The sequence below is a fragment of the Sciurus vulgaris genome, assembly GCF_902686455.1.
Source record: "Sciurus vulgaris genome assembly, chromosome: 14".
Taxonomy (NCBI): domain Eukaryota; kingdom Metazoa; phylum Chordata; class Mammalia; order Rodentia; family Sciuridae; genus Sciurus; species Sciurus vulgaris.
The window spans coordinates 8,370,327-8,441,245 of NC_136475.1; the positions used below are offsets into that span (position 1 = coordinate 8,370,327).

The 70,919-nt window shown below is 48.9% G+C and overlaps 2 protein-coding genes across 2 annotated transcripts; one reads left to right on the forward strand and one right to left on the reverse strand.

Moving 5' to 3' along the window:
- Positions 1-9,200: 9,200 nt before the first annotated feature.
- On the reverse strand, positions 9,201-32,635 carry MRPS5 (mitochondrial ribosomal protein S5). Its single transcript, XM_079111376.1, has 12 exons — positions 32,406-32,635; positions 30,071-30,151; positions 25,666-25,803; positions 23,201-23,326; positions 21,238-21,471; positions 20,136-20,170; positions 18,487-18,577; positions 16,303-16,349; positions 15,963-16,020; positions 15,630-15,692; positions 14,037-14,173; positions 9,201-10,454 (listed from the first exon to the last, which is right to left on the reverse strand). The coding sequence occupies exons 1-12, from the start codon at positions 32,461-32,463 to the stop codon at positions 10,230-10,232; spliced, it is 1,293 nt and encodes a 430-aa protein (XP_078967502.1). The 5' UTR covers positions 32,464-32,635; the 3' UTR covers positions 9,201-10,229.
- A 22,770-nt stretch (positions 32,636-55,405) lies between these two features.
- Positions 55,406-69,536, forward strand: ZNF2 (zinc finger protein 2). The gene is made up of 5 exons (XM_079110260.1): positions 55,406-55,499; positions 62,704-62,773; positions 63,574-63,700; positions 65,631-65,744; positions 66,265-69,536. Exons 2-5 carry the CDS (start codon positions 62,741-62,743, stop codon positions 67,269-67,271), a joined length of 1,281 nt encoding a protein of 426 aa, XP_078966386.1. The 5' UTR covers positions 55,406-55,499; positions 62,704-62,740; the 3' UTR covers positions 67,272-69,536.
- Positions 69,537-70,919: the final 1,383 nt, after the last annotated feature.

Here is a 70,919-nt window from a genome sequence, read left to right on the forward strand (position 1 = left end):
TCCCGTAGACTGAAACCTATGAAACCATGAGTCAAAAGAAATCGTTTTGCTTTTTAAGTTGTTTCTCTCAGGTGCTTTGTCAAGCAACAGAAAGCTGACTAGCACACTTGGTCTGTGCCTTTGTTTTATGGATGGGGATGCTAAGGACTCAGAGGAAGCTGAGCCAGGTCACATGGCCCTTTTAAAAAACTATTATTCATTCATTCATTGCATACATGGCAGGAGCTGGACTCCATATCATATCCTTTGAAAAAATTGTGTTTTCTTTCTGCCCCTTGGTGTCTCACTCTCTCTTTGTGTTATGTATCCAAGAAAGGACCTTCAGAAGCTTTCAATGCCACCCACTCATCGTAGCCCACTTTGTACTTGAATGTGAAGCTTACGGGGTTTTTCTGCTTCAGATTGTGTTTGGACACTGCAGTCACCAGAGAGCTCTTGTGCCTTCACCTTCAGAGTGCCATTCCTCCTTATCCTGCTGCAGATGCTCTTCCCACCAGGTCACGTGCTGGGTGGAGGGCGATACCCAGTGCCCTGGATCTCTCCTTAAAGTCCCATGACCAACCCACTGCAAGCCAGGAGGTTCATCCGGAGAGCAAACATTGCGAGGGTCTGGTGCACCCACTCACCCTTCAGAAAGCACTACTGTTCAGGTGCTGGTGTTTAGATGCACACAGAACATTCCCCAAACCCACAGCAGCTTGGACTATGTCTATATGCGGCCACAGGCCGAGCACGGTGGCACACACCTGTAATCCCAGTGACACAGGAGGCTGAGGCAGGAGAATTGTGGGTTTGAGGCCAGCCTCAGCAACTTGGCAAGACACGTCTCAAAATAAAGAATTAAAAGGGTTGAAGATGTAGCTTAGTGGTAGAGCCCCTGGTCCAATCCCCAGTACCAAGAGCAGTGATACCAGAGATGGGAACTTTTGAGTTTGTGTCAAAAGGAAACCCCAAGTCCAGTGAGACTGAATACACCGGCAAAGCTTTAATCAGGAAAAGAAACAGGGATGGAGAGCTTCACCTTAAGATAAAAGACTAGGACTCGAACCCAGGGTTCATCACCACTGAGCTACACCCCAACTCTTTTTATTTTTTTAAATTTTGAGATAGGGTCTTGCTAAGTTGTTGAGGGCCTCACTAAATCACCGAGGTCAACTCAAATGTGATCCTCCTGCCTCAGCCTCCCCCAGTCTCTGGGATTACAGGTGTGTGCCACCGTCCCTGGCACAAAAACAACTTTAATCAGTGTAGCCACACCAGGAAGACATGGGGATCCAATCCTTAGCCTGCCTTCAGGGACTTGACGACGACTTTGATCTTGACCAGGTGAGGTCTGCTCATCATCTCAGGATTACTCAGGTGGGGACTTAGCAGGAAGCTGCTGTCCCCTGCTTTGACCATCCTAAGAGGTTTATCAGATCAAACCTGGTTCCTGGAACCAGAAACATACTGCCTGGGGGTGGGGGTGGGGTCCTGGATTAAGTGCAACTTCTTTCTGCTGAAAAGGGAGATTCCCCAACCACCTCCCACCTCAGGAGCCAGGAAAGCTGGAAATGCACGGCCCCTTCTTCAGGCCTGAGGAGCACGTGGACTGCCTAAGAATTTTCTGTTTTGTCCTGATTTGCTGCTGCTTCAGGTCAAGGAAATCTCCATATGTAGAACACTGGCTTTTGTTTCTGTGAGTTGTAATCCTTTCTGTGGGGCAGGAGCTTCTCCAAGTCATCTAGCTGCTCTCCCTGGTTTAGCCAAACTGGATAAAGTTCATTTTTCTTTTTCCCGGTTTGTTGTTTGCTTGCTTTTGCCTATTTATCATGCTGGTGGGCAGCCGATTCAGCCAGCCGGGTCCAGGCGGGGTCCCTGGGCTCCCAGTAACAAACCAAGGTGATTGGGGCAAAGGGGAAGGATGGCCAATAGGCAGAGATGCTAAGCCTTCCAGTCTGCGTCTAGCCCCCGTTGACGTTTGCAGGCAAAAGCCAGGGTTTAAGTCCTGCGGACAAAGCCATCAAGGCTCGAGCCGGCAAACACTCAAAACCGTGTCGCCCTCGGGGCCGGCGCCCGGACTGTTCCCGTCCGCCTCGCAAGGCGGGCACGGGAGAAGTCGCTTGGGCCGGACGCCAGGAGGATCGTCGAGGGACGGGGACAGCGGGACTGCGGGGGGACAGCGGGACTGCGGGCAAACAGCTGCAGCCTGCGCCCGAGGACCCGGGCGCGCACCAGCCCCGCCGCCTCTCGGGATAAAAAGGTTCCCGCGCATCCTCGCTGGGCGTCCCCGCCGCAGGGCCCCACGACTGCCCCGGAGCGGGTCTGGCCGGCCACGCTGGCCGCTTTCCCCGACGCACGCTGCAGCCCCAGCACCCCCTTCCTGGGTTCCGCAGACCCCGCGGCCGCTGCCCGGATGGTGGAGGCCTGCAGCCCGGCGTCTGAACCAGCCACGAGGGCCACCGGGGTGCGCAGCCGCGGCCGGCGTGGCGCGCTTCTCCCCGCGCCTCCTGCTCGCCCCTTGGCACGCCCCACTTGCGCCCGGCACGCCCCCTTTGCGCCTGACTCCCAGACCTTCTTCTCCCGCGTCTCTGGGCGGGGCTTCTCCCCTCGGTCCCCCGAGGGCCGCTGGCGGAGGGGGGGCGCAGACCCCGCCTTCCGGGGCCGCGCGGCTGGGGCGCCAGGCGCTGGGCCACCGCAGGGGGCTCGCCACTCCTCGCCGTCGCCTTGAGCAAGCTCGGTTGTTCAGCGCGGCGGTCTCAGCCCCGGGGCGGTCAGCCGACGCGTGTAAGCGGACTACCGCACGCAGCGCCGGCCGAGTGTCCACAGCGATCCGCCCTTCCCGTGCTCCTTGCAGAAAAGAAAGCTGCAGGGCACACGTGGACTCCGCCAAAACTCTTGCGACGAGTCGGGGTCTCACGAACCCAGAATCACTGGTTTAGCGCTAAGGAGAAGGCAGGGGCGTCCCCGCCCTCGGGGCTGCAGAGCCGCGGTGCGCGGGGACCCCGCCGGCCGCCCAGGTGGCCCCCGAGCCAGGCGCCTTCTGCGCAGAGCGGGCGCTGGCTTCTCAACCCCCCGGGAAGTCCCGCTTAGAACACAGCGGCGCTGCGCTGGTGGGGACGCGGGCCTCCTTCAAGCCCCGCTGGGCCCGCAGCCCGGGCAGGCTCCGCTCCGCGGCGGTCATGCGTCCCGGAGCCCAGGAGCCACCGCTCTCTCTACGCCAGATGCTTCTCAGCCTGTGCGGCAAGGGCAGCAGCCTGGATTTTGGTGTGACAGCTTTGTGTGTGACAGCGAGCTGATTCCTCGACTGTAGAAAGCTAGAACAGAGACTGGGGTAGGGAGTAGTTAGGCAGCTTGACTGGTGGCACACCCCAGATGGCCGGTGTTCCTGCAGCTTCCCCGGTGTCAACCCCGGGTTTGCGCTGTGATGAACCCGTCTGAACCTGTGGTCGCAGCTCAAAGATGTCGGACCCCTCCCCCTCCAAGGAAGAGGAGGGCATGTGATTCTTCCAAGATGACTTGTACACAAAGCGACATCGCGTTGGAATCTTGTTGCCCACACGGTACTTACAGCCCCAGAAGATCCCACACCCCGCATTTGAGGCAGGATCGATTTAGCCATGCAACAGGTAAGCGTTGCTAAGCGCAAAACGTTTCATTGACAGGAAGGAGAGATTTCTTCGAGAACCAGTTTCTACATCATAGTATTCAACAAAGGAAGACTTCTTGGGAGCTCTCTCTGCCCCCTGGTGGTTGTAGCTAACTTCAAAAAACAGTTTCACCGAAGTGCAAGGAACTGTATATTTCAAGTATTCTCTGTTAAAAGTTTCAACATTATGTATCGGCTGTGAAACTATCACAATCAATATAACAAATGTATTTCTCACCCCAAAACTTGCTTCCCGCTTCTCTGCAACCCCTTTCCTCTTCCAACATCCCCTCACGTCTCCAGGCAACCACTGATCTGCTTTTTGTTATTATGATTTGTACTTTGGAGAATTTTCAATAAATGGAGATACAGCATGTGCTATTATATTTTTTGGGTCTGGCTTCTTCCAACATAATTATTTTGAGCATCATCAATGTTAAGTGCCAATAGCTCACCCCTTCCTACTGCTGGTGATCAGCTGTATGGACAGACCACCATTCTGCCCCCTCAGGTGGGCCTGGGGAATCTGTGTTTACTCACCTGCAGATATGCATCTGCACTGTTTCCAGTTCTTGTCTATAAATAAAGTTGCTATGAAAATATATTTACTAGTCTTGGCAAAGGCAGGTGGTAACTGATGGATTTCTGGAAGCTCAGTAGACAAGTTGAATATCTGAAAACTCCCAGTGGGGAGAGCTTGCCTGGCAGAGTGAGGTCCTGCGTTTAATCCCCAGCACCACAAAAAAAAAAAAAAAAGAAAAAAAAGAAAGAAAGAAAGAAAGAAAAGAAGAAAAAGAAAACTCAGGAGGACTGAACTACAGCAGCCCTACACCTTTATAAGCTTTACCTGCAGGAGTTCATGGTTTCCACTGAGACCCTCTACCAGGTTCTTCTGCAGGAGGAGTAACCAACCCGTTCTGACATACGCCAGGGCACTCTGTTCCCAACGGGGCCAGCCCTCTAGAGAAACTGCTTCATCAGAGTCTGAACAACTGGGATCATCAGAGCCTATGTGACCTGGGGGAAGGGAGGCACCCAGCTCAGCAAGGGTACCCTCAGTCAGCTGTTCTACCTAGGAAGGGGGACAGCGAGAAGCACTGGTGAAGTTCCCAGCCCAGGGATGCAGGCTCACGAGATGGGGACCTACTCACGGGGCCACAGGAAGCTTGCCTCCCACTCTTGTACGCCCACCATCAAGGCCTATTTCCAGCACTCCCTTACCCAGTGCTCAAGTTACAAGGCATACTAAGGCAAATGGCCTGAGGAGGGAGGCAGAGCAAGCAGGGACGCCAGACTCCGACAAGGAGGGAGGCTGGGATCATCAGACCAGGAATCACAAAAACAACCAAGATCAACACGCCAAGGACTCTAATGGAAAGCGCAGACGGGATGCATCAGCAAGAGATGGAATGCCGGAGACAGAAAATGCTGGCACACAAATGAAGGATGCCTTTGATGAGCTCATTAACATACCGAACTCAAGTGGGAAAGAATGTCTGCGCTTGCCGCTATGTCAACAGAAACTTCCAAAACGGAAAGGCAAAGCGGGACCGGGAGAGGGAGAAGAGGGACAGCAAGAACCAAATACCTAAGAACCGGGGGACAAGAAATGGTGTAACGTAGACCTGATGGGAATCCAAGGAGAAGAATGAGAATTTCCCAAACTAGTGTCCAGTAGCAAATTGAAGGTCCAGGAAGCTCAGAGAATGCCAAGCAGAAGAAACAACAAAAGAACCACACCTGGACACACGGAATTCAAGGGGCAGAGCCCAAAACAAACCGACCGTGGTCAGGTGGGGTGGGGGCTTGCCTCTGTGGGAACAGAGACAATCATATTCAGCTTCTCAGGAACGATTCACAAGCAAAATACTTGAAAGTGTTGAGCTGAAAGCTGCACCAAGCTAGAATCTATGTCCTGTAAACCCACCCTGAGAGAGAAGGAGAAACAGAGACGTGCTCAGACAAACAATAGAGCAGAGCTGCCTTGCAGGAGACCTTAAAAGACGGTCTTTAAAGACAAGGGTAATGATCCGGGTCAGAAAGAGATTTACATAAAAAAGAAAAAAATTAATTTTTAAAAACTGGTCTCTCGATTTTTCTTGGATAAGTTTGTTCAAAACAAAACTGATGAATGTGCCCGATGAGAACTGCTTGTACGTCCATGAGAGACAGCATGAGGCAGGCTGGCAGGAGGACCCGGCAGAGCTCGGTGCTGTCGGCCGGCGCTGGCCTTGACCTCGCAGCGTCATCTGCAGGCTGTCTATATCACAACCAAAAATGCATTTTTTAAAGAAGTATAATTGTTATGCTGAGAAAGGGGAGCGAATGGAATCAAAAGGCAGGAAAGAAGAGACAGACAAAAGCAGGAGCAGAGAACGAGGGTGGTAAACAGAAAAGCAACCGGTACGGTAGGTATTGATTCGACTAGGTCAGTAATCACTTTGTATGTCGAGGATCTAAAAATGCCAATTAACCAAGATTATCAGAGGGGTTCAAAAAACAAGATCCAACCCTATGTTGTCTACAGGTCCACTTGACATATATGGCACTTACCCCCAACCCAGGGGTACCTTCTGAGACGCCAGCGGATACCTAGAACTGCAGATGGAACGGAACCCTATATACATTGGGTTTTTTCCCTATACCTACATACTTATGATTAAGTTTAATTTATAAATTAGGCACAGGAAGAGACTGATAATGGTAACTAATAGTAAAATATAATAAATATGCCTCCATGAACTTGTCACACCACTCCTCTATGCTTTGGGACTATCTATGAATGTAAGCACTGAGATACTGCAACAGTCCCATCCGATACCCAAGACGGCTGCCAGGAGTGAATAAGGGGCGGGCAGTGTATACAGTGTTGATACACTGGACAAAGGGAGAGGTCACACTTCAGGGCAGCGGACAAGTCAAGACTTCATAGCATTACACAGAATGACACGATCTAAAACTTAGGAAATTTTTTATTTCTGGAATTTTCCACTTAATATTTTTCGACTGCAGTTGACCACAAGTAACTGAAGCCGTGGAAAGTGAAACCATGGATAAGAGGGGACTTCGGTAGAGAGTAAAGTGTCGAGGGACACACCACGCTCACTAACGAAAAGAAAGCCGCCGTAGCTGTTGACCTCAGACCGTATTAACAAGTGCAAGGAAAACCATCAGTTGCAAAGAGGGGCATTAGCTAAATGATGGAGGGGACAGTCCTCCAAGATGTCACAGTCCTTACTATGCTCGTGCTCCATCACTGAACATTCCAGTACTGGAGCTCAAGGACAGGTGGGTGAGGCCGTGAGCAGAGCTCAGGCCTCGCCAGCCTGCTGCTGGAGCGGACAGGCCCGCCAGGGGAACATTAGGAAGGAAGGTCAAAAATATCCAGGACGAGCTGACAGGGCGTGGCAGAGGCGCTCAGACCTCACGCTCGGCGTGGGCAGGGGGATGGCTGGATGCCGTCCTGGTTTCTTGGGGCCAGCTGCTCCTCCTTCCCCTTCTCCTCTTTCCAGCCTTCTCTTGGACTGAGGGGTTTTTGGTTTGTTTCGTGGTGCTGGGGATGGAACCCAGGCCTTCCACATCTATGCTAGCAATCCACCACTGAGCTGCACCCCAGCTACACCCCCTTTTTAAGGAGATCATTTCATATTTGTTTACAAAAGCTTTAAAAACAAATAATGCTGTTTTGCAAATACTGTTTTGCTTAAAAAGGACCACGGAGTTCCAGCGCAGCAGCATGGATACAGAGTGTACAGGGAAACTAACTGCTAATGTTTGGGGATTTGCTAATATTGCTGATTGAAGTGTAGGTAACATATTTTATAACCTGTGGTCCATCATCACACAGAGTTAATGGTTACCCGAACTTCCTGCGCAGGCTGTGGTCTGAGCACATGTTCCGCATGGCTAAATATTTTAGTCTCTTCCATATAAAGAAAGGTACACGCACACACACACACACACACACAAGTATGTCATATCATAGATACGTATAAAATAGGTTGCAAGGACACAAATAAACAAGCATGACGCTCCTCTGATAATTTTATTAGGTACACATACACTTTTTTTGTATTTTGCTTTTTTGGCCCAAATTTCTACATTATGTAGCAACTTATGAAAGCACAATTTCTGTCTTTTCATTTGATACAAAATGTCTCTAAAGACTTGTTGTGTTTGGACTTTATTCAAAGCGATATGTACAATCAACAAATCAAGAGCATTGTATTTGCCCAGCCCTTTTCTGAGACAGGGTCTTGCTAAGTGGCTGAGGCTGGCCTTGAACTTGAGGCTGGCCTTGAATTCGGGTTCCTCCTGTGCAGCCTCCTGAGCAGCTAGGATTACAGACGTGTGCCATGCACCCAGCGCACTGAGTTATTTTTAAGATGGCATCTTATTTCTTTGTTGGCTTCTAGCTACAGCCCTGTGTCACTTTGGTGACTCCTTTACAATAGGGTTTTAGCACATCTTTACCTTAATCAGTCTTTTAGATGATCCTGCTACTCCAGGTGTGCAAGGGCCCCGTGGCAGCGTATGCCCGCATCTCCCTGCCTGGTCTCTGTTATCATACATTGTACATCTACTTGTGTTTAAAAAAACAGGTTGGCGTTATTTTTGCTTTAACCACTCGATTATGTCTTAGAGATAGTAAAATTCAGGCGGGGGGAGGATATGTGCCATCCTCTGTGTGCAGGGGCACCTGCCTAGTTACCACCTCATGTTCTTCCTTCCTTAAGATTAAGGCAGATTAAGGTTTCTACCTGTGAGCATCTTTCTTCTGCTTGAAGAATTTCCCTGATTCTTGTGGTACAGGTCTACTGATTCTTTTGGATTTTATGATGTCTGGAAAATCCTTCATTTTACCTTTGTTTTTGAATATTGTCATTAGGCAAAGAATTGTAGGGCTGCTGGCATGGTGGTACATGCCTGTAATCCCAGCAGCTCAGGAGGCTGAGACAGGAGGATCCCAAGTTCGAGGTCAGCCTCAGCAGTTTAGCAAGGCCCTAGGCAACTTAGTGAGACCCTGTCTCAGAATAAAAAGTAAAAAAGGCTGGGGGTGTGGCTCAGTAGTTAAGCACCCCTGGGTTCAATCCCTGATACCTGCCCCCATCAAAGTTGAAGGTGGTGATAGTTTTCTTTCAGTTCCTAAACCCGCTGGCCCACTGCCCTCTAGTCTGTACTTCTTGACAGGAAATCTGCTGTGGTCTGTGTTCCTGCTTCTTTGTACTGCTGGCTCTTGAGACTTCCTCTTTACTGCGGGTTGAAGACACCCGATCGACTCGTTTCCTTGACAGCCCTCTCACCAACGCGAGACCTGGACTTGGGAGGGTCCGGTCCTGAGGGGGGCCCCCTGCAGCCCCACTTTCTCCAGGCAGCACCCAGGATGGCTTTGTTCCCCATTTCTTAAGGATCACTGCCCTTTGCTGCCTGGAGGTCAGACTCTGAAGGAGGGAGGGACCCAACACGACAGCTCTCCAACAATGACCTCCTCAAGTGTCTGGGATGTGAACGCAGCCTCGCCCTCGCCCAGCCACAGGCTGGCTTGGCGGCCCTCCCTCTCCTGGTAGCCCACGCTCTCCTGCGGGTACGGCTGAGGGCGGGGAAGCCACAGCAGGACCTGCGCTTCCTCGCCACTTGGCAGCCATGGTCACGCTCACCAGGTGTAGCCACTCCACCACCGGTGTGGCCGAGGAGGCACGGGACAGCCGCACCATCCTGGGGTTTCAGAACAGCCACCGGAACGTGTGGGGTACAATTGCTCATTGCACCAGAACCCAGGCGATGCCAACCGACTGAGGGGACAGTGGGAGCCAACACAGGCGACCCCGATGTGGGACAAGGATTCAGAGTAGCCGCGTGGAAACGCTTGGGCAGGAATTACAAACAACCCTGAAGCAGCAAAAACGGGGAAGTCTCAGCAAAGAAACCGAAGACTAGGGAAGGACCGAAGGGAAATTCAGAGGGGAAATACACGAGGGCCAAATAAAAACTGGGTGGACGGTCCAGGAGCAGCAGCGGCAAGAGGAAGCCATCCTGGGCAGTGACAGAACCAGCCACGCTGAGCAGAGGCAGTGCTGGGGGCTGGGGCAGGGCTGCGGGGGTCAGCAGTGACCCGAGGGGCGGGGAAGCCAGGAGACACCGACCGGCCCGAAGAGCAACTCCGCGAGCCGCGCATCCTCCAGGGCCCGTCCTGCTCCTAGAACACGCTCAGTGCAGCGGATGGCTCCCTCCACCAGGGCAGCCCGGCCGCGTGGGCGGGGACAAGGCGCGAGGCCACCTCACTAATTCTGGACCAGCGTGGTGGTGGCGGCCAGCGACCATGTGCTTCCAGTCTGTGCAGCGGCTGCTGCAGGGCTCTTCACTCTGCCCACTGCATTTTCTTTTGCTGGCCTCGGTGAGTGTCTAGAGTCGCCTGGAACTGAGGTCTGTGGTAGACGTCCCGGTCACACTGCCTGGCGTCGCTCATGTGCTCCACAAATCAAAACTAGAATTCTTTATTTGTAAATAAAGAAGTAAAGGTTGGACTTTCCTTGAAAAACAAAACCAGGTGACGTGGCAAGGTGTAAGCGGGGTCCCCGGCACGGCTGCAGCGGGTGGGAGGTCAGGTGGCGGCCCTCTTGAGACCTGCCCACACCGAGCGCTTCGTCCCCTGGGCGGCCTTCACCTCGTCCCAGTCCAGCTTGACGTCCGGGACCTCTTCTTCGGGCTCCGGCTCCTTCCTCAAGGCTCCCCGGGGTGAGGCGACCACGATGGGCAGAGGGCCACGTTCCTCCCGGAATTCCACCACATGGAGACCCTTCCTGTCGGCCAGCTGTTGGTGGGTTTCCTGGGAGGGACCACAGTGGGGACAGCAGTTAGGTCTAGGAGGGACACAGCAACTACGGGCGCAGAGGCGCCACCAGCCAGAGCTCCGGGGAGAGAGCAGCACCAGCTGACCTGGGTCAGCGCTCTGGTTGAGCCGCAGTGGCCCGTCACGGGGGGATGGCCTCCACCCCACCTTCCCACCCCAAACTGGGATGCAGGACGGGCCTCGCCTCCCAAACAACCCAGGCACGCGCCCTGCTAGGCCAAGCGCTGAGCAGAGCCCCGTGGAGCCCTGAGAGCCACCTGCCAACTCACAGGAGGTCCAGGGGGGCAAAGAGACAGAGGACCCCACAGGTCCTCCGGAACTCCTGGGAGCACTACAGGACAAGCCACCCTCCCTCTCCAACACAACAGCAGCGAGGAAGAGGCGGCGGCACGGGCCGAAGGACACGGCAGAAAACTTCGGATGTGCTGCTGTCTTCTGGAACCCAATTCGAACAAATTGTGTGAAAATTGTTTTTAAATCGGATAAATGGACACATTTGTGTGAACAGATTGGATATTTGATAATACTGAGTCACTATGAATTTTTAGGAATGATAACAGTATCATGATTCTTTTTTCTCCAAGTGCTGGGGATTGAACCTGGGCCTTAAGTGTCCCAGGCAAGCGCTCTACCACTGAGCCACATCCCGTCTGGGAAGCAATTTCTGATTCTGATCTTTGAGAGGCACATTGCAATATCTATGAATGAAATAAAATGGTGTCTGAGATCTGGTTCAGCTAACTGGGTGAGGTGAGGTCAAGAAACAAGACTGGTTCTGGATGGGCGGGCAGGCTCTGGGGGTCACTGGGCAGGTGCCACAGAAGCTGGAAATGGGCCAATACATTTAGCAGTTTACTCATAGAACCTGAAAATGCCCAATGCGTTTAACCCCGTGTTTCCACACCATGGCTGCTGTGTACTGTTCTAATTCTCTAAGTGTTTATAACTGGAAAAAAGATAAGCTGTTTTGCTGGGCATGATGGTGCACACCTGTCACCCCAGTGGCTCGGGAGGCTGAGGCAGGAGGTTCACAAGTTCGAGACCAGCCTCAGCAACTTAGCAAAGCCCTCAACAACTTAGTGACACCCTGTCTCAAAATAAAACATAAAAAGGGCGGGGGGTGTAGCTCAGTGGTTAAGCACCTCTAGGTTCAATTCCTGGTACCGAAAAAAAAAGATAAGCTGTTTCATGAACAAAATGAAGTAATTCAAATTGGCCTTACAATCAAAGGCTTCTCACCTAAACTGGTGGCATTTTTGTCTTTTTGAGTGGCACATTAAAACACTCAACTTTCTTCCCAACTGATGGCACTTCAGAAGAGGTGATAAACTGATCACGGCAGCGATTTCAAAACGCCAGGAGAAAACAGCATGTGGACAAAACCTCAACGTGGACACCAGTAAGGAGGACCACCAGCTTCGTCACACAAGCCAGCGACCTCGACCAGCCTGAGTCCAGGCCTGAGGAGGACCACCAGCTCCGTCACACAAGCCAGCGACCTCGACCAGCCTGAGTCCAGGCCTGAGGAGGACCACCAGCTCCGTCACACAAGCCAGCGACCTCGACCAGCCTGAGTCCAGGCCTGAGGAGGACCACCAGCTCCGTCACACAAGCCAGCGACCTCGACCAGCCTGAGTCCAGGCCTGAGGAGGACCACCAGCTCTGTCACACAAGCCAGCGACCTCGACCAGCCTGAGTCCAGGCCTGAGGAGGACCACCAGCTTCGTCACACAAGCCAGCGACCTCGACCAGCCTGAGTCCAGGCCTGAGGAGGACCACCAGCTTCGTCACACAAGCCAGCGACCTCGACCAGCCTGAGTCCAGGCCTGAGGAGGACCACCAGCTCCGTCACACAAGCCAGCGACCTCGACCAGCCTGAGTCCAGGCCTGAGGAGGACCACCAGCTTCGTCACACAAGCCAGCGACCTCGACCAGCCTGAGTCCAGGCCTGAGGAGGACCACCAGCTTCGTCACACAAGCCAGCGACCTCGACCAGCCTGAGTCCAGGCCTGAGGAGGACCACCAGCTCTGTCACACAAGCCAGCGACCTCGACCAGCCTGAGTCCAGGCCTGAGGAGGACCACCAGCTTCGTCACACAAGCCAGCGACCTCGACCAGCCTGAGTCCAGGCCTGAGGAGGACCACCAGCTTCGTCACACAAGCCAGTGACCTCGACCAGCCTGAGTCCAGGCCTGAGGAGGACCACCAGCTTCGTCACACAAGCCAGCGACCTCGACCAGCCTGAGTCCAGGCCTGAGGAGGACCACCAGCTTCGTCACACAAGCCAGCGACCTCGACCAGCCTGAGTCCAGGCCTGAGGAGGACCACCAGCTTCGTCACACAAGCCAGCGACCTCGACCAGCCTGAGTCCAGGCCTGAGGAGGACCACCAGCTTCGTCACACAAGCCAGCGACCTCGACCAGCCTGAGTCCAGGCCTGAGGAGGACCACCAGCTTCGTCACACAAGCCAGTGACCTCGACCAGCCTGAGTCCAGGCCTGAGGAGGACCACCAGCTTCGTCACACAAGCCAGTGACCTCGACCAGCCTGAGTCCAGGCCTGAGGAGGACCACCAGCTTCGTCACACAAGCCAGCGACCTCGACCAGCCTGAGTCCAGGCCTGAGGAGGACCACCAGCTCTGTCACACAAGCCAGCGACCTCAACCAGCCTGAGTCCAGGAGCGCTGTGAAGGCTGTGCCAGAGAGAACCACAGCACGAGGCTACAACACACAGACCTTCCATCCAAGGCCTTTAAAATGCACATACACACATACGTGAGCCACGATGACATGTGTGTGTGAAGATCACGGACATGAATACAGATTACTGCATACATGTGCAAAGATCACAGACATGCACACAGATTACTGCATACATGTGTGAAGATCACAGACACATGCACACAGATTATTGCACACGTGTGAAGATCACGGGCACATGCACACGGATTACTGCGTACGTGTGTGAAGATCACAGACACATGCACGCGGATTATTGCACACGTGTGTGAAGACCACGGACACATGCACACAGATTACTGCACATGTGTGTGAAGATCACGGGCACATGCACATGATTACTGCGTACGTGTGTGTGAAGATCATGGACATGCACACAGATTACATACACAGAAGACACATCTTATGTGTGAATTAATACTTTGTGTACATATGCTGCAAGGATGACATTAGGAAAGTCTCTTTTATCACTTCTGCACCGTTGGAGCTTTAGAACAAGCACATATTCTTTTCATAATGAAACAGATTATAATTACTGGCTTTTAAAAATACTGAATTTTGAAACTTCAAAAACTCTATCTAATTATCATGAACTCTTTTTAAAATTACTTTCTTCTTTCTATTTTCTTACTGGTGCATCATCACTGCTGCTGCAGACCCACACGTGCTCACGATCACTGAGGCCTTTCGAGGGGGCTTGACTAAGGGGGTGCAGCCACACATGGCACGGGATGCCCGTGTCCTAAGGTGGCCACGGGACACTCGGCACCCTGGTCTGAGGTGCAGCCAGACCTTCTGCTCAGACCCCGGGGAAGGTTACCTGGCGGGAGAGCGCGTGGAAGAAGCCCCGAGTGAGGTTGAGCATGTTGACGGAGCCGGAGACCTTGGCATACATGTCCTTGATGCCAATGAGCCGGCAGATGGTGATGATGGCCCGGTGGCAGCGCAGGCCATATCCTAGGAGAGAGGAAGTGGGCTGCAGCACCTGCGGCTGGCTCCGCGTGGCTCGGGTTTAGGGAGTGGCCTTCTGGCGTCAGCGCCCCCCCACGGCTGACTTCCAGGAGGACACTTACTTCAGACTTCAGCAGATTCAGCAGAGCATCTGCCTTGAACTCAGTGGGGACCAGGCTATTACTTAGACTGAGGCTAAGGTGCCTGGGCACGATGGGCCCCCTGACCACACAGGTACCCAGGCCCACGCCTGGTCGTCCCCAAGGGACACCTTCGACCTCACCCTCCTCGAGTGCTCAGCTGCCCTGGCAGCAACAGCAGTTCGCTCTCCTGGAAACCCTTCTGGCCTTGATCACAGCCTCTCCTGGATTTGTGACTCCTGCCATGGCCTTCTTACCTCCCTGCTGGCCTCTAGCCCTGGGGTGGCCTCCCCTCCAGCTACGCACTGCTCTTGGCCGCCAGCAACCCCTCAAGAAGAGCTTCGGAAACAAGCCAAAGCAAGGCTCCCGCAAAGCCTCGCCAGCCACTGCTCTCTGCATAAAGCATGAACGAGCTCTGCACCAGCCCCCGCGCCTGACCCACCCGTCTCCTGTCCTCACATGGCCTGTGCCCCGAGGGGACACTGTACATGGGGCACCGCCAGCCTGGAACATTCGACCAGGCCTGCCGCCTCTGACCCTGGTGCTGAAGGTCAGCCCTCCTCCGTCAGTGACGAGGAAGGCGCACAGGCACTCGGCTAGGCTGCGCAGGGCCGCGTTGCTGAGGCTGGCCTGGAATTCAGTCTTCCTGCCTCAACCTCCCAATGTCACTGGGATCACAGGTGTGCGCCCCTGTGCCCAGCTCCCGACCCAAACTTCCTGGATTTACAGAACTACAGGCATATGAAACAGTTTCTAACTGTAGAACTACTAGCAAAATGCAAATCGGAATGTTTAAGAACCCTACACTGCGAGTCCCTGGGCGTGACTGTCCTCAGGACCAACGCTGCCTGTGGCTCGTCCACAAGACAGGGAAGGCCACGGCTGCTTGCCCAGGGCCTCAGTGAACAGAGATCACGGAAGATGTCCACCAACCCTGAATGACCAGGGGCTGGGTGGAGCTTGGCGACACGCAGGCTTCGCATGCGTGGGGCTCTGGGTTTAATCCCCAGCATCAAAAAACAAGCCCAACGCCAAGAGACCTGCAGCACGTGAGCGGCAGGAAGAAACCTCTACCAGCTGGGTGAAGTCTCGAGCAGGAGCCACCATGCCACTCACCCAACCTGACCCCCGCCACCTGCTCTGCCCGCCCCGGCCACTCCCGGAACATGCCTGGGCCTGCGCAGCCCAAGCCTCTGCTTTCCCAGCCTAACACAGGCCTCCCACTTGGCACTCTCAAGATGAGTCCAAGGAAAGGTGAACGGTGAGGTGCGGAGGGGACCCTTGATCTCTGCTTTATCTTCAACCAAGCACTTTCCAGTTACCTCTGGGTTGTTTCTTCATCTTGATGTGGGTCCTCTTAAATCTCAACGAGATATCATGGAATACTGGAGGGCAAAGCAGACACAGGAAGGTCAGGAGTGTGACTTTAATGGCTGTAAAAGCCACAGAGCACAGAGCAAAGCCCTGAGCGGCCAGCCTGCAGGACACAGACACTGACCCCGCTCATTCTGCCCTCCCGGGGGACCAAGCTGTCTCTTCGTCTTGCACATTTGCAAGGACGCAGTAACAGAGAAACAGGAAGACCGCCACGGGGCGTGTTTCACACCACACCACAGCGGCACCTGTGAACCTCAGGAGACAAGACCGGCACTCACTTGTGTGGTCTTCGTACCGCTCTATGTAGTACAGGTAGTGAATTGCTTTGTTCTTTGCCTGAAGAAAAGAAGGAAAACGTTCTCCTAAATCTCTCGCTGGATTCCAAAAGCATCTTTTATAAGACATTTTATCATAAAAAATTCCAACTATGCCGAATTTCTCATATACACTTGTAAAAGATAAGGACTTAAAAAACCTAGCCACAGCATCATTATCACAAGTACACTGACAACTCCTTAGGTTCTGGACACTCGACTGCCTGCCTGCTGTTCCCCCCGGGGTCTGACCCACAGCTTATTATCCTCTACTAAGTGTCAACAAAGAAAAAAATGTACATACTTTCCTGAAAGCATCTACCCGCTCGGTAGCTTTCCCAATGGCAAAACCTTTAAAAGAAAAAGCACAACTGTGAAACAGGAACCGACTCTGGCCCAGGCTCTGCCTCCCACCAGCACCCAGTTTGGGGTCCTGCGATATTTCACGCACTTCTTTAACTGCCCACAGAACACCTGCTGTGCACAACCAGCCAGGCAGAAGGCCAGAATCTGTTCTGAGGCATTCTAGAAACTTTACATTTGGATACGTGACATTATCTTGCATAAATCTCTAATAAAATGAAATATACTCAATTTTAAACATTAAGTATGCTCTATATTTATAAATGGCAAATGTTTTTGGACATTTGTGGAAACATTAAAATAAACAGAAGGGATGGAAAAAAATACATTGCTATAGAGTAAAACTGTGATTTCAATGGAACTTCTGAGGGGAATTTAGATTTTAATAAACCAGGAAAATAAAACCAACAGTTTTGCAATGTGTAAACTTAACCCTGAAAAATGAAGTTTATCACAAGTTACAGAAATGCTTCCATTACTTGCTGCCACCATTATTATTTAATTAGAAAAAAATACTTTGTTTTAAAATTATACACAGGAAAACACAGTACGCAAGACATGAGATATGTGAGACATCTGAGGCCTGGGATAAAAGGGCTGTGAACTCCAGTTCCTAGTTTAAACAAACCAAGCCACGGAGTTCTGGAGGAAAGTATGGGCGGACTTATTTACAATCTTCAAATGGAGGCTTTCTAAGCAAAACACAAAACCAGAAGTCATCTAGGGCTGATAAATGTGCTATATAAAGGTTTAAAACTTCTGTGGATTTTAAAGCTTCGGTGTGGAAAAAAAAATCAAAACTAAGTCAAAATATCTGAGAGACAAAGAGCTCATGTCCTCAACTTACAAAAAGCTTATCCTAATCAGCAAGGAAAAAAGAACAATCACCCAATTAAAAAATGGGCAAAGCCCCTGAGCTGACAGACCTCCTAAGGGAAACGGAAAAGGCCAGTGAACACACCAAATGGCGTCCACACTCTCCTAACTTAAAAAGAAGTGCAGATCTAAAAGAGGAGAGATTTTCAGGTACCATATTGACAATCAGTAAAGTCGATGATATTCAGGGCCAGGAGGTGATGGTTAGAAGAACCTAGGCTGATGCAACCTCTGAGCAGGCGGTCTGGCGGTGCTTAACATTTGAACCTAGCAGGGCAGCAATTTCAAGCTATTTCCCTATCGCTATACTTGCAAACGTTCAACAAAGTCTATGGACAAAAAGGTCAATTTGTTTTTTTTTGGTTTTTTTTTTAAATAAATGATACAAATTTGGAAACAAAAACTATTCAGCAATGGGGAACAGGTAACAGAAGTCTTGTCTGTGCATACACTGGAACACTATGCAACCAGTTCCAGAAGGAAGGAGAATCTGCTATGCTAACAGAAGATCTCCGAGGGCCAAACCAAGCAGGAGCAGGGTGCAAACCAAGGCTACCACGTGACCTCTCTGTTAGGCTTTTTACACAAAGGAGAAAGTGAGGATGTGGACACAAAAATTCTGAAAAGACATTTTTGAAAAGAGACAACAGTAACTGCTAACCATGGTTTCTTATAGCAACCTACTACCTATCGTTTCTATTTTGCTTGAAAGTGTCAATATGAAGCAACCAACAGTTTCTCAGCTTTATGTGACCGTATTTCAAAAACTAGATGTTCACTAGGGAAACTTTAAAGAAAAGTCTAAAAAAGAAAATTTAAATGACTGGCAAATTTGCTAACCTAACACTTAGCAGTGTATAGTCTGGTTTTTTTCTTTGCATATAAACGACTTAAAAAAATCAAGATCACATGCCGCCGTTTGAGCATTATTGTGTAAGCAATTTTTCACAGTTTTTAAATGGCTGTAGAAAATGACACTGTCCAGCTGCACTGTTTTTGTAACTAGGCCCTACTGGACTTGTTCTAATTTTTCACATTACACACAGTACAATGGTGTCTTCAGTCCTTCAAATGATCCACTGTCCTCAGATGCAGGTCTTAAGAGCTGTTCTTTCTTTACTCTGAGAAGCTTTGTGGCCCAAACCTCTAAAGTGAGGCCAGCAGCACGGCCCCAGCTCCCAGCAGGGCCGGCCAGGTCTCTGCCACCTGCTAACCCAGTGAACCACCACCTCCAGCGCCAACCACTCACCAGCAGCGCCTCTTCCGTTGCCCACAGCCACCAGGACACGGACCGATCTCTTTCTTCCCTCCTTGGCTGTCATATTGAAAACATTTCTTACCTAAAAGACAAAAGCCTCATCAGTAAGATACCTGAAGAGAATTCTGAAGCAGAGGACGGGCACCTGCTGGCTCCCCAAGAGGTTGGTGCGGGGCCCAGCACCCCCAGTCTACAAGCACAGAAACAAAACCCCCAGACGAAACCTCCTAGGGAGTGCTTCCTCAGAAACAGGCGGAACCAAGACCTTCTCCTCCTATTTCACAGGGTTATTAGGAGATTCAACTGAGATGTCCTTTAAAGGAATTTGCGAACATACAACTCAATACACCCTATGTTCCTTTTTTTTTTTTTTTTCTTTTGTGGTGCTGGGGACTGAACCCAGGGCCTTGTGCTTGACAGGCAAGCACTCTACCAACTGAGCTGCATCCGCAGCCCAATATACCCTACCTTAATAAATGTACACTGGAAAGAAAAATGTGTGGATTAAACTTTGAACAGACTGATTGTAAAACATATTCCAGTATCAGAGATACTAAAATATCTTAGAAATGAGGAAATGCAACATAAAGAAGTAACTTTGCAGGACTAGATCACTATGTTAAGGATTAGGCTTAAACGAGAATACAAAATTTGGAAATACCCGCTAATTATGAACTTCAGGAAATTCTCCGATTTTTTCAGCCTATTTTGAAGGCCAGGAACCATGAAACTATTAACTGAGCTGCTTAAATGGCAGCTGGCTCTGGCTCATGGTGGCCCCTGTCCTAGGAAATGGAGTTGAAGGAAAGGGAGGCTGAGGCCACTCTCGTGGATGATCTTGCAGGAAACAACCTGCACACACAAGACTCTTCCAATGGGACAGACCTTCAGAAGCCATGGACTGGGCTGGGTGCGGTGGCACACTCCTGTGATCCATGGGACTCAGGAGGCTGAGGCAGGAAGAAGGCAAGGTCAAGGCCAGCCCAGGCAACTTCGCAGTAAAAAGGGCTGGAGAGGTAGTTCAGTGGCAGAGCACTTGCCTAGCAAGCATGAGGCCCTGGGTTCCATCCCCAGCCTCGAGGAGGAAACTGTAACACGCAATGGGACACCAACATAAAATACCTGTACACGTATTTTAGGTTCCATGATGAAACTGCTATTGAAGAAACAACAACAAATCCAGAGAGGCTTTGCCACAATCCGCTCCACCAATCGCTCCCCATTATTAAACGCGGGTTAAACACACCGTGCCAGCCCAGAGACGCTGCGGCCCTGGAGAACACCCTGGGAAGGGCCGCTCAAGTGCACCTGATGCAGGATCGCGAGGAGCCCAGAGGCCATCTCCTCACGCACAGTGGACACCGGCCTCAGCCCGGGACTTTCCACACCTCCCGACCAGCTCCCTGAATCCGTGTCCAGACATGACTGGGGCGCGGCTGAGCGAGGCCACTGGGCAGCACGCTGCAGCTCTGGGAAGGAGGACCTCCACGTTCTGCCATGGAATCTGCCCGCCACAGGACCTCAACTTCACAGTCCTTAAGAACCAGGGCAGCAGTGGGGACCGCCAATACCTAGGAACTGAATTCAAGTCCTTGAGTCGGAGCCTCGCCCACCCCACGGCGACCTCTCCGGAGGCCTACCTCGAGGATCCTGGAGTCAAAGTCCTCGTATGTTTCTACAAGGAGAAGAGAAACAAGCACACTGGTAAAGGCTCGGCGCTGCTCGCGTGTGACAGCACCCCCAGGCAATGTCGGACTTCCAAAAGGGAAGGCCCTGCTCCCTGGCGCCACCTGGAGGCCGTGCCCTCCTGAGCTCAGCCACGGTCTCCCTGGCGGCCTCCTCCCTCCAGCTCCCACCCTGGCTGACCGGCGGTCTCTGCTCGAGGCTCAAATGCTCTCGGTTTTAACTTATTACAGAAAATCTGTTCCCAAAAAGCCAGGAAAGCGGCATCAAAGCTCCTGTGTGCCGCAGGCAACCCAGGGCGGACCTTCTTTCCTGGGAACTGCCCGAGTCCCACCCCGCGGGGCGACCCTGAAGCAGTGCCCAGTGTCACCTTGGCATCAAGTACTCTGGTGGCCTGACGGCTCCGGACGGAAGCCACCAGCTCCCAGGTGAGCTCCCACCTTCCCACCAGCGCTGCAAGGCTGCCCTTGCTTACTGACGGGTCAGCCCGTCTGTCCAGACCCTGGGTCTGGTGGCTAGGAGCTGGGCCCGTGGGCTGGTCCTCCCCTCCCCGACCTCCGTCCTCCTGGCTGAGGCCCAGTCTGCTCCATCTCACCGCCACACCCTGCTTGTGTCCCCCTCTCCCACCCACTGGCAGGAGCCAGATTTCCAGGTGGATGTGCCTCGTCTGGGGAGGGGGACCTTGTTTTCTAATTCGGCCTGAGTGTTGTCAGTTTTTTTTCACGTTTGCTTCTGAGAAGGCTTAACGAGGGCCCTCCAGTCTCCCGACTGCCGTTAAGCAGCGTTCCAAGCCCGAGGCCACGCATTGGGACACGCTGCTCCCTGACACGCATCACCACACCTAAGCCACAGGCTAAGGTGCTGAAGCCCAGACTCCCCATCCTGCTGGAGAGCGCTTCTTGGTCATGGGCTTCTGGCGACACACAGAATACAGCTGGGACAACAGTGTGGAACGTTAAAGATGGCAAATCCTTTGGAAAGGGTCATCCAAACACCCAAGTCAACACCATGCAACGACAAATCCTTGGCACAGGCACAAGCAAAGCAGGCCCCCGCTACCTCCGTTGGGACCGGGGTCCGGGGGGCCGAGGCTGAGGCCGCCCCACGAGTTCCCGCTCCAGCCGCGCTCCCGCTTCACTTTCGTCCTCCTCTTCTGGTCCCACTCTTCCCTCTGCTGCAGCATGTGGGCCGCCACCTCCTCCTGCTCCTCCTTGCTCCTCTGGGCAATGGTCTGCACGGCTCCGTTCCTCACCAGAGGGGCGTTCAGGCCCGGCCACAGGAAACCCGAGCGCCCTGGAGGTTTGAGAACACAGGTAAGAAGGACTCCTGCAAGGTGTCCACTTGGCACGTGTTAAATGCCCAGCACAGCGGGGTGGAGCTGAAGATCACGGGGTCACTCTGCAGGTGACCCGGCGTTACCACATCTTATGCAGATATACCCACAGGCGTGACTGCACTTCACTGTCACCGGGAGAAACACTTGCGAGGCGCATGTGCGCTGAGGCAAGGATGTCTGCTGAGTTGTCACCGCGAGCAAGTCCCACGACCGAGGAATGGCTGGGCGGCACGCCCCACGGTGCAATGCTCTGCAGACTCTAAATGAGATCGCTCTCTAGATTGGGACGTGGCAAGATTTCTAAGACGTGTTGTTATTATTATTTTTGGTTCTGGGAAATTGAACCCAGTGGCATTCTACCATGGAGCCGCACCCCCAGACCTTTTTATTTATTTTGAGACAGGGTCTTGCTAAGTTCCTGAGGCTGGCCTCAGACTTGTCATCCTCCTGCCTCGCCTCCCCAGTCACTGGGGCTACAGGGGTCTGCCACTATGCCCAGCCCCTGAGACTAATATTGAGTAAAAAAAGCAGATTGTAAGACTGCATGTACATGTGGTATACTTTAATTATCTTTTTTTTAAAAGTATCTATTTCTTTTAGGAAGTTTATACAAAAGCACTGGAAAAATACTGAAAGAAAACCAAAATGAGAGAGGGGCCCCCCAGGGGAGACCATGGGAACGGGGATGGCAGCCGGGGCATCAGGGCGTTTAGCCTTCTCCACAATCTGCATTTTTACTGAGAAGATATACACACATTTTTTATACTGTGAAAAAATTAATTTGGGCACAGTGTGGCATGCGGTGGTCCCAGCTAGTGGGAGGCTGAGGCAGGAGGGAGGGTTTAACCTGCAAGTTTGAGACCAGCCTGGACCAGATGGCAAGACCCTGTCTCCAAAATAATTAACTAATTAATTAAATAAAAATAAATAACAATTGTTAAAAAATAAAACAAGATACGATAAAAACATCCGGGCAGACATGCGATGTTGGAAGCACAGCGTGAGATGCTCCCTTTATTTCTGAAAGGCGGTTAGTATCCAAAACGATGAGTCGACATCCACAGTACAAAACAAGCCAGTTCAAGCTTACCATCCTATTTTTATTTTCCAGAGCAAGAGTATAAACAATCACATTAGCAAGTGAAGGACCAAGGCCAAGTCCAGCCCACCAGCTGTTTTGTAAATAGTTTCATGGGGACACACTGTGCCCGTCCAACCACGCAATGCCCATGGCGGTATCTGTGGGGCAGCAGTGTGGAGGGGCAGCGGCGGCAGGCCCGTGACCCTCAGGGCTGCTCGGTTCTCCGTCTCTGCAGGGAAGCCCGCCAGCTGCCCTGAGCCCCCACCCTGGTCTACCCACCAGGGGCTGCAAGCCCCCGCCACACAGGGCCTCACCGCGATGCCCCACAGGGGCCCCGACACTTCCCAATTCACGGACCCCTTCTCTGGCAAGCCACCTGGTTGGACTCTAAACCGTGGATCCCAGTGCCCTTCCTGAGAATGGGCTCGTGTTTCCAGTTTGCCAAGTATCCGTAGAACCTGGGGAGAACACTTCCAAAGCACTTGACTCTCTTTAGAACTGTTTGCCTTTGGGCCGCCCAGGCCTCCCTCGACCCAGCTTGCTTTCCCGCCCCCGAGTTCAAGGCGGAATCTGATAACTGCCAGAACAAAAAGCAAAAAGTTTACCTTCACCAATGATCTGACCCCTGTTCAAATCCTTTCTTCTCTTTTTCTTGCTTCTTTTCCCTCTTCCTTTTCTGGCTCCAGCACCAGTCTCTGCTAAAGCCCCTTTCCAGAGCTCATCTGCTGTCACTGTAAGGAAACAGGGTTTTTAAAAAATTCTGTAGTGGTAAAGCAAAGATCTACACTCTCCTAAGAATAAAAAAGGCCAGAAAAGGCCAGCTTCAACCACGTCACTGAGGTAATGAAAACTAAATAAAATCATCCTGTGAACATAAAACATGGTTACATTTGGAAAGTACAAGAGGAGACAATTCTGCTTCTTTTGTCCACAAAAGACGGCCAACATTAAGTCCCGGTAAGTCCCTGAGGTTTGCCAATCATGAGTCAGGTCTCTTTCCTACCCGCTGGCCTCCATGACAACCGCTGAGATAATCGATAATTGTCCTTCCTACATACAGCTTTCCTGATTCTAACGGGAATCAATATTTCAACGTAAATCCATCAATCTCTGCATTTAGATGGTTTGCTATATTCTGTCAATGCCTTAATTGTCTCTATTTCCTTCAAAATGAGATGCTCAAATTCACCTTGAACCCCACTTAAGACTTAACCAATAATAGCAAAGAATGAGTATTTGGCTATCTGATAGCAAATGCTGTGCGTGCACCTGTGCGTGTGTCTTAAGTTCCGTGGGTCACTTACTCTATGTAGACTCTGGCACTGCTGGCTTATTTCACCTGTGAATTTCTAGGGTCCCCAAATTCCTTTGCACCACACATTTCAATCAGTATTTTCCCCCTTGTACTTGTAGAATATTTGGGATGATGACTGGGTTTTCCTGGTATAGCTACATCATTTACTGGACCTAAACTCTGCATACCAAGGACTTCCAGCTCTCGACGGTATCACTAACCATTTTATTACCTGAGTTTATAAACAAGGTACTGCGACCTTGTTTAATAAAGAAGCAGCGACACACCAAGGTCGTCCTAGTTAAAAAGTTAAGATGATATATACTGAAAAAGCTGCAATGCCAAACATAGTCTGGAAGAAAAATGAGTCTCTCCATCTCCTTTTATGAACACTCGAAGTTCAAAAGCTCTAGCAGTCTGCTTCCTAGAAGGCCTGATCTTGGCACTCTGGGTGCATGGAACGTGCTCTGGAATGTCACACTTCCCACGCTTCCACCTGCAGAGTGTCCCATGGAGCACGGCTCCTCCTCACGAGCGAGATTCCACCTTAAAGGCTGATGAGCAAGGGATCGAGCTCAACCCTAACTCACAGCGAAGGACCACAGTTCAAAAGGAAGCACCTCAAACTGAACACTCCTGAAGGCCATTGTCCTCAAACTGCGTAACCGTGATGGTTCTGATAAAGGCCACCAAAAACCCAAGAGTTCCCTTGTGACGGGGGTGGTGGTAACAAGTCAGTCCACTACAGTCTTCCTTCACTCCGAATCAGAATCGGCAAACCATTAAGACAAAGAGGGATCAGTTTTAAAAGGAATGTGGCACTGAAACAAAGCCTACTTTACGTACTGTAAGAGGAAAACAGAAATTCTAACCACATTTGAAAAAGAGACCAAGTCAGAGGGCAACTTGTGAATATCATTACCCTATTAAACATATTTTAGATCTTTTTTCAGATACATTATAAAATATGAAAGACAATATAAAAATTAATTATAATCCCACCATCTGCTAGATCAGAGTGTGTTTTGTCTTTTTCTTTATACATCCCTATATATTTGAGTGCACCTGTTTCAAACAAAATGGAGGTTAGAGCACATGCACAATTTTGACTGTTATACTGTGAATCTTTTTCCATATTCATAATTATTATTTCCAATTATGTTTTTTAATGCCTGCCAGTTGACTTAAGTTCTTAATTTGGTTTTTTTTTTGTTTTTTCTTTTTACTATTTTACTATTTTAACTTCGAGTCTAACATTCTGTATAACCTGAAAGGCCATTTGGAATAGATATACGAATTGTGAATTGCCTTGGTCATCCTAAATCCTGCCTAGTGCTAAACTGTAAACTCCATCTACATTAATTACCCAACAAGCTAATTTACTCCAGATTAGATTTTCAAACACTACCACAAATAGGAAGTGTTAGCAGTGATCTCTTTAAATTAACTTTTATGATGAGATGTCCTATTTCAACTAAGTCTGAGCTTAAAACAGAGAGTGCATTCTTGGTGTGACTCTAAATCAACAGGGTATTTGGGGCACCATTCAATACCCTTTAGGCCTCAGCTGCCCCAAATGAGGGGCTCAAAGTAAATGAGTGCTCTCCAAAGTACAGCTGCAGAACATGGGCTGATTCTAGGTGCTGCACCAACATGAATTTTTATTTCAATAGTCACTAAAATGTTAATTTGTTTAAGAAAGAAGAAAAATCAAGACACAAAAGCACCTCCTAACTTCCTGTTTGGGGAGGTGGAAGTGTGTGCCATTCCACGTACATTTAGTGAAGAAGCTGTAGGGTCTGTGCGGCTGGCCCACCGAGCTGCCAGGAGGAGAGATACAGCACTGCGTCTGTAGCGCATGGCTCAAGCTGGCGAACTGGCAGCTGTCTCTGGTCCCCCGCAGCAACAAAGGGCCTACAGAGAGATGAAACAACAGCATTAGTCGCTCCCTGGCTACAGACCCACCAGAACCAAATAATTGTGACTGCTAAAAATAAGTCACTAAAATTCCAATCTTTTAAGAATCATATTTTGAGGACAATTGTTCTTTAAAAAATAAAACCAAATTTTTGACTGACAGCAACCTAAATGTCCATCCTAGTTAGAGAGGGTACAGTTCATTCACAGAGTAGATGCCGCAGTCTCAAGAAAGATTTGTACAGCCAGGGTTTCTGCCCTGCATTACCCAACCCGAGCTCCCTGGGCTACTCTGGGCAAAGGGTGCCCCCTGCTGTATGCACGGGGCACTGGGCAGATGAGAAAAGACCTGCAAATGAAACCCATCAGAAGAACAAGGTGCGAAGTAACGTGCGGAGGACATCCTCCCCTATGTTCAAAAACAAGGAGGGAGTGAATGCGTTTTACAGACCAACCCAGAAGAGCATGCAAGAACTGGGTAAGGGATCTCTGTGCAAGGAAACAGGCATTTAAGGCTGGATATGAAAGACCTGCTTTTTGTATTTTGGGGGGAATTATTTCTTAACTGCATGCATCTATAACTTGAGAAAATGTTTTAGAACAGCCATGTCTGAGCGGAGACTCTCTGACCAGGTCCACGGATGGTGGTGTCGGGGGAGGGAGAGGGCAGAGTGACAGGTACGGGTGGGTCTGAAGGGTGGAGCAGTGCTAGCAGGTCAGATTCTCGAGCTCGGCCTTTCGCTAGAGAAGTGGCAGGATTAAGACAGCCTGGAGGGAAAGGGGCTTCGGGGTATTGGCTTGAAAAACAGAAAATCAAAAAACGACAACAGCTATTTTGGAGACTACGTGAGGTTACGGAGAAAACAGTAACAGCGGCTTCATCAGCAGATTCCTGCTAGGACGTAAATGGCCACGAGAAAGAAGTCGGTCAGGACGGGGAGAACAGCATCAGATTGCTGCAGGAGCCGTGGAAATACCTGCACTACACACAGACACCAGGACACAGGGGTGATCGTGATTCTAGAGAGCACTTAATACAACCCTTTTGTTTCATAAAATAAGAAATGTTAGTCTATGAGATTAGAGGCTTGCCAAAGTCCCAAGTTACTGGATGCGATTTCAACACCAATTCCAATTCCAGATGATCGCTCACCTGTGTGGAGGGAAACCTCACAGAACACACAGAGGTCCTCCAGGCCTGCAGGCTACCTGATGAATTACTAAACAAAAATGGAGCCAGAAAACACTGGGTCTTCATTTTTTAAAAACTCAGAATTTCGTCATTCCAAATCTCATTATGCTTACTTGTAAGCCCCTTCATCTTCAACACAATATCTTAATATTTCATATTAAGACATTTCATCTTGCACTGTTTAGCATTATCACCTTGGATGTGTTTCAAGAAGTGTAAAAATCACTATATTTTTTTTGAAAGACTGAAATATTATTCATAGCTAATAATGTACCCAGCTTAAAAGAATTCAATTGTCAAAAACAGAAAGAAATCAACTTTAGAATTTAGAAATAGCCACTTTTTTTTATGGGGGGGCAGGGAAGAATTGGGGATTGAACCCAGGGCTGTGTATGTTAGAAATAGTCACTTTTGCTGGGTGCAGTGGCACATGGCTGTAATCCCAGTGACTCAGGAAGCTAAGGCAGGAGGATCACAAGTTCAAGGCCAGGCTCAGCAACTTAGCAAGACCCTGTTTCAAAATAAAACATAAAAAGGGCTGGGGATGTGGCTCAGTGATAGAGTGCCCCTGAGTTCAATCCTCAGTACCACCAAAAGCAAAAGTAATTTTGCATGCACAGTTACACAACTGGCTTTGCTTACACTGTTATGATTTGTTGTTGTTTTTCAGGGCTGAGGACTGAATTCAGGGCCTTGCATGTGCTAGGCAAGCGCTCTGCCACTGGGCAAAATCCCCAACCCCTGTTATGATTTTTTAAAGAAGAAATGCTAGCAGTTCATGCTGAGTCACATGCTGAAGCCCAGTTACAGATCATCACCATCACCTCACTCACTGTTCTGATCCTTTGAGTTCTTATTAACTTCAGGCCATGAAATCCCAGACCTAGGAACAACCACCCTGGAGGCCGAAGTGGAACAGGCCTGAAGCCCTCAGGTGGGGACACGGGGGCCTCCAGGTTTCACTTCAGCCTACAGCGCTTTCCACATCAAGAACCCCTTCCTTCTCACTTGGGTCGCTTCTAATAAATCAAACCGGTTGGTGAGAGATTTTAGAAAAATTATTACTATGTTTCTGACCGATCTGTTGCAGCATTTAGAAAAATACAGTGATAGGTACCAAGGAAAGTAATCAACTTCTTAAAAGTCAGGCAATTATTAATTCTAGGAGACACCATAATGGTAACACACCCTCCTAGCTCAGCTCCCAATATACACACAATTTACTAACAAAAACAATGCCCAGAGATTCAGTCAATTATGCTTCTAACTATACTGAAAGAAAGTAAAGGTGACAATAGACTGCTAAATCTCCAGTTAGGATAAAAATGTGGATCAAAGAACAATAGACTCGTGGATGATGATACATAATGAGGGGGATAGGGGCAAGAGAAGAATGGAGGAACTCTGGATTGTGCAGAGGGAAATGGGGCGGGAGGGGTGGGCAAGGAAAGACTGTGGGCTGAGACTGACATCGTTACCCCATGTACATGTATGATTACACAAATGTGTGGATCTACACTGTGCACAACCACAGAAATGAAAAGATGTACCCCATTTGTGTACAATGAATCAAAATGCAGTCTGTAAAAATAAAAAGATATATAGAAATTTAAACAAAAAACCAAAAAATAAAAAAAAAAAAAAAGAACAATAGACACAACCTATTTAGGAATATAACCAGGAAGATGAAAGAACTGAACGTGTGCCCAGATGATGGGCAGGAGAAGGAAGGACTGTGAGTGTGAGTGAGAGCTAGTCTTTCACTACCTTTCGGAAGCTCATTTTTTTTTTTTTTTTTTTTTTACCCTCGGTGCTGGGGATTGAACTGCTGGCTTGCACACGCCAGGCCATGGCTTGACCTCTGGGCCATTCCCCAGGTTGGAAGTCGATATTTAAGAAATAACACAGAAAGGCTCGGTGGGGACAGCTAGTTACAGATAAGGAGACCAAAGCTCTGAGGCGCAGAGGTAGGAAGTGGCAGGGCAGACTTCCAGCTGTCACTCCAAACCAGTGCTCCATCCCAGAGCCCTTCCCGGGCCACCTCCCAGCGGAGATTGGTCTGCACCGGTCTTCCTCCCAGAAGCCTTTCCCAGGCCCCACACCAGCTCAGTCAGGGCAAGGCCTGGCACATGTTAGGGGCAAATAAGTCATTTATAAATGAGCGAGTGAATCAACCAAGCAACAGATCAATCTGGTTGATTTGCAATGTGTGCGGGATGTCGTAGGAAAACGGCTACTATGGAAAAGCCTGGTCAGGGGGCTTCTCCCAGGACCTCCAAACAAGGCATCTCACAGGGGGGTCTGCAAGAGGAAAAGGCAGAAGACCAACATGGAAGCCCCACACTCGGGAGTTCTAGAAGTTCACGGACACGGTGGGAGTTCAGCTCTGTCCCGCACAGCCCACCTCAAAGGGCTGGGCTTCCCTGCACAGCCAGGTGGCCCAGCCTTCCCAGATGGCTGTTGAAGAGAGGCCCTGCTCTATGTCAGGGGAAGTCTGTGCCCACAAGGGGGCGTCGCAGCATGCAGACAGCTCCGGGGCCAGTCCTGCCGTGCCTGGCTGTGTGATTTTTTTTTTTGGGGGTACTAGAGATTGAATTCAGAGGCACTTAACCACTGAGACACATCCATAGTCCTTTTAATTTTTGATTTTAAGACAGTCTTGCTAAGTTGCTGGCCTTGAACTTGCGATCCTCCTGTCTCCGCCTCCCGAGTTGCTGGGATTAAAGGTGTGCGTCACTGTGCCTGGCCTGGATTGTATGACCTTGAACAAGTCACCTGGCCTCTCAGAGACTCACCTTATCATCTCTAAAATGGGAATGATCTCATGAAAACCAGTGGAGGACTGAACAAGATAACATGCTTTAAGCCTAGTACACAGCACCTACTCAACACATGGTGACAATTATTTTTTAAAGCCTTGAACTACAACAACTGCAATCATAAAACTGAAAAATACTCAAGACTGTATATGCATTGCCCTCATAAAGAGCATGCCTTGTTCATTTACATTTTAAAACCTTCAGAAACCATTATTAAGTCTTATGAGAAAAGGTAGTTCTTAATGAAACTCACCATTGCTCAGAGTGGTCTTCAGCGCCAAAACGGAAGCTGTTGGAAAGCTATTCGGTGGAAGCTGCCTGCACCAGAAACGACCTGTCAATCAAAAAATAAATAAATAAATAAATAAATTTTTTTTTTTTTCTAGTGCTGGAGTTGAACCCAGGGCCTTGAGCCTGTAGGCATGTGCTTTACCACTGAGCTACAATCCCAGGCCCCTGGGCAAAAAAATTAAAAGATACATTCCTACATGGAAAGGAATCTTTAAAATAAACTTTAAAATAGTAACAAGAGCTGGCTGCTGTGGCACACACCCACATTCCCAGATACCAAGGAGGCAAAGAAAAGAGGAACCCAAGTTCAGGTCTCAAGATAAAAAGGGCTGGGGATGTGGCTCCATGGGTGCAATCCCCAGCACCCGAAAAATAAATAAATCAGTAACGCCCACAGAATAATATAAAGAACTGAGACAAGTGGACAGTGACTTCCCAGCTCAGTGACCACGGGCCACCACCGTCACAGCCAACCAGTCACCACACCTGCAGTCACCTTAAAAATCCCTCGGCCAGTCAGGCGCCTCTGCTGTGGTCAGGCCTCAGCATCAGCTGGCCACGGGGTAAAGGCCCCCAGCCATGCCCCAATCTCTCTCCTGGAATTTACCACCTTTCTACAGTAACAGGCTTAAGTCACTTCACAGCCAGACACGTCCTTCTCTGGCTCCCTGGGGCCAGGTTACAGATTCCCAGCACAGCCTGCAGGATGGCCAGGTGGTCCCAGGCCTCCCCCGTCTCCGGCTGCTCCTTGTCCTCCCGCCCCCCAGCCATCCAGAGTCAGCCTTGAACTTGCTCTGCTAATACACCAGATCCTCCCCATGTGTGTGGCACGGGATACCCACGCCCTCTGGAGCCCCCACAGCACCAGGCTGACGCACCGCCTGGGGGAACCTTCACACAGCAAGGTCCTCCAGAAAAGGCTTGGGCAGCATTTATGGGTAACTGATTTTTGGCCATGGCCATGACCATTCAATGGGGAACGAAGAATGTGTTCAACAATCAGTGTTGGAACAACTGGGTGTCAACACACAGAAGAATGAAGGTGGAGCCCTACCTCACACCATATATGAAACAACTCAAAATGGACTAACGACCTAAAGGTAAGTGGTAGAAAATAGATTAGTGGTGGCCTGGGGCTGGGCACCAGTGGGCAGCTGAGGGCAATGGCTAAAAATTTTCCTACTTGGAGAGATGAAAATGTTCTAATTAGATTATGATGATGATTGCACAGGTTTGTGAAAGTACTAAAAACCAGTGAATTGTGCACTTCAAATGGTTGAAATGTATGGTATCAGTTATAGTTCAATAAGGCTGAAAAAACAAAAACCAGTTATACACACGAAGACAAAAAGAGGGGGGAAAAAAAAAAAAACAGACTGGTGCAAAAGCCTTATGTCCCTTGCTCCATCGATGTGCCTCCCTCCGCCATCCGGATAAAGAGTATAATAATAATAGAATCTACTTCATAAAGGGATTGGGAAAACAGTGAAGGAAAATACAGGAACAGATGAAGATAGTCGCTGGCACAGTTTAGGGGTCATGAAGGAAAACAGTTATTTGAAAGGGGCCTTGAAATAGGAGAAGATGGGAGAAGAAAAAAATGAAGAAATAGGAGACAATCATAAGGACAAAAGAAAAGAATATCAAGGTCAGGTTTTCTGCCAAAAGATTGCTGGTCAAACTTTTTGCTGCAAAATGGGTTACCAAAAAAAAAAAAAAAAAAAAGAATCTGCGGGTTTTAGGGGGCTTTGCTTTTCAGAATTAGAAATGCTGGCGGTGAAAGAGCGCAGAGGAGGCAGGTGTCAGCCGGGCGGGGCGGACCGAACGGCGACAGTGCATGCGGACGTCGAGGCATCCGTCTCGGTAATGAGGCCACCGGTCAGCCGGGATTACGCAGACCGAGGCCAGTGCTATCCGACTCCACCTGGAGAACGACTCTCGCCCTTTAGAGCCTCGCTGGCGCCGCTCAGCCTCGAGCCCCGGTGGGCATCACCCTGTGAACCTGGGGGTCGCGCCTGCCCTCCGGGAAAGCGATGCTTGCCAGTCCCTCTCCTTCACCGAGCATGCACGAGCCGTTGAGTAAACCGACACGAACCCCGATGAGCCGTGTCCAGTTCACGGTCATTTTACAGTCAAGCGCCCAGATACCCAGAGAGGAAACGAACCCGCGCAAGGTCACACAGCGGACCCGGCAGGACGGGACAGCCACGTGAGGCTGCTCGCTTCCCTCCGCCCGGACCCCCGCAGGCCCCGGCGAGCCCGGCTCCGCGCGCTCAGCGCCCCGTCCCCCAGCTCACCCGCCGGGACGCTGCACAGCACAGGCAGGCGGCCCGCGGCGCGCACCGCAGCAGCCATGCTGGAGCACAGCAGCGATGCCACCTCCCTCCGAGGCAGCCTCCCCTCCGCCTGCCGCGCCGCTCCCGTCAAACCGCGGGCCCCAGCCTTTGGCTGGAGGTCCGAGCCCCGAGGACCACGCCGCAGCACATAGCGGGTTAGAGGAATTATCCGAATGGGCCACAGGGTAGGCTATGTCAGGCGCAGCCGCGGACAGCTCCGCGGGGTCCTCGCGCTAGGACCCGGGGCGGGGCCGGGTCTGGGCGGGGCCTGTTGGGGGCGGGGCGGGGCGGGGCGGGGCGGGGCGGAGAGGGGTCAAGCCTAGGAGTTCAGCGCCCCGGAGGCCCCTGATCAGATCAAGCTAACGCTGGTGCGGACCGTGGAAGTCAGAGGTAGCGCTGTGGACCTCGCGAGGTGCAGACGGCGATGGACAGGCCAAGTGTAGGCAGGATCCATAGGGTGGATGAGACAGATGAAGGATGGAGAAATTGATACCCTGCTCCAGGAGAGCGCTGGAGTTTTTTAGATTAAGCCCTTTGATTGCCTTGAATTTCACGTGCATTTCTGCATTCGTTCTGATTCCAAAGTTTGGTCACACGCATATCCCAGCCCTAGGCCATAATTTTTCACTCATCTCAGCTCGGCTTTATGCAATCTGCTTTTGCACAAATGATGCACATACCTGTCACAGAGAAACGACAGGAATCCTGTAAAAAATTAGGAATCCTGCTCAGATAGTCTCTAACGCTTGAGATTAGGGTTAGAATGTTCAAATATACAGAAAAGTAAAAATAGTGGCAAACTAGAGTGAAAGACTATCAAGACTGCCACTGCTGAGCTTTGTGGCAGAGTGGGATCAGACAAAAGTCCAGTATGGGAAGCCCAGGTGGCAAGTAGCCAACTTTGCTGGTCTGGTCTGTGTTGATGTGAAGCCTTCAAATGCTATAAGGTCAATAGCAAATTTGGTTTTGATTTTGGTTGGCTTATTGTTTGTCTTTAGCTTTTTTAAAAAATATATTTTTTAGTTGTATATGGACACAATACCTTTATTTTATTTATTTATTTTTTATGTGATGCTGAGAATCAGACTCATTGCCTCACACGTGCTAGGCAAGCGCTGTACTTCAGAGCTACAACTCCAGCCCCTCTAACATTTAGCTCTGAAATAATTATAGATTCATAGAAAGTTGCAAAATTGTACAAAAAGATCTCATGCACCCTTCTTCCAGTTTCCCACAATGGTAATATTTTACAGAACTGTAATGTGAAAACCAGGAAGTTGGCATTGGTCTAATCCACTGAGTTTGTTCAGATTTTATCAGTTTTGCGTGCACTCATGTATGAAAGTGTGTGTGGAGTTCTATGCAATTATAGCATTAGGTTTCTGTAACTACCACCACAATCAAGATACAAAAAGTCCCACAAAGATCTCTCCGTTTCACCTTTAGAGACCCACTCATCCCTCTTCTCTTCTCCCTCCCACCACTTTGAAGCCTTGGCAACCACCAATCTATTCTTCATATCTATAATTTCGTAAACTCGAGAACATTATATAAATGGACTCATGTAGTATGCAATGTTTTGGTTGGCTGTTAGACTCTTGATGTTTACTCAAGTTGTTTTATAGTTTCTTACCTTTATTACTAAGTGAAGGGTTATGGAAAATAATATTCCTGCAAGATAGCCCCACAAAGAAAAATGGAGAGAGGTGCATCCTGGGAGGAGGGCAGGGAAACTAGCCAAAGATTAACCTCCCAGCACCCCTGGGGGAAAGGGGAGGATACCGAATGCTGGGCCTTAAAACCTTGACCTTCCCTCATGGCAAATTAGAGGCACAGCAAATACCAATCAGCAAGATTTGAATACCCATCCCTGGGATCTGGACTCTTATCTCCCCAGACAACGATGAGTTAAATTAAAGTTTTAACCTGTACAACTAGCCCCTGACAAAGTTGCACATACATGGCTTCCAATGATTCCAGCATCCTCATTGTACCCTATAAGACCAAAATCCCCTCTGTATCTGATGGCTATTTTCCCATCTGGAAAATGGGCCCCAACAGTGCCAAGTCTGCAAAAAAAAAAATAAATAAATAAAGGCTTTTCTGAATCCGTTGAGGTCTGCTTCGCTTTTGTGCTTACACTAAGTACTTCTTATTACCAACATTTGTTTAACCAGTTACCCCTTCTAGCATATTTGGTTTGGTTTGTTCCCAGTTCAGGGCTATTTTAAACAAAGCTATCATAAACACATATGTACGTTTTTTAGACATTTACACTATTAAAAATTGTAAACTGCATATAAACTTTACCATCTTAACCACTTTTAAGTATGCAGTTCGGCGGTATTAAATAAATTCATATTGTCGTGCAACCATAGCATTCTCATCTCTGCCGGGTGTGGTGGCGGAACGCCTGTAATCCCAGCAACTTAGGAGGCAAAGACGGGAGCATCACAAATTCCAGGCCAGCCTCAGACCCTGTCTTGAAATAAAAACAATAAAAAGGGGTAGCGATTCAGCTCAGTGGTAGATGGCCCCTAGATTCAGTCCCTAGCACTGGGGGGAAAATGCGTTACATCTTGATAGACGGAAACTGTACCCATTAAATGCTGACTCCCCCTTCCGGTCTCAGCCCTGCCATTCCACTTCATGTTCCAATAAATATGACTGGGGCTGGGGATCTAGCTCAGTTGGTACAGTGCTTGCCCTGAGTTCAATCCCCAGCACCATAAAAAAAAAAAAAAAAAAAAAGTGAATACTCTGAGTACCCCATAGAGGTAGAGTCACGTGGTATTTCTCCTTTTTCTTATTTACTTATTCACTTAGCATTATATCTTGAAGGTCTATCTTTTTGTGGCACTTGGCACAATCGTCCTTTTTAAGGCTGAATAACATTGCATTTATGTGCATGCGCATGCATGCACACACCTCCATACGTATGTCATGTGTACACCTGGTGCATATATATAACTCCACCCCCTGTGGTGCTTATCCAGCCACCTGTCCATGGACAGTTGGGTTATTTCCACCTTTTGTCTTTTGTAAGAAATGCTGCCGTGAATATGCGTGAGTATCTCTCTGCGTCCTTGCTTTCGATGCTTTGGAGTACATACCCATTCCACATGTGTTTTTGCATGGGCGTAAGATTTCAGTTCTCTGGAATAGATGCCAAGCACTAAGATCGCTAGATGTATGATTAGTAGCTACTCAGTTTTTAAAGAAACTGCCAAACTGCTTTTCAAAGTGGTCTTAGCATTTTATGTTCCCACCTGCAATGTGTAAGAGATAGACTTTCTCTGCAGGCTAACTGACATGTAATGTTGTCACCATTTTTAAAGCTGTTCTATTAGGTATATAATGACATCTCATTATGGTTTTAATTTACACCTCCCTAAGAGTTAATGACATTGAACTCCTTTTCATGTGCATGTTTAAATTATCTGTGTATCCTTTTTGGTGAAATGTCTGTTCATGTGTTTTGCTCATTTTCTAGTTGGATTGTTTGGTTTCTTTTCTTTCTTTTTTTCCCCAGTACTGAGGATTGAATTCAGGACCACACACATGCCTGGCAAGAGCTCAACCACTGAGCTACATCCCCAGCCCTGTTTGATGTCTTTTACTGTTCATTTGGAAGAGTTCTCTATTTATTCTAGGTATGAGTCCATTTTCAAATAGACTATTTAAAAACATTTTCTCTCCCGGTCCATAGCTTGTCTTATTCTTTTCAGCCGTTCACCAAGCAATAGTTTTTGATTTTGATAAGATCCAGTTAATTAATTTCCTTCATGCATCATGCATCATCTTCAGGTATCATGTCTAACAACCATCTCCCTAATTTGTGGTCCTAAAGCTTGTCTCCTGTTATTTTCTAAAAGTTTTGTAGTTTGGGGCTTTATATTTAAGTCTGTAGTCCATTTTGAGGTTTTTTTTTAGTTTGTTTTTGTTTTTTTTCCTGTAAAATGTGTGAAGTTTAGGTCAGCTTGCAGAATTGTTCAGACAAGCCAGTCACTTCCTCCCGCAGGAGCCCAGGGGTCCCCGCGCCCTCGTTTCTACAAAGCTGTCTCCTGTGGCCACTGCTGGTCCACTCTGTGCCCATGTGTATGCCCCACGTTGCCCAGTGGGATATTCTGTGTGGCTTCCTCTCAGAATAAGCTTATAAACCACTATTGAGCTCACCTGCCGGGTGTCATGTGGTCAGCCACCTGCGTGACCCTGGAGCGGTTTTTAGTGCATTCACAGAGCTGTGCGACCGTCACCACAATCAATTTTAGATCATTTTCATCACTCCAAAGAGAAACCCCCACACCCTCGGTCACTTCCCTGTATCCCCATCTGCTACCCCAACCTAAAGCAATAGCTGGTCTGCTTTCTATCTCTACAGATTTCCCTGTTGTAGAAATTCATGTCAGTGGAATCATATATGGTCCATTGAGGTTGGCGACTTTCATTTGGCATAACATTGTCAAGGTTTACCCATGTCGTAGCATGTATCTGTGCTTCCTTACATTTTAAGGCTGAATAATATTCTATTTTTATGACTGATATAATATACTACATCTTATCCATTCATCAGCTGATATATGTTTGGGTTGCTTCCACCTTTTGGCTATTATGAATAATGTTGCCATGAACATGCTTGTATAAGGTTTTGTGTAAACATTTTTTTGTTTCTTTTAGGTATGTACTTAAGAGCAGAACTGCTATGGTAACTCTGCCAGACTGTTTTCAAAGTGGCTGCGAAATTACAGTCCCACCAGCAAGGCATAGGATTCTAATTTCTCACCAACACTTGTTGTTATCTGACCTTTTGAGTCTACCCATCCTAGTAGTTGGCATCTCATTGTGGTTTTGATTTGCATGTTCCTAGTAGTCAGTCCTACTGAGCATATTTTCATGTTGCTCATTGGCTTATTAATCATTTGTATATCTTCTTTGAAGAAGTGCCTATTAAGATCTTTTTCCTGTTTTTTTAACTTAATAAAGAAAAGAGGCTCACAGTTGTGGAAGTTCAAGTTTTTAATCTGGTTGTCTTTTATTATCTAGTTTTATTGGTTCTTCGAATATTCTGGATACGAGTCCCTTATTGGTATATGATTTGCAATTATTTTCTTCCATTCTGTAGGTTTTCTTTCCACTTTCTTAATAAGTATCCTTTGAAGCACAAAAGACTTGAGTTTTTATTATGTTTTTCTATTTTATTTCTATTGCTTATGCATTTGGTGTCATGTCTAAGAATTCACTGTCAATCTGAGGCTGTGAAGATTTGTCTCCATGTTTTCTTCTAAGAGTTCTTATATTTAGGTCTTTGATCCATTTTGTGTCCATATTTGGTGAGATGTGGTCCAACTTCATTCTTGTGCATATGGCCATCCATCATCATCATTGGTTACATCATCATTGGTTAAGGAAAGGAAAAAAAGAAAGAAAGAGATAAGGAAAGACTATTCTTTCCCTATTGAATGGTCTTGTCACACTTGTTGAAAATTAGCTGCCCATGGACATGTGGGTTTACTGCTGAGCTCTCAATTCTATTCCCTTGATCTACAACATCTGTCCCACACTATCTTAACTATTGTTGCAAAGGTTTCAAAGTTGTTTAGTATGGGTTTTTCTACCGTGTTCTTCTTTTTCAAGATTGTTCTGGCTATTCTAGATACCTAGCAATTCCATATAAATATTAGAATTGACTTGTCAATTTCCACAGATAATAAAGCTGGGATTTTGACAGAGAGCATTTTACTCTATAGATCAGTTTAGGAAGTACTGTCATCTTAACAATAGTATGTTTTCTGATTATGAACATGGGATGTTTTTCCACTTCTTTATAACATCTTTAATTTCTTTCAACCATTGTGTTTAGCTTTTGGAATATAAATCTCTTGTTTACTTTATTCTTAAGTATTGCATTCTTTTTTATGACATTATACATGCAATTGTTTTTTAATTTCATTTTTGGTTGTCCATTGCACATGTGCAGAGTAATAGTGATTTCTGTGTATTGATCTTGTTTCTAGCAACGTTGTGGAACTCTTATTCTAATAGGTTTTAGTTGATGCTTATGATTTTCTGTGTACAAAATCAGGTCATCTGTGAACAAAAGGTTTTCACTTCCAGCTAGCTAATTAGCCTCTTGGGACATTGTTACTCTTTCCCTCTCACATTTCTGTTCACCACTGTAGCACTCTGGATCCTGACATCCTCCAGCTCCTAACAGAAGGGAACGCTCAAGTTGTCTTACCTCAATCAGGGAATCACTGTAGCTCACTTAGATTTATTAGATTCCAATTAAGAATCCTATGTTAATATTTTTTGTTGATGGCTCTCCCCACAGAACTGAAACTGGAGGTTATCAAGCAAAATAAGCCATCACTAATTTGAGTTCTCTTTAGAATACAGTCTAACTGAGGTGATGTCAGACCAGAGGGCGAAACTTCCTGCATTTACTACACAGAGCTTGTCAACTCACCAAATACCAGAGAGCAGATATGTGCACTGAGAGCAGATATGTGTGGCAGCAGCATGTGACTTTAGGATACTTTGAACACAAGGAGGGCTTCGTAACCTCTGCCAGAACCCCCATAAAAATGAACAAGTTAGGGGAGGTGTATAAGCAGCCTCCTTAGAGGGGCAGCTATCGTAAGGGCTGTGGCCCATGCCAAGGTAGAAGAAGTGGCACCGTGGACAGGACACCACGGATGTAAGAGGAAATGCTCTGGCAGGAGTTCTGCCAAAGCAGCAGGCTCACCCAAAGTTATGCTCCTAGCTGAACCCAGAGGACAATCTAGAGTAATTTAAAGAGAGCATTACACATGATCAACGTGAAGACCCTGGTTCTGAAAAAAGAATAACGCTGAAAATCATAACCTTCACTTGGATGATCTCTAGTGCTCCCAGAATGGCTGCTTGCTGGTACCAGATTATTTCAGATAGATATCTAAATTTCTCCATGCAATTGTCCATCATGATACAGGCAAATGGGTCACTATCTTAAATTAGTATTAGAGGAGGAATTTTAAAAGGCAGCTTTTTAACAGGTTATTTCCAGGTCAAGGATCACCTGTCAGCATAACCCTAGAAACCCTGTAAGAGTGGGGCATGGCCAGGAGCCAAAGCCTCCAGGGCCCAGGCACACCTTCAGGCGGGATTCACCCAGTGTCCATCCTTAATGAGTCTGACTATGGATTAGTTAATGTACCTTCAGGATTAGCTGAAGCATTTCTCGCCAAGCAGCCACAGTCCTTACAACCACTAGGAGCTGCTTGGTTTTCTTTCCAACCTGGGGCATCCTAACTTTCCTATGGAGTGATCAAGGCACATACTTTACAGGAATCATTAGCATTCCATGAGGCATTACGCTGTGTTTAAAACTACACCATCTTTACCATATATAATCTCCCAGAAAGCCCCAAAGAACCGATGATATTCTTAAATTAAAATAAGCAATTTTTTTCAGACACCCTTGAGCTCCGTAGCTAACGATACAACTCACAGAACTCCTTACGGCCATGAGAGTCACTCACCTGGGACATATCAGTTCTTCCCCTAAGAACTGGTATTGTAAATCCCACTTATGTAGTAGGGGCTTTGCCTCCAATAATAAACTCGACCCTGCTATTCCCAGGCATGGAAAAGTACTGCCAGGGACTTGGGTTTAGGCCACCTTCCCTCGGCGTCTTTCAAAAGAGCCTCTTTGTTAAGTCACGAGATTTTGTCTAGTGGAAGAGTCACCTGGGAAGAATTGAACCTCCTTGCAAGGGATCTTTCAGGGTACCACTAACAATCAAAGCACTCTATATATTAAAAAATCACTGACTCTGGAAGAAGTTATGGATACCATCTTTCCCTAGATGGACTACAGATCTGTCGGTTCATTGGCACAAGAAGTGACGGACAATTGCATTGCTCTGGACTTCTTGCTGGGCTGACGTGGTGGCATCTGTGCCATTGCTATTACTTCTTTATGTACTTGGATCAATGAATGGGACATCACACTAAGAACACTTCTTTGCTCGCGGCTTCTGCACAGCTGCTCTCTTATCAGAGAGTGTGAAGATGATATAACAAGAAGATCATGTGATATCGTGTAGGTGAACAGGACCAAGGGAGCATTCCCCACATGGTGAAGACCTGCATCTCTACCCTTCCCTGTTTGGCCAGCCTCTCTCCAGCAAGAGAATGACCACAGGGGGGAACCGTAGCACTCAAGCAGACAGTGGATACGCCCCTGAGCTGGAAGTCTGGCTCACACTTCTCAGCAGCTACCCTGGAAGCCAGCAGACAACCTCTGCAGAGTCATCTCAGACCTGGCCTGAACGTGCTCAATCACTGCAGCTCCTCTGTCTTTTGCTCCCACGCCCAGCTCAAGACCAGCCTTACAGAGCCAAACATGCTTCCTGAGGCAGTCACATAAGATATCCTGCTTCTAGCCAGCTCAGCCCAGCTTTCCATACCAACAGTTTCCATCCCAGGCACACCTGAGCTTCCTTTTGATATATTTTTTTTCCATTGGAAAGTTTTCTCACTCCCTGCATGCACTTGGGTGTCTGCCTCATTTGATAGTGGCTGATGACTTGGTTGCAGGAATCTCTGGATAGTCTCTGACTGTTCTTAGTTGAATGGTCTTTATTTCCACATTTGCAAAGCCCTTCCTTTCCTAGAGAAGAAAATCAAGACCCAGAGAAAGTAATTGAGGTGACCTCCAAATGCCTTGGAGGATTTGGCACAAATTCTTGTCCTCTTCTTCCTTAGTGATTGTAGCTGAGCCCATGCCTGCTGTCTTGGACATTGGTTTCCAGTCTCCTCAGCAGGAATCTATAGGCAGAAGTGATACAATCAATGCAGTTGTTTACTGAGGAATGTCTATAATCTTCTTGTTTGTTACATGTTTAATTGAAAAATAATTGAAGAGCATTTTTGTACTGATTTGTTTGAAGGTGGGTGCTGTGTAATAAAAGAATTTGACCCGTCCTTGTCCCTGGCTCCTTAAAATTTCCCGAGCAACAGGAGAGCCCTTGGACCACGCATGGTAGTTTATGCTAATGACAGAGTGGCAGTCTAGCCTTGCCAGAAGTACCAACAAAACAGAGAGTTGGGGCTTTGAGCCATGTGGCATCCCCAGGGAGGGGAAAGGGGCTGGCCATTGGGTTCAACTGTGGGGTCAGGTTCAACTGCAGGATCATACCCATGTAATGAAAGTCCAGTTAAAACCCTGGACACTGAAGCTCAGGGGAGCTTCCTGATTGACATACTCTGTGTATTGTCACACATCCGTGTGCTGGTAGAGTCATGTGTTCTGGGAAGACAGGAGCTTTGCACTTGGAAGCACTAGACCTTGCCCTGCCTGCATCTCTTCCTTAGGCTGGTTCTACTGCATATCTTCTAGCTATCATTGAATTGTATGGTGGCGTGCATCTGTAATCCCAATGACTCGGGAGGCTGAGGAAGGAGGATTGCCCAACCTCAGCACCACAGCAAGGCCCTAAGCAACTTAGAGAGAACCTATCTCAAAATAAAAAATAAAAATAGGGCTGGGGATGTGGCTCAGTGGTTAAGCATACCTGGGTCAATCCCTGGCACCAAAAACAAACAAAACACAACAAAAAAAGTAGCACTTTGTCCTGAGTTCTGAGAGTCTTTCTAGTGAGTTATCTGACATGCAGGGGTGGGGGACCCCTGAGTTTGCAGCCAGCTGTCAGATGTGAAGGTGGCCTGGGGACTCCTGAATCTGTGAGGGCAGCCTTGTGAACTACCATGTTCTTAACCCATGAAGTTTATCCCAATTCTGGGTAGTTGGCATCAGAAATCATTATAGTGCAAATTTAAAGAGCACTGAATTTCTACCACACACACACACACACACACACACACACACACACACGCACACACCCCACACTATCACTATAAATGATGGACCAATGCTAATCTATTTCTGAATTTGGAAAACAGGAGGCACCATTACATCTTTCTAAGGAAATATTTAATTGGCAATTTTCTAGAAGGAAAGCATTTCATCTAGTACAAAAATGTGAAATCAGCCAGGAGCACTGAGAAAACCTGGGACGGTCAAGTTCTTTTTCAAATTCCCCCCCAGCTGGTGAGCATCTTCTGGAAGCTCCCTTCTCAGAGGAACCAGGAGGCATGACCTGCAGCGAGTGACAGGAGTGGTGAGCTGATGAACAGCAAATTATTTAAATGTTTACCACAAGCCCAGAGACCCTCCATTTCCCAAAACAAGCAAACAATGCCAAGGGGGTTGAGATGACTTCACACCAGCCTTCAAGAGAACCCTTCCCCCAAGGAAGAGGGGCATTCGCACAGGGCACCGGTGACTGTGGAGGCTCAGGTGAAGCTGTGCAGGTGGCAGTGTGGAGCCAGCCTGTTGGCAGAGGCTCTGTCAAGGGGCAGCGGGAGAGTGGAGAGGTCAAATGCCTGAGGAGTGGCGATTTATCTGGTAGGCAGTGCAAAGGATCTGAAGGGCGGGGAAGTAACAGACTCAAATTGATGATAGAGGTTAACATGGCAGGGATGCATAAGAGGCTCAGACTTCAGGGCAAAGATAAGTTATAAAACAGTCACAGGCACCCAGGGAGAAAGGGACTTGGGTAAATGCCTGTTACAGTTTGGATATGTGGTATCCCCCAAAAGCTCATGCATGAGACTTGCCAGAATGTTCAGAAGTGAAATGATTTGTTTATGAGCATTGTAGCTTCATCACTGATGTGGATTAACTGGGTGGTAGCTGTAGGGAGGCAGGGCGTGGCCAGAGGATGTAGCTCACTGGAGGCATGCCTTTGGGCTGTGTGTTTTGTCACCGGCAAGCAGAGCTCTCTCTGATTTTTGGCTGTCAGGTCTGAGCAGCTTTCCTCCTCCAGTCCCTTCTGCCATGTTCTGCCTCATCCCAGACCCAGAGCCCAGTCAGCCAACCGTGGACTGAACCTCTGAGACCATGAGCCAAAATAAAGTTTTCCTCCAGTTGTTCTTGTGGGGTTTTGGTCACAGCAATACAAAAGCTAGCTAAAACAATGTCAGAGAAGGGCACTGAGAACAGAGGAGAGATGGATCAAATAAAGCTATTTCTAATGTAAACTATTCGCTTGTGGACCATGCTTTTTGGGAAGAAGTCTCTGATTGTTAGGCTTCAAGACCAGCATGCTGACCTCCGCTCCCCAGGTGCCTCCTGCACATCCCACCTGCCCTTTCTCCCCAGCCTTGACCCACCTCTTGAATCCTTAGATCCAGCCTGTCTGCATGGACCCACTCTGAGCTGGTTCCCTGAAGTCTTGTTGAGACTTTAAGAGTTTGAAGGACTGTCCCCGTATGAGCTACTCCTTACTGGCCACGGCTCCTCTGGCTGGATCAGCTCCTGGTCTTGGTTTCCCCACCTAAGTCTCACAGTCAACAGGTCTGAACCTAAAGGAGAGCCCAGCAAGGTTCTGGGTTCCAGGAAGTTTCAGGGTACCTACTGCAGAGAGTAAAAAGTGACACCAGAGATGCACAGATGGCTTGAAGTAACAGACAAGATAGAAAATAGGTTTAGCAATAGTCGGTATGTGTGCATGTTTCACTTTACAAACCGGTTTAACTGAGGCATGTGACATACCATCAGACTCACCCATTTTAAGTGTACATTAGAGTTTTAGTAATTTGCCAAAACACTGAATCATCTCCGTGATCCATTTTAGAACATCCCCCGGCCCTGGGTAAGACTCCTCATAACGTTGTGGTCACTCTCGTTTGCCATTCCCAGGACACTACTAAATCTCATTTGTCTCTGAGAAATGTCCTTTTCTGGACATTTCCTATAGATGAAGCCACATCATATGGCCTCTCAGATCTGCCATCCTTCACTTAGAATGATGTTTCTGAGGTTTTGATTTTTTATGACAGTCATATTTTAGTGATTTTGATCTTTAAAGAAGTTTTCATTCCAAAGATTCCAAACCCAGTAGCTTGGAGTCGCAATGGGAATTGCTGTTTGCTGAGAGGCAGGCCACTCGTTGCCTCAGAGAAAGTGACGTGCTATGGGACATAAGGCTGGGTGTCCCGCAGCGAGGACCTTCATCCCTCAATCCCCTAACTGTGGCTGAGCCCTGGGAAGGAGGCCGGCCTGAGCAGGTCTGGCCCCTGGCAAGCCTTTCTGAAGATCCGTTTCCTGAGCTCAAGTCACGGCTGGGCTAGGTCACCGACGGCTGTCCACCTACTCAGCTCCTCAGTCTGCCCCCGTGACACCTGCCCCAAGAACCACAGGCTGGGGAGGCAGAGGACAGGCGCAGCTGAACAGCGGGCCGCAGGTAGAAGGCAGCAGGCAGGCCATTTTCAGCTTCCTTTCAGCGCGTGTGGTGAATTTCAGTCTGAAAGAAACTTTCCTCACATTTTTTTTCTTTGGGGAGAAGAATTAATACATGCTGAGCCCTGAACTGTTCTAGTGGGTTTCCTCAGGCTTACCAAATTCAAAGAGTTGCTCTAGAGCCAAGCACCATGGCTCAGATCTGTCGTCCAGACACTCGGGAGACTGAGGCTGGAAGGGGCGGGCCGGCCTGGGTAAAAGAGCAGGATCCTACCTCAAAAAATAAAAATCTTAATAGCACCAAACTCTGGACGGGTAGGCCAGGAGCCTGATAGGCCTTCTTGCCTAAAAGGTTACTCGCGTACACATTCCCCAGTGCACATTCCTCCAGGGCAGAGGAGCCCAGCGGCTCCCCACGTGGCCCACACTCCAGGGCCGTCTCTAGCAGGGCGAGCTCTCTGAGGCCCATGAAGGTGCTCTCGCTTCCCCGCACAGGGTCCCCTCCAGCATGAATTCTTTGATGTGTGGTAAGGAGAGAGCCCTGACGAAGCCTGCCACCCACGCCTGCTGCTGTCAGGGCTGTGTGGCTTTTGGTTGTTTCCATTTGCTTTGGTGCTGGGGATGAAACCAGGGCCTCCACACATGCTAGGCAAGTGCTCTACCACTGAGCTCCCGCCCCAGCTCTTTGGATTTTATTTTGAAAGAGAGCCTCACTAAATTTTGCAGGCTGGCCTTGAACTTGCGATCCCCTGCCTCGGCCCCCAGGTCGCTGGGTAGCAGCCACGTGCCTCGAGCTGGTCCTTGTGCCCTCTGGTCTCACTGAGAACCACCGAGGCTCTTCCACAGCGCGCACAGCTGCGCATCCCTCTCCACCAGGAGTCGTCCGATTTTAAAAAGTACACAGGACGTGACTAAAGGCGGCGTCACCATCATTACCCTGGTGAGGCCGCCCAGCTGTGAGCTGTCTTCTGGCCGCCATGTCCTTCCTCCACTGCAGGCACGTGGCTCTCCTACCAGCTCCCGGTGTTTGGTAAGAGCAGGCTGTGGCTCGGGGGCTCCTCTGCAGCGGGTGCTGCCTGATGGCGGACAGGGCATCCTCCAGCGGAAGGGGCACTCCAGGGCCTCCCCACTCCGCCTCTGCAGCGCAGAGCCTTCCTGCATTTGCTGGACTCACAGGGGAGGTCTCCAACATGACTCTTCTGGTGTTTGGTGAGGGGCGCGGGTGGCAAGGCCCTCCCGCACGTGTCGCACTCCCCGGTGTGAGCCTGTGATGCTGGGTGAGAGATGCGCTCTGGCTGAAGGCCCGCCCGCACTTACCGCATCTGTAGGGCCTCCTCCGCGTGGAGCCTGTAATGCAGGATGGGGAGGACCTCCGGCCGAAGGTGTGGCCACACTTGCTGCACTCATAGGACTTCTCCCCAGTGTGAGTCCTCCAGTGTCTGATCAGGGATGAGATGTGCCCGAAGGTGCAGCCACACTTGCTGCACACGTACGACTTCTCCCCGGTGTGGCATCTTATTTATTTTGTGGTGCTGGGGATTGAACCCAGGGCCTTCTGCTTTCGAGGCAAGCACGCTACCAACTGAGCTATCTCCCCAGCCCAGTGTGGCATCTTTGATGGCGTCTTAGTTCAGACTGGAAGTGGAAGGGCTTCCCACACTCCTTACCTCTGCAAGGTCCCCTCTCTGGGTGGCCTCCCTGCGAGTCATTTCTCTCTGAAGTCTGTCTCAATCCGTGACACACTGATAGGCTCCCTCTCCGGTGGCAACATTATGTTGGTTAAGGGTGGGCTTCAGGACTGGGCTCAAGCCTGCACTTCTCCCCTGTCCACTCCACCTGTGATCTGTCCTAAGGGTGGGAGTGGATCTGCCAGTGACTGGCATCTCCCTCAGATGTCTCTGCTTCACCTGCTGCATCTCTAGCCTGTGGGCATCGCAAGCACAGGTGGCTTTCAGTTTGGAGGACCAGCGCTCATCCGGAAGGTGTTTTTCCACTGCTGCTATCTGGAATAAGTCTTTGGAAATTCCCTGACTTGACCTTGATACCTGGGCTTGAAGCCTTCTTTTCCAGTCTGTACGGGGGAGAGACATTCGAGTTACCTGTTCCATGTGCCAAGAGGAAGTAAACCGCAGTGAGTGGAAGATGGTGGAGTTTTAGCGATATGTAAAGGGCATGCAGATGCTTCCAAGAATGACTCACGACAGAAGGCCTGGGAGCTGTCAAGAACACACGATAAGCAGGTTAACTGGAGGTCAGGGAAGCCTGGGAGAACCACACTCGGGTACCAGGACATGAGGTGAAGTCCAGAGACTAAAGATGAAAGGAGGACAAGAAGGATGAGGGGGAAGCAGACTCAGTGTGAGGGACAGGGACAAAGAGACAAGCAGAGCGCAGGGTGCAGATCACCGGGAGACAGACCCCAGTCCTCCTCGTCTTTCAGGCCTAGGGAACTGGCAGATTTCTAGCCAGTCTCTTACTCCAGTTTCTTTGGACCCCCTCATCACTGGTCTTCCTGAAACGTCCCTTTCCTGGCATCTCTTCTCAGCCCTTATCCTCCAAAGGCTGTGCAGTGCCTACAGGATGACCCCAAGTCACCCAGGTCCTGTCCCCTGGGCCAGCAAGTGGCTGCCCCCACTTCCCAGATGTCCTCACCCACCTCCCTCTCTCTCAGGGGACAAGCTCTTATCCTCCCTTGACACCTAGGTGCACACTGTGCTGTTCCATCAGAGAACATTCCCTGGGCAGGGAATACCATGTGAGGAGGACTCTGCCCACACTGCCAGTGTGGAAGGTGGAGGAAGGACACCATGACCCAGGGAATGTGGCAGTTTCTAGCAGGTGGGATCACCCCTCAGTTTACAGCCAGCAAGAAAACAAGAACCTCAGGTTGACAATTGCCAGGAACTGACTCTGCCAACAATCCGGATGAACAGGAAGCAGGCCCTGCAGAAGAAGAAGGCCCACGGACACCTAGGGGTAAATGTGTGAGACCCAAGCCAGACTGTTCACCTACAAACGGGGAGCCGGGAAGTCTGTGTTACTTAAAGTGAGTTTGTGGCAACTCATTTCAGCAACAACAGAAAACTAGCACAATCACAGTGATACTCTGAAGAGGGAAATGACTGGGCAATACCTAACCAGGGGTCCCACAGTCTGTCTTCAGAGACCTTCTGAGTTAGTAAGTCCTGCGTGGCTCCTGGGAATCTGAATGTCATCACAAGCTCCCTGGGACATTCTGAAACACAGCCATGCTATGGATCACTGTAAATAAACAGCTATTGGTCAGGAGACTCATTCCAGAGGCCAAAACCTTGATCTCATTCTGGAAGGAAAAACGGTGAGGAAGAGACCTGCATCTTCCTCTCTGTCCTACATTCCAGGCTCCTCAGATGGGGCCCAGCCTACCCTCTCACACATCAGCACTGCTTCCCCTGGGTTTCTGCTCTGGCCTGAGGCTACGGTTCTGCCTCAGGGATGGACAATGACTGGCAGAGGTGTCGCCTACCTCCATCATGCTTGGCTACACACACAGGAGAGCCTGGAGCCCTAAGGGGTGGAGCCTACCAGGTACTCTCAAGTCACCTAAGAATAAAGGTCTCAAAGAAATGCCATCATCAGCTGCTAAGGGGAACTCTTACTCCTGGAACCACTTCAGCTGAGATTTAGTTCAACCAAGATTCAAGTGTCCCCACTGTGACCTCGACATCCTCCATGTCCTTGTCTGTGATCCTTTCATTTGTGGGCTGTCCATGGCTCTGCTGAGTCCCTCATGAATTCTCTTAATCCTACTAATATAGGATGGTCTATCCATTTTCAACCCTGCAGTGCTAGGACTGAAGCCATCGCCTTACACATGCCAGGCAAGTGCTGTCCCCTGAGCCACATCCCCAGCCCTTTTGATTTTGAGACCGGGTCTCACCAAGTTCCAGGCTGACTTGGAACGTGTGATGCTTCTGCTTCACTCTCCCAAGCAGCTGAGATTACAGGTGTGCACCGCCACACGTGGCTCTGTTTGGTTCTGTCTGACTATTGGTCCATCTAACATTGACTGTGAGATGTCTAGTGATACTGTGACACCAATAACCCAGAGGGCATCAATGCAAAGAAAAGGTAAACACTGTAAAAGAAAATGAACATCTTCTCTTCTGACACCAGAAACAGGTACAGAACTCAAAATATTGGAGTTGAGGGCTCCTGTCAAGTGTCACACCTTCTCAAAGGAGAGCTCCTCACCAAGGTCCAGGGCCCCCTCCCACCCCGGTTGGGCCTGAGTATGTGCAGAGTTGCATGGTCTCACTCACCTGAGTGGGTGCCCATCAAAAGCTCTCTCTCTGCATACAGTGTGCCTCCTCTTCCTCCAGCTGCCAGATCACATGTGGTTTGGACACCGGAAGTCCTGATGGTAGAGAAAGAAAATGGTCATGGCTGTATGTGCCAGGGGTCCCTTGGACCTTGATTTTCAAGGTGGAGGGAAAAGGCTTTGTGAAACACCAAGAACACTCAGGAAACTTCCTATTTTAACTCTGTAAGAAGCAGGACTTTTCCTAGAAGTAGGAGCAGAAATATAGTATCTCTGGGTCCCAAAGAAAATGTAAATGTCTGATTCTAGAACTTTAGGGAGAACTCCGCCAACAGGCCTGACACCCTCAGTTTCTGAACACCAAGGAAATCACGTGCCCTCGCGGGCAAGCTTTGGGCTTGGGAGGAGCCGCACCCACCCAGGGAGGCAGGTGCCTGAGGTTCTCCAGGTTGCTCCCCTGTACAGGTGCTTCTGAGCAGGAGCCAGCTGCCCCCACTCCTGCCAGGTGAACCCCATGGCCACATCCTCGAATGTGATCAGGGCCTACAACACAGAAGACACTCTTGTGCCCTTGAGGAGCGTACTTGCTCTGGGAGAGCGTGGACAGGCATCCGAGCAGCACCTCAGGATGAGCAAGGAGGTGTTACGGGAGTTCCCAGGGCCAGCCCCCAGGGATTGTGTCATCCTTAGTATTTGGTTTCCTACCCCATGCCTGCTCACATGTCAGCGCCGAGCTGCTAAAAACATGAGCAGGGGCTCAGGAGGATCAGGCCTAGAGACACTTTCTGCTTAGGTGGGGAGAGAAATGCAATCCTTTCCTCATTTGTTAAGAGGTTTTATTCTCGATTTAGTTACCTTTAACTGGAATAATTTAGAATTAATAGGCCAATATTCTCTGCTTTCTCAAATGTACAATTTCTAATGTAATTTTCTAATGAAGTGTTTTCTAATGAATTATTTTCAAAACATGAAAAGTATATATATTTTATTTTATTTATTTATTTATTTTTGCAATACAGGGGATGGAATCCCAGGGGGCTCTACCACCAAGCTACACCCCCAGCCCTTTTTATATTTTGAGACAGGGTCTCATTAAGTTGCCCAGGCTGTCCTTGAACTTGGATCCTCCTGCCTCAACCTCCTAAGTTGCTGGGATTACAGGTGTGTGCTACCACACACAAAATTATAGTTTTGTGAACTATAATTTTATTACCAATTTTTACTTAGTCAAATTATTTGGAGCTTATAATATATACCTCTACCCACATGCCAGCACATAGTACAACAAAAGTAAATCAAGTGGCCTTACAATAAACCAGAAAGTTTTGTATTTGCTTAGAATGAATCCTTCCCCCAAAGCCTACTCAGTATTCAGTTCCGGAGTCTACAAACCTGTGCCTGGGGCCCTTGATCCCAGGTCACCACTATGAGGTAGAACCATCCCGTGGGTCTTGGCCAGAACTATGATATCACCTCAGTAATTAGAGTACCTTCCAATCAACTTCTAATATATGGCAATTCATATAATATGAACTAAGATATAGAACTGGTGAAAGTAGTAAAAACTATTTATTACTTTTACCCTGAAGTACTTAAAAATCAAATCTCATTTAGATATAGATTTCAAAGAATAAGTTAAAATGGCAATTTTAACCTAACTCGTGGTCCCCTATCCATGGTAATTTGGTAATGAACTGTTTGGTAAAACCACTGCCTCCAATAACTTGTTGTAAGTGTAAGGTTGCAATGTCACAAGAAGAGGCTGAAAACAACATTAGTGGTGACAGCTGGTGTTACCGGTTGTGTGTGACAAAGAATTATAAGGAAAATAGGAGCTCAGGAGTGTCCTGGTTTGTAAAACAAAACCAGAGCACAGCAGGAAGTATCTAGAAATGCCAGGACTTGTAGGGTTGGAGACTGAACCATTTCCTTTTCAACGGGCAAAGACAATATGCACAAGACTTTTGCATGAAAGAGAAAAATAAAAAGCCTAACCTGTGGGCCATCTTGTGGATGTGGTTGTCACACCTTTCCTCCAGCCTCTGAGTCATTTCAGATGGCTCCCAGTAAACCCTCAGTGGGACCAAAGAGACAGGTGTATTTCAAAAGACCCGAGTGAAGCTAACGTCACACGGAGCCCACTGGAAACAAACACACGAAAACCTGCTGACAGTGTTAGGAGTTGCCCCAGGTAGGCATGACCTGAAACCAGCCCTGGCCCTCACCCTACTCAAGCAGGATGAAAACCTGCTTAGTCCCCAGAGAGCTTGTTGCCCAGTGTCATCTTCACATGTGACCATGGAGAATACTGCAAAAGAGACTTCCTGAGGGCACAACCAGCAGCCCAGGAGGACCACACCAAGAGGGAAAGAAGGTCCCCACCCAGACAGTTTCCTTCCAAGATCACAAGACCTCCCAGCACCTGCCCAGTGGAATTTCATCTCCGTGTGGTCCTAGGCTGCTGGGCTCCTCCTACCCTTCCCCTGTCCGACCAGGTGTTCATTGTGGTCTTCCTGCGCCCTGTTAATATGTTGGAACTACAGATTCAGAAAGCATATCCGCTTATTAAGCAGTCTACTGATCCCCAGGAGAAACATCTGGGCTCAGTGCAGACACTCTCACACCATCGAGGACTTTAATCATGATCCTCTGATTGGATGGGACTTTGGGGCTCTCTCCCCTGGGGAGGCATTTTGTGTGCGGTAGAGTGAGAGAAGTGAACATCTATGTGTAAGAAAGCAGACACGGGTATGGCGTCCTGGGTGTCAGTGTTCTCCCACAGGCGGTGGCCAGGCCTCTGCTGTATTGCCTGTCAGTCACCACAGTGCCCATTACAGAAATGAGCCAGAAGAAACCCTGCGGATCCACACCCGCAGTGGACTCACACCAGCAGGAGGCACGGTCGCGGCCACACCTGCAACCCGGTGACCGGAGACAGCGGGGGTTCGGGTGAGAGCCTCACTGGGACAGAGACTGGCCGGAACAACTGTCCCCAGCTTGCGCAGTCACTCGCCGGCGGGCGCACGGAGTGACACTCAGGCTCCGTCAGGGGCACTGGGCGCAGTGCCCAGCGCCCCCGGAGTCGGGCAAAGCCCGGCTCCCACGCCTGCCGAGGCCCAGCTGAGCCTGCGCAGAGCGGCCGCTTCGCGGATCCCAGCAGCGCGAGCGGAGAAGGCGAGCTAGCAGGCCGGGTGACGAGCGGAGCCTGCGCGCGGACCTCCGGCGCGGCGAGAGCCCGCCCACCGGCACCTGTGCAGGGAGTGCGAGGACTCAGGCTGGGGGCACCTGCTCCGCGAGGGTCCCTCGCTCCGCTCTGCTCCACCGCCTGGGACCTGGGTGCCGCTCCTTTCTCGCAAGTGCCTTCGGTAGCGAGGCCCCGTAGCCCAGTTTGGGGCTGTCTTGTCAGAAGACGCTGGACATTTGTTAAAAGAAACGCGGGTCTGCCCTGCGTCTGCCCAATCAGGCCTTCCAGGAGGCTCCTGCGAGTCTTTCTCAAAGGTGCCCAGGCCTGGGGGAGGACTGGTCGGTGCAACGTCCGATACCCCTACTCCTGTAGGCTGCAGCGCGCCTCTCGCCGTTCTTCCGCTGTCCCCAGTTTTGAGGGCAACAGATGATGATGGAGAAGGGAGGACTTTGGACGCCTACCTGCTCCGGAAGTGTCATTTAGAACCCAAAAGAAACGGGAAACGGTCTGGTACGAGTTGAATGTGTGTCACTCCAAAATTCTTTTTGAAACCTAACCCTCGAGGTGATGGTAGGAGGCGTTTTGTTGTTGTTGCTTTGCTTTTGGTCTTAGACCATTAGGTCATGAGGGCAGCAGGTCACAAAGGGATTAGTACCCAGAAAGAGGCTTGAGAGAGCTTGTTAGCTCCTTTTGTCCCTTCCACCTTTGAGGACGTGCAGAATGGGCCCTCACAAGACCTGCAATCTTCTGGCTCTTTGATCTTGGATTTTCCAGCCTTTAGAACTGGGAGCAACAAATATCTGTTGTTTATGAATTACCTGGTCTAAGGCATTTTGTTAGCAGCCTCAGAGCCTAAGAGACCATTTGAGCATTAAAGGTGTGGTTTCTGAAAGAAGCCAGAGAGGGCAGGCTTGTGAGGACAGAGCAGTTGCCTTATCCACCCTATTTAGGGGTTCAGGACTAATAATTCACAAAATCCGGGTAAAATGACCGCTCTCCCTTCTTGCTTTTTCAGTCTGTTTCACTCTTCTGCCAGCACTTCCAGTAGCACTGACGGCCAGGATGGCACAAGTACCCAGCAAGCAAACCCTCTTCCTCCCAAGCAGGGGGCACTGCCCAGGAGGCACGGGTGGCACAGGAGTTTCTGCCCTCGTTTCCTGTGCCCTGCAACCAAAAAGTCAGAGAGATGGACAAATGAGATTCTCATTTCCACATAAGGAGGTAGAGATGGAACTGCTTCAGGTGAACTTGAGGGGCCCTGCCTGTCCCTGATACCACTCCTATTGGCGTGCCCAGTGTCTGAAGGTGCCCTTTTTTTTTTTTTTTAAACTGGGTCATGCTAAATGCCCAGACTGGCCTTGAATTTGAAATCCTGATGCTTACTCTTCTCTCTGAGTAGCTGAGATTATAGATGTGAGCCACCACATCCCACTGAAACTCTCCACTCCTTGAGACAGATCTTGGCTCCAGGTCCTTGCTACAATGCACATTTGTTGCCCAGGTGCTAATCAGCAGTGTAACAGCAACGTTCCCTCTCCTGCTCAGTGCTCTAGTGTGCCATTTGATTTCAAAATACTTTTAGGGGAGTTCCAGTCCCCACTAGCCTATAGGTTCCCCATCACCCCAGCATTCCCTTTGTGCTCCTTTACAGTCCAGTGCTTCTTCCAGTCAATCCTCTGTTCTCTGGCCCTACAGTTTTGCCCTTCCCAGAACATGTTATAAGTGGAATCATCAGGTTTGTGACCTTGTAGGACTGGCTTCTGTCACTTAGTACAAAGCCCTTCAGTCATCTTGTCATGTGGATCAACAGTGTATTCCCTTTTAGCTGTCTTTTAAAGCAGGTTGTTAGAAGGCACTATACAATATATCCACTTATATCCCATTTATTAGAATGCATGACCACACATAGTTGTAGGGAAATGAAGTCTTTATAAACTTCTGCTTTGACAGTTACTTGGGATAACAAAGCCTAGGGTGAAGGCCCTGCCAGTGGATAAGGAACTCCAATTAGGAGGAAACCCAATTAGGAGCCCCAAAGTTTGTGCTCTCCGTATAAGGTTAAATGAATACTAAAAGCCACCATCAAAAGAGAACAGCAAGAAAATATATGTCTTAGATGTCATGACTTTAATCAAGTTCTTCTCTCCTAGAACTCAGTACCACAAAGTCTGCTACAGCCTGACCCCAGGGTACCATAATTAGCCCCTGAACCTTATCCATGAGCTGTTGATCTTGGTATTAATTCTTTGCATTTTTATCCTCTAGTCTATACCTTACATGTGCTATTCTCTGCATAGATTGCAGTTACTTTCTTAAGAAAATATTCATTATTCAAATGCACTAGTTATAGGAAGAATTTTCCACCTTTCCCATAGTGATTTGCTTCGTTGACTGTACTCCCCGTTACTGAACATACTGCACTGTATTGTAATTTCACATTCTAATGAGCTCATTTAGGGCAGCAACTCTTTTATAGTAGGCAATTTAGGTTTTTTTAAGTGAAAATGTAGATTTGTTCCTGAAGTAGGATGTTTCACCTTCTTTGTGTAATTTTCAGTCTTCTCTGAAGCTCCATCTAGCTCGGTAGCTCTTAACTATCTGCGCAGTAGTCACCTGCGGATCTTTCCATACTCTTCCGGGGTTGAGCATTCCTGCCACGCCTCCAGCCAGGGCCCTTCTGGCAGCACCAGGAGGGGAAGGCTGGTGTGTGCACAAACCGCTGGGAGCCAGTTCCCGCCGCCCAGTTAGGAACACGTCCTATCTTGGGCCCTTCTTTTCTTCCGGGGCAAACATGTGCACAGACCCTCCCTCAGGCCATAGCCCAGTCTTCAGAATCAAATTCCTGGAAGTGGACAAGCGGAAGCGGGGCCAGAGGCTGGAAATCGTCTCCGTTTTGCCCAGGACTAGGGGCTGGGCACATTTCCTCCGGACAATCTACAGATGGAAGAGGGATGTGGCATCACACGTGGGCACACTCCAGGGCGAACACACTTCTCCCGAGCGTCTGCATCCGCACCTGGGCCCGCGAAGGACACCACCGTGGCAGGCGCGGTCCTGTCGAGCGCCGCCCGTCTGTCGAGCGCGGCCCGCCCTCTCAGGCGCCTGCGCTCGCTTGGTCCTCCCGTCATCTTGAGGCGCGCCGGCCGCCGGGACTTCTGGGAATTGGAGTCCCGCGAACGCCGCGCTGTGATTGGAGCGCGACCGCCAAGGCCTTCGCGCAGGCGCACTGCCGTCCGGACCTGAAGCGCTATCGTCTTCCCGGGTCCCGAGCACTCTGTGCCCGAGGTGAGGGTTGCGGGTCTGTGTGTTCCAGGAGCCGAGAGAGCGCAGCGGCCAAATGAGGGGGACACTGGGGACTCGGGGGAGGTGCTGTGGGAGAGGGCGGGTGACGCGGGCGGAGCCAGACTGCAGACGTGTGTGGCCGTGTCCCAGCTGGAGAGGAGCAAAGTTGTCCCCTGCCGTGAGCGCCGTGGCACTGTCGCCCGCGGTCTTGTGCGCGCCCACTGCGCGCCAGATCCTGGGCTTTCGGGTGGGAGGTTTGGGGCTTTTTCCGCCCCTGCCGTCCCTTCTTCCCCTAACGGGTGGCTGATGAACGTGGGCGGGCTTGACACCCAGTCTGGAGTGCGCCTGCTAGTCCCTGCCTCTTTCCCGGAGAGCGCCTTACATTGGTCATCTAACCCCTGTCCTGAGTTTGTGCCCGAGTGCGTGCTTGAGGGGGTGGCTTCATGGAGGAGGTAGGATTTGATGTGGGAAAAAAATGCAAAAGAAGTACCAAAGCCTTAGGCAGGCTTGAGGGACACGACTTTGACTGGAGGGCAGTTTGAAGGAATAGCAGGGGGCACGGATGAAGAAGCGCACACCAAAGTTAGGGCACAGGGGGTCCGCATGAGACGCAGTCATCAGGCCGGATTGTGTGGGTCTGACCGGAAGACTGACAAGGGATAGCCATTCTAGAGGTCACTAATATCAGGGTTCGTTCTGAAGCAAGCCGTTATGGACTTGAATTTCCATGGTGTTAGTGGCAGGGAAAGGGTACAAATGACATTGCAAAAGAGTAAAGGACCTGGTGGCTAGATTTGAGAGAAAAGAGAGTGAGGCATAAGAGTCTGGATTTGGGACAACTGGGAGAAAAACAGAACATCTGATAGAAATGTAAAGCAGGGAGAGGAATGGGTGGGGAGTTGTGTAGAGCAAGGTGGTTTGGAGATGATGCCTATCAAAATGCAGCCACTTGGATGAGTTCAGAAAAGGAGCTGGGACTGGAACTGGGAACCCTCTTTGTAAAGGAGAAAAATGGAGCCCTGGAGATGGGTGGATCTCCCCAGGGATAGCAAGAAGAAGATAATACAAAGACTAATCTCTGGGTAGCATCCTTGTCTCTAGGGTAAAAGTGGGACAAAGGAGTCACAGGTAGACAAGTTTTAGTGTTAGGAATAAGAGTCAGACTGAAGCAGCATCAAGGTTGAAAAGGCAGAAACTTATTGAAACAGTCAGAAGCCGTAGAAATGTAAAGAAAAGAAGGAAAAGATCACTGGAATTATACCAGAGTTGTCATTTTCAAGCATGTAGTTTCAGATGTGTGAGAGGCAAGAGCCAACGACAGGGATTTGAGTGGAGTCAGTAGGTGAGCTCCTCATCCAGGAAGCTGGATCGTGAAGGAAAACCTAAAGGAGAGCTGCTTTGCTGGAGGGAGGCTATGGGATGCCGTGAAGATGGTTTCAGCTAGAGGAGGCTTGTGTATGCTTGAAGGTGTGGAAGAAACTTCTAGAGAGCTGGAAGGTGCTGGAAAAAGAGAGCCTGCATTAGCAGGTAGCACATTTTGAGGGAAAGAATAGAGGACAAAAGTTGGACAGTGGAGGTATGAAGTCAAGTCCAAGAGACAGACAGATCTGTCTTGCTGGCCTCCCACACCTTACTGCCCAGCACATAACAGGTGCTTGTTAATATTTGTTGATAGTGGTGTGAATTAATGAATGAATGGGTTGGTATTGGGTAGTAGCAGGGTAGAGAACTTTCACTTATTGGAAAAACTGTTAAGTACTTTATATGGTCTCATTTACTATTTATAACTACTCTGGAGTTAGGTAGTAAACGCCTGTAGTCAATAGTTGCCTAAAGTAACTTGCCCAAAGTTTCTTGGTTAATACTAATAAACCTGCCTTCGGCGTGCTTTCTACCACATGGTCCTGCCATCCTGGAGATTTGCTCTTGCAAATCTTCAGTGTAGTAGAAGACAAAGTTATGCTGAAGTCGAGTGGTAGCCGTCAAGGTTTGGAATGGGTATGCAGAAGAGAAGATGGGTTTGGAAAAGGTATGTGGCCAAGGTGGGAGCCGTAGAAGCCTTTAGGCAACAGCAAGGGCTCTCTTGAAGATACAAAGTGTGGATTCCAGAACATTTTCTCCAGTGATACTCTAACATCCAAGAATAGGAAAAGAGGAAGCAGTAGAGGTGACCCTTTGCTGACCGTGACGCCATGTGAACTGGATGGGCTGGAGAGTACCGAGTGTCAGAGAGTCTACTGAAGCAACTGCTGGTGGAGTCTAGACCTGTGGGGAATGAAGCCTACCTAGCATGATGAGCCAGGGCACATCTGCTGTTTTAACATCTGGGGAGATTTGTGTTCAACATCATTCGCGATGTTTTCAGTGCTCAGCTTATTAAAGGCATAATCTAATAAAATCTTGAAAGTTATCTTTAAGCATTTAAGCATTGAGCAACAATAAAATTTGATTTGTTCAAAAAGTTCCAGTATTTTGGACAGCATATACAAATAACTTTGGTTCCAAAGTTCTTATTATGCTTACACTTAGACCTAAAGCAGCAACACAATGTAATTCACATTACTTTTAGCTAATGCTAACATTGACTTAGCACATTATTCGAAATGCTTTTTACATATTATCCTACGTAAGCATCAAGATAACTGCATGCAGTCAGTACTTTTATTAATCTCATTTTGCAGATGGACAAGATGAGACAGAGGTTAGGAAACTTCTTAGGTGGCAGAGGTAGAATGAAGCACAGCTGAGTTTGATTTTAGGCAATCTGGCTCCAGAGCTTCTACTCCTAATGACTGTACTCATCAGCATTTCTAAACATTAATTCTGATGTCTTCCTAGGGCTCAAGAGTAAGTATCTGGACAGCTTCCCAGGGATGGAAGAATCTTAACAGACCAGAAAGGAAAACAATACTGTCCTACATGACACAGTTACAGGCTCTGATTATCAGCTGAGGATATAGTTTGTTTATATTTGCATATGTATCACTCTTTGCCTCCTCCTAAGGGGGTTCAAGCCCCACTCTCTCCTTCTTAAGTTGAGGTTTTTCTTTTTTTTCTTTTTTTTTTATAGTTACACTAAACTTTTAAGTAAGATTTTTTCTTTAAGATTTTACCTGTCGCATAGGTTTTAGCTTCTGCAAACCAGTGTCCACCCTTGAGGGGCATTATTAAATAATCCAGGTCTTTCTGGCATCTTTTAACTCTATGTTATGATGATATATTTTTTGTGAAAGGATATCTGCGTAGATAATAGACCAATAAACTAGAAAAATCCCCAAACTTATCCAAAAATATGATAAAGCCATTTTAGAGTTAGAAGCTAACAGACCAGTAATTTATACATATTGGTCTTGAGTTTTGGAATTTTTCAAACTTCATTGTTTCTTGTGAATATCTGGTAATTAATCATCAAACTGGAGGGCCTGTCTCAGGGAGGGAGGGTTAATTCTGCACAGTTACTTTGCCTGTTCAGAATCAGGTCGGCTTGTGGGTAGGAGTACAGCTTCCTCTGCCTCACTCTTCTGAGTGGCCCTGGGTACTGATCTGTCCTTGTTTGAGGCATGCCGTTTCTGTTTCTGGAGTAACTTGGCTTATCCCTGCTCCCTAGGTTTCTTTCTTTCTACTTACATGAAAGGATAAATATGTACCACAAGGATACATCTATTCTTTATCAACAGTTCTGTAATGAATGGAAAGAAAGTACTGATATAACTGAAGACTTAAACATTTCCTTTGTATCGTATTCATTTTTGGCATACTTTCTGTTAACTTTTCTATTTTGAGTTATGTCATTTAGCAATACCAATATGTATAATCTGGCCAGTGGGAGCCAGAGTCATCTGGTTTTCCTGCTTCAGGATGTGGGATTGGCTCAGATTCTGTCCCCAGCTGTCCCCAGTCGCCGTCCTTCAGTCCTGCTTCCCTATTGCTCACCTCCAGGAATGGGATCATTTTCTGCATTGCTGCTCAGATCCATGACCCAGAAGGCATCACCTTGAGCCTCTGCTTTCAGGCTGTCGTCTGTCCTTCTTGATATCTTGACAGTGGTTTCTCCTCTCTCCATTTTTGCCACCATTGCTTCTGCTCAGCTGCTGATCACTTCTTCCATAATTATCAGTCTCCTCACTGGTCTCCTCCATCCTTACCTCCCCTAATCTCGTCCTGCCACAGCTGCTCAAAGTGATATGGCGCCTGTGTTGGGGCCCCCAAGATCACCCACATTCACAGATTCACAGGACTCGGGCCTCAGCCTGTAATTGTACTTGTGGCTCAGACCACAACTGCCACCCTGCAAGGACACACAGCCCCGTGGTAAGGGGGAAGGACACAGGCAGCATCTGGAGGAATCCACCTGAGACTTCGCTTGGTTCTGTCCCTCCCATGAGAGGTCACGCAGAGCACATGCCTCCTCACAACAAAACACAGCAGCTTGTGATGTTCCAGAGAAGCTCACTGGAAGCTCAGTGTCCAAGGCTTTACTGAAGGCTGCTCACAGCACCCTCTGATTAGCACACACCAAAATGCTGAGTCCTTCAGCAGGAAAGCAGATGTTTACCCACGAACCACATTGTTTGCACACATTGTGGACCATCCTTGGCTCTTAGGAAACGGGGGATCCTTTCAACATCAGGATCCCCGATGCTCGCCAGGGGCCAGTCTTGCAGGCAGAGCCTTCTAGGGGAGCAGTCCAGGCTGCCGTCACTTCCGCACGCTCCTCTTCCTGTTGTTTTCTCGGACACCAAAGTGAATAAGGAGATCAGGAAATATAAAGAATTGTCAGAAATAAAATTAAAATTCCTCGTGATACCACCACTTAACTCCACTTCCATTTTAACGTATTCTTCCTTTTTCTGTACACATGTGCATGCACGAATGTGTGATTTTAAGATCGTGCATTCTTCACTTAATATTTTGTGAGTGTTTTTTTCATTCTGTTTTGTGTGTGTGTGTGTGTGTGTGTGTGTGTGTGTGTGTTTTTAAGAAACAAAAAGTTACAGATAAAGTTGAAATTTTCTGGGTACTGGGGCTCAAACCCAGGGCCCCGTGCCAGATAGGCAAGTGCTCTACCACCAGGCTGTATCCTCAGGCCAACCCCGAATTTTACAAGAAGCACTTGAGCATCCATTTTATGGAGGGTGGGGTGGAATTTTCGTGTGTGTCTTTATGGGGGTCTTAGAACCAACCCCACAGATTCTGAGGGCCACCTATGCTTCGAGGTCTTTACTACAAGTCAGTGAACTTGCATAAGCACAGTCTGACGATGATGCACCCCAGCTGAAGTCCCTTCACGTCCCCGGCTGGGGCAGGGTAGTGCAAAGCTCCTTGCTGTGGCTGTCCTCTCTACTCCTCCGTCTTCCCAGCCCTGCTCACAGCCTAGGCCTTCGCTCTTCCAAACGGATTTCATTTCTTAATCCTTTCCACGTAGAGATCTACCTCTTTAGGCTTCAAAAACTGGAGGTTTTTCTGCCCCCTCCCCCTGGTCAGAGCTGCTTAGGTCCTGGTTTTGCCAGGGGAGCTGCAGTGTCCCGCCCTCGCCCCCACCCCCGCTGGTCAGGGGAGCCTGTGGGGCCCTCACAATACTGCTGCCCTTACCCATCTGCAGGGAAATGCCACTTTGTTTCCCTTTCTGTCCCAGGGCTCCTGGCTGTAGTCAAGGGCAGGGACCCCTCCCCTCGACTACAGTAGAGCCGTGGTGAGCCACAAACCCCTTTCCCTCTTCCCTGGCCCACCCTGCTTCCCCATTCACCCACCAACCCCAGAAATGCTTCCCAGGGACTCTCAGCGCCTGGCTCAGCACCCCCTGGAGGGACAGGCTGTCCTCCTCTCCCGCTCCTCGACCCCCTGTCATGACCTTTTCTCTACTCATGCCTCCCACGGCCTGTGGGCTCTGCTTCCCCTGGTTCTGTGACTACTTGGGGACCTCGTGAGACTCCTTCAGCCCATCGCCATGTGTTGTCTTGACACTACCTAGTCCTGTTCCCACAGGAGGAAGCCGCCTCTCAGGCTGGATCACACCTCAGTCTCCTGGTGCTTGTTTCACCCGCTGAGTCATGGCTGCCGGAGTGAGAGGAGGGTCATATGGTACAAACGAGGACTGCTCCTTCGGCAGGGGCTGTGAACGGCTGTGCTTTCCTTTGAGGAGGCTGCTGGTTTTGCCGGATGTTCCGCCAACATAGTCACTTACAGAATTGCTCCTGGTTTTGTCCAGTGGACATGTCCAGTGAATGTATAAATACCATCTGAACCTTAATGCTTTTCTCTTTCCACTTTTTTAATTGGTGCATGGTAGTTGTGCATATTGATGGGATTTGTTGTGACATATTCGTCCATACACACAATGTGACAGTATCATTTGGCCAATATCATTCCCCAGCACTTTGTCCTGCCTCCCCACCTCCCACCTCTTGGTCCCTTTTCTCTACTGATCTCCCTTTGATTTTTCACTAGATCTCTGCCCCCGCCCCACACACCCTTCTTTTCCTTTTTTCCTCTCTAGTTTCTGTATATGAGCGAACACATATGACCCTTGACCTCCTGAACTTGGTGTAACATAATGGTCTGTAGTTTCATCTACTTTCCTGCAATCACATCATTTCATTTTTCTCACGGCTGAACAGAACTCCGTTGTGTACATACACCACGTTTCTGCTGTCCATCCATCCGCTGATGGACACCTAGCTGGCTCCGTATTTGGCTGTTGTGAATTGTGCTGCTGTGGGCCTGGGTGTGCGGGTGTCACTATAGTAAGATGACTCGAATTCTTCAGGGTAGATACTGAGTTGTGGTGCAGCTGTGGATCCCACGCCTGGTCTTTTGAGGAGCCTCCCCCAGGATTCCCACAGTGGTTGCGCTGGCCTAGCCCCCCACGGTCCACCTCCTCCCCCGTGTTTATCATTACTGGGATTCTTGCTGGCTGCCATTCTGACCGTGAGCCTTCATACTCTCTTGGCTGCTGGGTACAGATCTCTGTCCCAAGGATCATGTGAAAACAAGCCCTGCGTGAGGTCTGGCTCAGGGCACCCGTGGCCTTGGCTCCTGCCCAGGGGTGGCTGGGGCTGTTCCTGGTTCACTCTGCCTCGGCTGCCCTCTGTGGGTGTTGGGCATGGGGGTGGGGTCACGGCCACTGCGTTGGAGAGTCCTCGCTTCGAGGTCAGGAGATGGCACCTTCTTTTCGTGGCTGCCTTCTCACCCACACCTGCCTCCTTAGGACTCCGCCCTTTGCTGCCAGGAGCACACAGGAGGGAATGGCTGCTGCAGTGCCACCTGCCAGGTGCCAGGTGAGGAGGACCTTCATATTTCTTTGTCTTCCCAGGGCTGGGGATGAGCGCGGGACTTACACACATCAGGAAGAGCTCTTCCCTAGCCGCCACTTCTGTTTCTGAGACACGTTAATGAGGCTCCAGAATGTCACCACTTGTCTTTCTCTCTCCTGGAACTTTTGGTCAGACACCACCAGGTGGACAGAGGACTCTGCAGGGAGGACTTCCCATTTGACCTGAGGTGCCCTTTGGTGGCCATCTCTTGCCTGTCATTAGGCACACAACCCCTGCAGCCTTTGCTCTGAATGACTCTGTCTAGAAGGTGACAACACGGGTCTGATGGGACGTTTGGGGAGCAGGCCCGGTTCTGCCCTGACCATCCCGAGTGCGTCCATGCATGGACTGAGAGTAGGCCGCAGGGTTCCAGGAAGTGCTGGGTGAGGCTGGGGGCTTGGACCATGCTGTAGGGCGCCTCAGTGAGGCCTCCAGGGCCCTGACGGGAGTCCTACTGGATGCAGACTTGCAGTCCCCATTCAAGGGCACGGAGTTGTGAATTCCCCACTCTGGCCCAGGACTCACCCAGACTTCTAAAACCGGGGTAAAGATGTGGACTTCAGGCTTGGATGACAGGATTGGGACTGATAACTCAAGCTGTAGGTGGCTGTGTGCCTCCTCCAGGGGCTTCAAAGGCCTGCTCTTTCATAGCCATGCCCCCATGCTCCCGCCAAAACCTCCAGGGCTGTCATCTTTATGCCATCTCAGTCTGACCCAAGTGACGATAAGGCTCATGGGTAAGGAACCATGTGATCGTGTTTCAGGGGTCTGTGACGTTTGAGGACGTGGCTGTGATTTTCACAGACGAAGAGTGGAGGCATCTGGTGCCCGTTCAGAGGGCCCTCTACAAGGCAGTGATGCTGGAGAACTACGAGAGCATCATCTCGCTGGGTAAGGGAGCTGCCAGTGCTGGGCGGGGCTGCGGAATTGGCGCCTCCCCTCCTGCTTCCACATCTGTGGACAAGATGGAAAGGCTCAGGGACGTGGCTTAGGTTTGCAGCAGTGGTGGCCTTTGCACTGAGCCCAGCACTGAACAGATGTGCTAGTCGACCACAGGGCCCTTGCTTAGCAACCTGCCCCCATACCACAGAGGGAGGGTCAGGACACAGAGCAGAGTGTATCCTGGAGGCAGGAAGTCGGCTGTCCAGAGGGGCTGAGTCAAAGAGTTACCTGTGCCCGAGTCTTCTCCCAGCCAGGTGACATCCTCAGCTCTGGCCTGACAACTAAGTGGTGGGCACAGGACCATCTTGGTGGTTGGAGATTTCCCCTCATGAAAACCAAAGGGAGGAAAAGAAGTGTCTCCTTCAACAGGAGAGGATGTTGGCGGGGACACGGCATTGTGTGTCTGTAGGTCACCAGAGAGGTGTTTGATTTTGAACATTTGCCTTGAGGACAGGCTTAGAGATATGCCCACAGGAGGCACTTTGGAATTATAAAGATTTGTGTGACGGGGTGATTAAGAGCTACTGCTGATGTCAGGTGTTGAGAAGTAGCGTAGGCCCCTGTTGATAATGAGAACGTCACAGATGTACACTGAAGCTGGGCACAGTGGCACACAACTGTAGTCCCAGCCACTCAGGAGGCTGAGGCAGGAGGCTCACTTGAACCCAGAAGTTCAAGACCAGCCTGGGCAACAGAGCAAGGCTCCATCCAGAAGCTGAAAAAGCACATAGATTCAGAAGCTGACTGAAAATAAGCAGAAGATGACAGTAAGGCAGATTCATATAAAGCAGGTCAAAAAAGCAAGCGTTCATGCTCCTCAATTAGCTTCAGCAGCCACACAGTGTCCCAGCAGAATAGGATGTTCAGAAAATGTCAAGGGACTCTGCTGAGTCTCTGCCACAGGCTTTGGCAGATGAAGTGTGGGAGCATGGAGTTCCTTAGGTCAGAGTCAAGAAGCCACAGAGGTGTGGGCAAGGCCACTTTGTCAGCAGAGAATCAGCACCCAGCTGGGTGGAGGACCCTGGGGCCAGTGAGACTGCACCTCTCTTTTCCGAGGTGGGGCCCCCTGCAAGGGAAGGCTGGAGCTCAAGCCCATTTTTAGGAGGGGCTATGTTTATGTGTTTGTTTTTAATGTAACTAAAAATGATAGGTCTGCTTGCAGGAATTGATCCTAAGGAAATAATAGATGCAGATATTCATTATGCTATTGTGTGTTAGCAGCAGAACATTAAAACAGTCTGAAATGTCTGTCAGCAGGTGACTCATCAGATGTTAGGTTATTCCATACAGTGCACTGTCATGTAGTCATTAAAATGGTGAGATGCTAATAGAAATAATCTCATTATTAAGTGAAAAATCCAGTTTACAAATCAGTACCATTCCATTCTCCAATTTTAGCAGAATGTATCTATGAGTACATTTCAGCATCAAACGAATAGAAAGAAAAAAAGAATATAAAGTACGGAAGGTGATTTTTCTTTTTAGTTGTACTTACCTCTGATTTTCCTACAATGAACAATTGACTTATTTCAAAAAAGCATAATAATAAATGTAAATAAACAAAAATGAGCACTTTCCTTATGCTTTCTACTCAAAATGATCTTTCTTTTTTCTCACCTCCCTGAGCCAAGCACCTTCACCCCACAGTGCCTAGGCAGGAAGCTTCCCACCCACTCCATGTGAATTTAAGAGGATTGCCAATTGCTTCTTTCTAGAGCCTCAGGCCTGACTCCCCTCAGAGGCTCCTCTGCATTGTGCTGTGCATTCTGGCCTTTTGCATTGTCTCTCTGGAAAACCTGGAGGCCAGGACTCAGCTTTGGAGTAGCTGCATATTTTCATCACATACAACCACCTGGCTTCTTTCTTTCTCCATGAGCAGGACTTCCAGTTCTTCGACCTGATGTGATTTTTCAGTTGAAGAGAGGGATTGCGCCGTGGATAGAGGGTCTTCATGGATCTGAGGAGAGAGAGCGTCCAGAGGGTGTCTCTCTAGGTAAACTGAGTAGGAACAGTTCGGGTCTGAGTTTTGTTTTATTTTGTGTTTATTATTCAGGTGGGTGGGAGGAACACTGGGTATCACCTTTGCCCCTTGGTCAGGTCTTCTGCTGCAGAGCTTATTTTATGTCACCTGTCAGCTCTCCCTAGTCTCTGCTACACCTCACAGTATTGTTCATCTCTTTTCACCAGCCGCTGATTTCTCAGGTCCATCACCTTGGCCGTTCACACTCTGGTACTTCTGTTGGTCCCTGTGCTCTCCTCTCAGTCTACTCTCTTAGCCATCCTGGCCATACTCCCCATGGACATCCTCCTGTATTCTCAATGCCTGCTGTCAGAGCTCTGCCCTGCATTCTGCCTCATTCCCACATCTCAGGCTTTCCCTGGAGTGAGACTGTGGGAGTGAGCAATGCTGTGCCTGTGTGTTACTTTCAGGATTATCATAGTTCCTCTTCTTTCCCCGGGAACATTTCCTAGCCCAGGGGAGAAACCACATCTGTGTCTTCTCTTTGTTCCAGTCTGGGAGACCAAGCCCGAGATTCAGGATGCTTCAGAAGAAGATAAACCAGAAGAAACATGGAGAGGAAGCCTTGACAGGCAAAGTCCTCCATGTCCTAAACTTGCAGTTCAAGCACCAGAGGGTGGGTTGGAAATGGAGAAGGAAAGGCCCACAGTGGGACCTTGCAAGAAACCCCTGTCCCGGGATCCAAGCTTGCAGCGAGGGTCAGCCCCACCCAAGAAAGCCCTCCCTAGAGAGAGAGACCAGGAGTGCAGCAACTGTGGGAAGACGTTCTTTGACCACTCCTCGCTGGTGCGTCACCAGAGGACTCACACTGGAGAGAAGCCCTACGACTGTCAGGAGTGTGGGAAGGCCTTCAGTCACAGGAGCAGCCTCAGCAGACATCTGATGTCTCACACCGGGGAGAGCCCCTATGAGTGCAGCGCGTGTGGCAAGGCCTTCTTTGACCGGTCATCCCTCACTGTGCACCAGCGGATTCACACGGGAGAGAAACCCTTCAAGTGCAGTGAGTGTGGGAAAGCCTTCTTCGACCGCTCGTCCCTCACTCGACACCAGAGAATCCACACTGGAGAAAGTCCTTATGAGTGTCGTCAGTGCGGGAAGGCCTTTAGCCAGAAGAGCATTCTTACTCGCCATCAGCTCATCCACACGGGCAGGAAGCCCTATGAATGTAACGAGTGTGGGAAAGCCTTTTATGGTGTCTCATCCCTGAACAGACATCAAAAAGCTCATGCCGGGGAGCCACGCTATCAGTGCGTTGAGTGTGGGAAAGCCTTCTTTGACCGCTCCTCCCTCACACAGCATCAGAAGATCCATACTGGAGACAAGCCATATGAGTGCGGCGAGTGTGGGAAAGCCTTCAGCCAGCGGTGCCGGCTCACACGGCATCAGAGAGTTCACACCGGGGAGAAGCCTTTCGAGTGCAGCGTGTGTGGGAAAGTCTTCAGCTCCAAATCCTCAGTTATTCAACATCAGCGGCGTTATGCAAAACAGGGAATAGACTGAGTTGGGCAGAAGCCTGAGTCAGGCAAAGGAGCACCGTACAAATACAAGCTAGGCCTCTCCTATCACAAGCAAACCCAACATTTGCTTATTCTGCCCACTCCCGCTACCATTCTTCTGCCCTGCCCTGCCTCTACTCCACAGTTTGAGGAAGCACTCTGTATCTACTGTGGTGTAGAACTGATGTGGGATGCAGAAGTTAGGAAATGACACTGCAGATTCAAAGTGTTTAGAGGGACTGGGTATGCAGCTCATTGGTAGAGCACCTGCCTAGCATGTACAAGACCAGTTGTGGATTTGGATTTGATTCCCAGCACTACAAAAAAACAAAAAACAAAACAAAACAAAAAAAACTTTAAATAACTGGAGGCTGCAACAGGGGAAGGAAGGCAGTTATACCAGAGCAGCACTGTTTTTTCAGAGCAGTTGTTTTTATAGCTGTTAGTCCCTCTCTTAGAGCTTTTTTGGGCCCTGACCTTGTTCTCTTCTGCCCCAGATTTTAGATCTCTTAATACTACTACTAGTAGGTAGCACTTATTGAGCGCTTATTATGGGGTAAACACTCAGCTAAGAGTTTTACAGGGACTGGATTGATTGATCCTTTCACCAGCTCTGTGAAATAGGTACTGTTGCTATGTGCATTTTACAGATGAGCACACTGAAGCTCAGTGAGAGTAAATAACATGCTCAAGGTGACACGGCTGTTGAAAGGTGAGGCCAGGTCTTGAGTGCAGGTCTTCCTTCAAAGTTTATTCTCTTCACCGTTATGCTTTAAGGTTTGTTTTATAATTTTGTACATGTGTTATATCCTCAGCTAAGTTGTAAGCACTCAGAAGTGTGACCTACGTGTCTCTGTATCTCACTCAGTGCCTTGCAAGTAACAGGTGCCCAATACATATTTATCTGAGCAAATATCAAGTTCTCTCCATTCAGAACCTCTCTTGGATCTGTGACCTTTCTCTCAGTTGTCACAGTCTAGCCCATACCTCTATTGTCCCAGGCTCCCAGGACAACATTAGTCACTTCCTGATTCTCGTTCTTCACTCCACATGACTGAAGAGGGTGTGCTGAGCTGTGCTGTGGTAACAAACAGCCCTCAAATTAACAAAGATCTGTGTCTCCCATCCAGTCTATCGCATCCCCTCTTCATCATTTAGAATATTTGACCTCCAAAATCACCCTGAAGAGAAAGCAGTAAGAACCTTGAGGTATTTTTAAGTACCAGGATTACATCACTTGTGCTCATATCTAACAAGCCAGAATCCTGCACCTAGCAGCTCAGAATGTAAATGGGCACCTGGGTGTTTGGGTAACACCAGGGACTACTATCACAATTAGCTTTTGTGTCAGTCTCCATGTGACCTCTTCCTGTCCATCATTGCCTACTCGACCTAAAATACCTCCCTATTTAATGGAAACTTCATTGAACATTTAAGATCTGCCTTAATGTAGTTCCCATCACCAAACTTTATATCTATACTCCCAAACTCTTCTACTCCCTGGACCCAGCCCTTTATTTCTGTTTTATTGAAGGTCAGGCACTAGGCAAGCTGGACTCAGGGCATCTGTAGCCCCTGTTGGGGTGAAGCCTGGGAGAGTACATGGTTCTGAAAGTCTGTGGACTCAGGTCCCATGAATCCCACTGGGTCAAAGTCATTTTCCCCAGATGTGAAGGATTCAAGAAGTTGAGTTGCCACAGAACCCTCCCAACCTATGAACACTCTTGTTAATCTTGGTTCCCCTTAGAGCAGAAAGAGATAGGGAAGACTGTTCACGTATGGGCTTCTGAAACAACCTGAAGAAAACCATGTCACAGAACCTACCTGGGGGGTGGATAATCTCTGATACAGTTTAACAATCAAGGTCAGGCAGAAAATAAAAGGAACGATTGACAAACTTGGCTGCAGACTGTCTCTGAATCTCTCTTTTACTGTCTCGTTCAAGACATATCAGGGGTCTTGTATTTCCCAAGAGGTTCCGCCATTGTCAGCAAGATAAGATTGGAACAAATTCAGAATTCTAGTGGATTTACCCCCATGTGTCCCCATTCACAATACAGGCCAGACTTACTCAGCCCCCTCTTACTACACAACTAGTGTCAGAATGCAGCCTGTGGTAAGCAAGCATCAGAGGCCTCTCGTGGACTTTTGAGTACACCGGTGACTAACAGTGGGGATGTAAATTCAATAGTCTGCCCTGTGTTCCCTTTTTAAATTTGGTGATGTGCAGAGCATTTTCTAAAATGTGGACTCTGTTCCATCTATTGCTAAAAATTAAGGAAAGAGCCATTTTACCTTTTAATAGATAATCCCCCACTATGCTTTGCAGTTGTAGAGGCCTTACATTTTAGCTTCACCTACTGGTCATTAGTAGGATCAAATCTTGGAATCAGAAATTGATCAACTGGAAGTAGGTCAGTATTCTTAGATATAAGGTGAAAAGACACCAGTGTTCATAGGGCTTGAACCTAAGACTTTAAAATGATTTCAAAGAAATGAAATAATTATCTCTGGTGCCAGATAAGCCCTATCTAGATTTTAAGAGAGAGTTACTTACCATCCAAATGAACAGAGGCACTGCATGGATCAGCTCCTCAGACTGAAGGTTTGGCAATGCTAGAGAACCTGGAGATGAGCTGTGTCACTCAACTTCCTGTTGCTTTGACAAATGCCTGAGACAGTCACCTTAGAAAAGGTTTATTTTATCTCATAGTGTTGGAGGTTTCAGTCCACGTTCAGTTGGCCCCATCACTTTGGGTCTGGGGCAGGTCAGCAGTGTAGAAGTGTCTGGGATGAGAAAGGGGAAAAGGGTGGGGGTCTCACAATGCCCTTTGAAGGCATGTCCCAATGACCTGAAGACCTTCCACTAGGCCCCACCTCTTAAAATTTCCACCACTATCCAACAGTACCAAACTGAGGACCAAGTGTTTACATGAGCCTTTAGGACATCCCAGATTCAAACCATAGCAGAAGATGGTAGATGGAGAAAACCTGGAACCTGCAGCCTTGGACAGACAATTGGCAGGACCAATTGCAGAAATTGATCTGGGGTGTCAGGATGACAGGATGGTCAGAAAGACAGTTGGCCAGTTCAGATGCACCCACCCTCTCACTCTACCTAGACCTAGACATCTAAGAATAAGTTTATCCCCGCTGCAAGTCTTTCATAATAAATAGGACAGAGCTAAGGAAGGCTGCCAGGTGCCAGCCAACAGACAACATCAGTATTTTCATTTTCAGTAAGAAGTCAGAACCAAGACTCCTGAGGAAGCCTAAGAGATTGCCTGCAATGAATGTCAATGAATGTTAGTGAGACAAAACTCCTATGGAAGTAGATAGAAGTCAAAGTGAAGTGTAATAGGGTAATAGGGTGCCTTGAGAGAGTTCTAGCCTGAAATGCATTTATAAAAGGGCAAATGTTCTGGAAAGATAGATAACTATCTCATACTGATGGCAGAAGAATGAAGATCACGTGGCACCCATGTGGGAAGTTAAGGACACAGCCCTGGCCCTGGAAAATGGCAGCACCCTTGCCCTCCAGAGCTCCATTCCAGGTCAGTGTGGTGTGCAGAGACTCAGAGCTCTACTCCCCAGGTGTTTTAGATCACTGCTGTCCAATAGTAATAAAGTGCTATCACATTTTAAAAAGTGA

What these genes read in the sequence shown, in the direction of transcription:
- ZNF2 (XM_079110260.1), top strand. Translation starts at nt 62,741, where the DNA reads ATGGCTGCTGCAGTGCCACCTGCCAGGTGCCAG. An exon ending in TGCCACCTGCCAGGTGCCAG is followed by an intron (nt 62,774 to 63,573) that starts GTGAGGAGGACC and finishes ATCGTGTTTCAG; the next exon opens with GGGTCTGTGACGTTTGAGGA. An exon ending in CGAGAGCATCATCTCGCTGG is followed by an intron (nt 63,701 to 65,630) that starts GTAAGGGAGCTG and finishes CTCCATGAGCAG; the next exon opens with GACTTCCAGTTCTTCGACCT.
- MRPS5 (XM_079111376.1), bottom strand. Translation starts at nt 32,463, where the DNA reads ATGGCTGCTGCGGTGCGCGCCGCGGGCCGCCTGCCTGTGCTGTGCAGC. An exon ending in GCTGTGCAGCGTCCCGGCGG is followed by an intron (nt 30,152 to 32,405) that starts GTGAGCTGGGGG and finishes TTTGATTGACAG; the next exon opens with GTCGTTTCTGGTGCAGGCAG. An exon ending in GGGTAGATGCTTTCAGGAAA is followed by an intron (nt 16,021 to 16,302) that starts GTATGTACATTT and finishes TCTTTTCTTCAG; the next exon opens with GCAAAGAACAAAGCAATTCA.